The following is a 72089-nucleotide window of genomic DNA, read 5'->3' on the forward strand; positions in this document are numbered from 1 at the left end:
CTCTAATACTCAGTCAGATATCCGCAGACAGTTACTATCTTAAATGCTACTGGGCCTAAATTCACTGACAAATCAAGGTAATCACAGTTAAATCACATCTGCAACGCAGACAGCAAAGCATAGCACTCAGACTCCTAGGATGCCATGGCGTGAATAGAATTTTAAGGCATTTGGAAATCAGTAGAATAATGATGAAAATATAGATTACATAGGGCTATCAGAACGTGTTTGACTACCCTATGGGATAGCCCAATCCTAAGAAGCACTCAGTGACCCTTTCTGTACCCTGGGATATTTCTGAAAAGACCATTTTAAGATTTTACCCAGATTGTATTGCCCTGCTAATTTGGTATCCTCTGTTCCCTCCTTGCTTCAAGTAATGCACCCCCCTTCTTTTTCAATCCAAAGGAGACCTGTGAATTGTACATTCCTAATGACTTGAAAGCTTAGCTATAGATACAGATACCGATCTAGATATAAATTAAATATTTTTAAACAGCTTCCCTAAGTAGTAAACGTTTTCCACATATTGATTTCTTTTCTTCCAATGGAAGTGTCTCCTTAAAACTCTTTATTATAATTTCTCAAATGTTTGCATACATGCATGCCAGTTCTGAAATCACAGTCTTTCAGACTGTCTTTTTTTCTTGTAACTTTGTTTTTTTCCTGTAACTTTTCTAGCTACCTTGTCTTAGATCCCATAGTTAGACTACCTTTCATAACTCCTCATTAGTTTCAACACAGAATGCTTATAGCTACTTACTATAAATATTAATGATAGTACCCTGCTCTAGTAGAAGCATTCAGCACTCATAGAGTTGCGTTAAAAGCATAACATCACAGTGCCTAGATTCTAGTCTCCAGAAATATAAAAGGATTCAAGAGCCCAACACTATTTTCTTAAGATCCTCCCATCTTTATAAGATAAAGTATACAAATATGTTTGTACTTTACTAACGAAAACATCGTGATTAACCAGAGATAGTCAGTAATAACTGTCATAGTCTAGAAAGGAAGAAAATGGAATTTTTGATTCTTTATAAAACACTGCTACTTTTCTGGGCTCTGCTTTTCAGCCTCACTCCTTTAAGACTATAATAGACACAGATAGTAGATGTCTGACTCATAATTACTCCCCTTTCTCTGAGAACGACTTCCACACATGATTGGGCAAACATGTCTATGAAGTGGCCTTGTCCATACTATTTGGCCCTGACCCTTGGCCATGGTTGAAGGGTCCAGGTACAGGCAACTAATGCAGGCTTGGCTAATCAAAATTATTGTCAAGAATTTTTCAGACTATACTATACTATACCGAGGGTCTCAATATATTCCTGATGGTAAGGGAGGCTAAGGAGCTATCTACAAGGGACTGGATGTTTGTGGTCCCACAAAACTCATATATTGAAATCCTAAATCCCAACATAATGATATTGGGAGGAAAGGTCTTTGGAAGGTACTTAGGTCATGAAGGTGGAGCCCTCATGAATGAGATTGGTGCCCTTATAAAAGGAACTTCAGAGAGCTCACTTGCTGTCTTTCTGCCATGAATAGACATGAAAAGCTGGCACTCTGCAGTCCAAAAGAGTGCCCTCACTAGAATCTGATCATGCTGCCACCCTGATCTATTTCTCGAGAACTGTGAGACATAATTTTCTGTGTTTATAAGCCACCTAGGCTGTGGGTACTTCATTTTAACAACCCAGATTGAATATGACACTTTTCACAGCTACATTATCTGCCACATGGTGGTATCTAAACCTGACTTAGTGCAATATTTTCCTGAAGAATGCAATCAGATTAAAATAAGTATTGCTAGCCTTTATCATAAATTCCTGTTTCTTTTGCATGCATATTTTAAATCCCAACTCAGATAAGTATAGGGAAAATTCTGTATGGATATGTAGTTATAATGCTAACATACAGTCTGTGTTATGGTGATGGCTAGGAAGTTAGCTTCTCCTTCAGATAACCTACTGGATTTCCTTAAAATCTGAGCTCATGGAAGGCATGCGGCATTACTCTTCTGAGAATGTTGGCCACATTATTTCTGCAATACTCTCAGTTAGATGATTTTCTCATATCTGACATCATATTCAATTATATGCCTCACCTCTTTTCCTATAAATAACAAAAATAAGATTGATCAGAAAATAATGGTTATTCTCCACTCGGAAATATGAGGGGTCTTCAAAATGTTCATAGAAAATATGTATTATTAAAAAGAAAAACTATGCATGGATTTCAAAACTTTACTGCACCAAAATAAACTCATACTAACTTGTTATAACATGACTGACGATGATCTCATTTAAGGCTCTGAGAAAGGAAAGACATAAGTTTGAAAAGAGCCCCTATCAGAGAAATATGCATTCTGCTACAATTAAAGCAAAAGCAGACATCACATTTATCATGACGCTTAGGTAGAAGAATGGTGAGCTCATCGATGCTTTAGAACAGTTTATGAGAAGAATGCCCAAAAGAAACCAGTCATTTACAAATGGATAACTAGTTTTAAGAAGGGATGACACAACACTGAAGATGAAGCCCACAGACGCAGACCATCTACATCAATTTTCAAGGAAAAGAATTCATCTTGTTTGTGACCTAACTAAACAGGACCAATAATTAACAACAGAGGCCGGGCGCGGTGGCTCAAGCCTGTAATCCCAGCACTTTGGGAGGCCGAGATGGGCGGATCACGAGGTCAGGAGATCGAGACCATTCTGGCTAATACGGTGAAACCCCGTCTCTACTAAAAAATACAAAAAAAAAAAAACTAGCCGGGCGACGAGGCGGGCGCCTGTAGTCCCAGCTACTCGGGAGGCTGAGACAGGAGAATGGCGTGAACCCGGGAGGCGGAGCTTGCAGTGAGCTGAGAGCCGGCCACTGCACTCCAGCCTGGGTGGCAGAGCAAGACTCCGTCTCAAAAAAAAAAAAAAAACAGAGACAACAGGCAAGACCATAGACATCTCAATTCATTCACCTGACACAATTCTGAGTGAAAAGTTAAAGGTTAAAGTTGAGCAAACCTTCCACTCAATGGGTGCCAAAACCATTGAGTCCAGATCAGCTGCAGACAAGAGCAGAGCTTTCAATGGAGATTTTAAATAAAGTGAGATTAAGATCCTGAAGAATTTCTTTTTTTTTTTTTTTTTTTGAGACGGAGTCTCGCTCAGTCGCCCGGGCTGGAGTGCAGTGGCCGGATCTCAGCTCACTGCGAGCTCCGCCTCCCGGGTTTACGCCATTCTCCTGCCTCAGCCTCCCGAGTAGCTGGGACTACAGGCGCTCACCACCTCGCCCGGCTAGTTTTTTGTATTTTTTTTTTAGTAGAGACGGGGTTTCACCGTGTTAGCCAGGATGGTCTCGATCTCCTGACCTCGTGATCCGCCCGTCTCAGCCTCCCAAAGTGCTGGGATTACAGGCTTGAGCCACCGCGCCCGGCCTGAATTTCTTTGAATAATTGTAATAATAGATGGAACATGGCTTTACAGCATGATCCTAAGGACAAAGCACAATCAAAGCAGTGGCTACCAAGAGGTGAAAGTGGTCAGTCAAAGCAAAAGCAAACCAGTTGAAAGCAAAGTTGTGGCAACAGATTTGTGGGATGCTCAAGACATTTTGCTTGTTGTTGTCTTTCCAGAGAGCCAAAGAATAACATCTGCTTATTATGAGGGTTGTTTCAGAAAGTTTGTCAAAGCATTAGCAGCTAAATACCTGGGAAATCTTACCCAGAGGGTCTTCTTTCACCAGGATGATGCTCCTGCTCATTCCTCTCATCAAGTGAGGACAATTTTGTAAGTATTTCTGGGGGAAATCATTAGACATCCACCTTAAAAATCCTGATTTGGCTACTTCTGACTTCTTTTTATTTCTTAATTTTAAAAAGTCTTTAAAGGACAGTCATTTTTCTTCAGTTAATAACATAAAAAAGACTACATTAACATGGTAAACTTCCCAGGATCCTCAGTTCTTTAGGGGTGAACTAAATGGCTGGGATCATTGTTTACTAAAGTGTCTTGAACTTAATAGAGCTTATGTTGAGAAATAAAGTTTATATTTTTTATTTATATTTTAATTATATTTTCATGAATTTTAAGTCCCCCATACATTGCTCAGACCCATAGTGGATATTCAATAAATGTCTGATGAATGAAATAATTCAAGATAAATGTTATATAATGTATAATATGAAATACATAAGATGTATAAATACATCTATATCTATTAAACTGTCTGATTAATATTAATATATCTATCATTCTCTTAAGATTATAGATTAATAGAATTTATACATCTAAATGAGAGTTATCAAATTCAAATTAGTCACCTTGTCTAGGGGAGGCTGCCATTACTCAAATCAAGTTGAATCCTTTTGAAATCCCTTTGTACTGTGGCATGATTTGGAATAGCCTTAAGATAAAAGCAAATCTCCTGATTTTAAAGTGTATTTGATTTTTTGTTTTGTTTTATTTGTTTAATGGTTTGGAATCAACTAGGGGAAAATCATTGGCATTAAATAACTGGAATAGAGCTTGGCAATCATCTAATTAGGTTATACAGTCAGAAGACAATGTTTTTACTCAAAATAAATAAGAATGACAAATTTTTTTCTTATGATTTAATTTTAGACCATAACCCTTTTAACCTTCTATGTGCTAGGGCATTTTTCATTATAATTAATCCTCCCCTAAAACAAGCAACATAGGCATCATTTCTACTTTATTAACAATGATGTTGAAATACAGAAGGTGTAATGACTAAGGCTGAAAAATCCAGTAAAGTATATACCATATAGACATGTTTACTTTATTGATGCTCTGCTTACATGGTGGAGATCCCAATGGCAAGTTTTTATAATGAGAAACTTCCCCACTGGCTACAGTTTATTGGATCAGAGAGGGAAAGAGGTAACTTCCTTGATTAGCAAGCTAATCAGTTCTTCTTAGGGAAGTTGGAATTGGGGCTAAGAGAATCATTGTTTCTTTCTTTCAATAGGCCATGTAAACTATCAAGCTGTGGTGTGGCCCTCTTTTCTCTGCCATATCAATTCAAGAATCAGAGGTGATTTACTCTTGATGGGAGTCATGAACTATTATATCATCAGTTGAACCTGCTTTTAGCCACTGACCAGAGGTGAAGATAATAGGAATCTGCAGAAAGCAGCATGAAGCACATGCAGAGAGAGGAGCCAGATGAAATGCAGAGAGAGATTTGGGGTGGTTTTCTGAACCTTCATTTTATTTCTTTCCTAAGATCCAACTACATGCCTATACTTAGTTTCTAGAAAACAGCCATTGTAGTGTTACGGTACATTCACCTTTTGATGAAGCCAGCACAACTTCATAGCAGTTATTAATGGGTTTTGTCTGATCATTTATCTCTCCACTTCTGGAAATAGCATGCCTCTTCCTTGGGTATCCTTCTACTCTTCACTTTATGTGCTAGTAATGGTATGTCCATCATGATACCCAACCCACATAGGAAAGGCAAATTAGCCAGGCCACATAAAATATTGCAACCAGCTCTACCCCAGTGATTTGTTTAGGGATAGCCACATGACTTAAACCAGACTTCACCCCAGGTCTTTTTTTTTTTTTTTTTTTAATTAACATGAGCCCTGGAATAGAGAAATATTCCCTCCTTCTCTGGCATATTTTTAGTTAGAATGATGCAAACCAGAAGCATTTATTTATTCATTCATTCATTCATTTATGTGCTTATTTATGTATTTGTTTATATTGTTCCATTTTGCCTCCTAGAGATTTAACAATTAGGACAATAACATAATAATATTCTCTCAGTTTATCTCACTAAATCGTCAAAAGATTGAACATGCACTTGCCAACAGCTTTCTATATTCTTAGGTTAAGTTATTCAATATTAGACTTCGATAAGATACATTGGTTATACTTAAGCAAAATGCCATGAAATAAAATTCCAAATCTATACTGTAATATCCCACATAAGGATATGCATATTGTGTTTCTGATTTTTCTAATGGTTGAGAGAACCCTGAATCAGAACTGCAAACCGGAGGGGAGTGGTAGTATGTGAGTATCTTTGTTCTTTTTAGACATTCAGAGGTCCAGGCTGATGAATATTCCTTCGTCTTAACACATAATTTTCAAGGCTGTACAAGGCAGCCCATGAGAAAAGAGGAAGGGACGATTTTCTTAGCATTTTGTGTGGGCCTGGATGATCCTTATCACCTCCATTCAGATTCCATTCACAAACGCTCAGTCATATGGCTACACCTAAATGTAAAAGGGGTTGGCAAATATAGTCTAGGTTTAGGTCCAGGATGAAATTGATGTGAGTTTGACAAACAGAAATCCAGTTCTTCCTCTACACTCCCTTGGTGATTCGGAAATAATGAAGTGTAGAAGAATGTGCAGAAGTGTGTAGCCTCAGCACTGCCACATAACTGAAGTAATATTTACATCAAATGGCCTGGTATGAAGAGCTCAAGACATGGATTCAGAAGACTATGTTTTCAGTCCCATTCCTAACACAAACTAATTCTGTGTTATTGGTCAAGTCACTCAATATTTCTGGGCTTTATGTTCTTTATAAGTAAAATGGGCATATTAAAATACCTGTCTTCACCTACATCACAGGGTCATTGTCACCACCAAATTAAGTACAGTATGTTGAACATTTTGAGTGCTATACCAATGGAAGATCCTTGCTAGGACATGTAAACACACAACTACACCATTCATACACACAGAATTCCGTGCACGCTAATATCTGTGTTTTCCTGTGCTGTTTGAATCTCACCTCTATAGGTGCAATGTCCTGTTTCAAGGATGCTGTGAATAGCTCACATATTCCTCCTCCCCAGGATGAAAGTATTCATTCCTACAGCTTGAGGAATGTCGCTGCTTGCAGATGAGTTCCTCTAGTATTTCCTTCTGTTTGCTGAAGGAAGCTGTCTTGCTCAACGTTATATCCCCTCAAATGGGCTAGTCCACATTCAATATCTATACTACACAGGGTTACTTAGAGTAGGCCCACTCCTCACATGTAGATGATGACTGGGAAAGGCTATTCCAGATTCACCACTCCACCTCTTTCTCCACTGGAGTGCCTGAGGGCTCTTTGCCTCTTCTTTGTAGCCCTACTTCTCTCTCTTCCCGATGCTGAGCTCCTCATTCCTCGCACCATGCAACACCACCGCCCCCCATCTTGCTCCCAAGAGTATTCCTGAAAAACCTCCTATTTGCAATTTCCTATGAATCTGCCTCCAAGGACACTTGAATCAAAGTTAGCCTCCCATTCCCAGCCTTGACCTAGCTCTAGTTTATTTTCAACATTCAGCTGGAGAGATACTATTAGAACAAAGTCACCCTGTTAGTTTCTTGGGGCTTCCATAATACAGTACTACAACCTGCATCACCTAAAATAATATAAACTTGTCTCACAGTTCTGGAGGTTAGAAATTCAAAATGAAGGTGTCAGCAGGGCCATGCTCTAATCCCTCCTTGCCTCTTCCCAGTTTCTGGTGGTGGCCATCAGTCCCTGGTGTACCTTCACTTACAGCTGCATCACTCGAATCTCTGCCTCTGTCATCACATAATGATTTCCCTATGCGTCTTGCCTCCACATAGTGTTTTCCTTTTCTTATAAGGATACCAGTCATTTGGGATTAGGGTCCACCCTAGTGGCCTCATTTTAATCTGATTACGTCTGCAAAGACCCCGTTTCTAAATAAGTCACATTCACCCATGTCAGGAGTTAGGGCATCGACATAACTTTTTTTTTTGAGATGGAGTCTCACTCTGTCGCCCAGGCTGGAGTGCAATGGCACAATCTCGGCTCACTGCAACTTCTATCTCCTGGGTTCAAGTGTTCTTTCACCTCAGCCTCCTGAGTAGCTGGGATTACAGCCACCTGTCATCATGCCTGGCTAATTTTTGTATTTTCATAAAGACATGGTTTCACCATGTTGGCCAGGCTGGTCTCGAACTCCTGACCTCAGGTGTTCCGCCCACCTCGGCCTCCCAAAGTTCTGGGATTACAGGCTTGAGCCACTGCACCCAGTCCAACATAACTTTTTGCGGTACACAATTCAACCCATAACATGGAACTTGCCCCATATCCTCCAGTTGCTTCCTATCTCATTCAGAATAAAGTTGAAGTGGCATACAAAGCCCTACACATCTGATCCCTGACTCATATGACCTCACCTTTAGTTCCTCTCCCCAGAGATCACTTTGCTGCAGCCTAATGGCCTCCTTGTTGCTCCTTCTATCTTGGAGCTTTGCATCTGCTTCTAGAATGCTCTTTACCCAGAGATCTGCATGGCTGTTTACCTAACCTCCTTCCACCCTTTGCACAAATGTTGTTTCCCAGTGATGCTTTCTCTAACACTCTATGTAAAATTACAAACAACCTTACCCGACAGTTTATCACACTTCCTTTTCTTCCTCCACAGAGCTTCTCACCTTCTAATACACCATAATTTACTCATTCATTGTGCTTTTTACATGTCCACAACATGACTTTCCTCTTCAGCCATGAAAAATATTTTAAATTATATTTTATGTCTACATTTATATAAAGACAAATATAATCTAGCATGGATGTATTATTATAATATTTCTAATTTTTATTTCCATTTTAAAAGACAATGAAATGAAAATATTTTTTGTGGGACCCTTTGGGTGTTACAAGCCTTATGTTCTGTGTCTACTGTGCCTAATGGATTAGTTGGTCCTGGTTTGTGTCTCTCTTTTTCCATCAGAATGTAAGCTCTTTAAGGATGAAGGCCTTCCTTTATTTTTTTCATTGATGTTTCCCTAGCAAGTAAAATAGGGCCTGGCATATCATAATGTTCAATAAAGATTTGTTGAATATATGGATGGCTAAAATTATGATTTTGCTTTTCCATTAGAATTGAAGTTTTTATTGTGGTAGTGAAATAGGTTTGTGTGGCCTAACATAGAATGTGCTATTGTTTACATTTCAGTACTTCATTTGTCAACATGAAGGATACTTCTGCTATAGGCCAACCAATCTCTGAACTATCAACTGAACTCCAGCCTTATACAACCTTACAAAATTCTTGGGAACCATGGGAAGCTTATGAGAAGTGAAACAGAGGAGGTACTTTTCTGTAGCCCACTTTGGCTCTCTGGAGAGTCCTATGCTGGGCAGGCAATTATTACAAATATTATGAGACACAGCTTTTTGAACTTTTCAAAAACTTCCATAAAGGATTAGAAAAAAAATTTTTCCTGGTACCTTGAGGTTAGCCATAATATTGAAATATATTCTGGTTAACAAAATACATCAGGAAAAACCTTAAAATAATTTTATAGAACTAAACAAGCATGGTTGCCATATTGCACAGATTTGTTTTAATGAAAAAAAATTTTAAAAAGAACTCTGAAAACTGGTGGGTCTCAGGTGGTAGAGCAAAGATAAGAGAATAACTAAATTTGATTTGTATTTATTAGAAAAGGAGAGATCAGACTTTCAATTTGATTTGGGAAAACTGAAGCTCAACGTGCAGAGCTACAAATATTGCTTATTTTGTACTGAAGAATCCTGGGTCTTATGCATTTCTTAGGATAAAATGTGAGCACTGAAACCTTTTTTTGAGAGGAAATGTTATTTCACGGAAGGCAGAAACTTAGTACGGTGCTGCATATATTTAATAATATGCACAATATTCAAATGTACGGCTGATTAGCAACTTTCAGGTTTATTTCTTTACCCGTAGTAGAATGACTATGAAACGTCTCATTTGTTCACCTTTCAACAATCTCATAATGTTTTTCTCAGAACTTGATTAACACTTAATATTTAGTTACTAATATCTGTGCTCCATTACACTGGTGAGGACACATATACAATTTATTTTAATACATATGTTACCTAGCACTATGCCTTTCATCTTGAATAAGGTATTTAAGGGTGAAACTGTTGAATGCAAAACAATTTAAGAATGATAATATAGGATTATTTTCTTGAGGTTACTTTCATTGTATAAATATTAGGAAATTCTTTCCTCTGAAGGTTTCTTTTTTACTATCTGGCATGTATATGTTTCATTTACCTATTTAAGATATGGAGTGCCAATCTCATCAGAGCAAAGCAGAGGATAGACCCACTACTTATCAAATATATGCCTAGAAACTTGCTGAGGACATTATATATAGAACCTCATTTAATAGTTGTATTAGTCCATTTTTGGTTGCCTATAATAGAATAGCTGAAACTGAGTAATTGATAAAGAAAAGGGATTTATTTCTTATGGTTATAGAAGCTGAGATATCCAGGCCACGTCTGGTAAGAGCCTTCTTGCTGATGGGGATCCTCTTCATAGTCCTGAAGTGGCGCAGGGCATCGCATGGCCAGGGGACTGAGCATGCTAAGCTGCTAACTCAGGGCTCTCTTCCTTTTCTTTTAAAGCCACTAGTCCCACTCCATTAATCCATTAACCCATCAATTCATTAATCTATTAATTCATAAGTGGATTAATTCATTCATGAGGGCAGAGGCCTCATGACCAAATCACCTCTTCAAGGTCCCACCTCTCAATACTGTCACATTGAGGATTAAGTTTCAACATGAGTTTCGGAGGGGATAAATAATGAAAACATAACATGTAGTCAACAACTATTTAGAACTATAGAAGTTATTTACTCCATATTACACATTTTAAAAAGGCCAAGTGCCAAATGACTAACTGACTTGCTTAAGGTCAGTCAACAGGTTATAGCAAAAGAGGTTAAATTTGAAACTGGATCTATCTAATTCCAAAACCTACGTTGTTTTTCCTATACCTTCACATGAGCAAAAGATTAACTCTGTGTAGTAATCTGGCATTTAGGAATGGAGCAAGGTTTTTTTTAAAGTAACATATTAAAAGATCACATAATACATTTATATAAAATAGCTTAAATTTTAATTCAGTAGCCACCACATTAAAATAAGAGTTCTTAATACTAATTTCTGTCAAGGAAACCTATATGAAAATGATGAGTACATTCCTGGGAAAATGTAGGCATTTACCCTGACAGATATTGGCCAGTGGGATTTTGTATCATTTTTACATATACGTTTTGTCATATTCAAGTAAATTGTGAAAATAATTCTGTGGTTTTACCTTATTTGTGCTTCCTTTTTTGGGATTACTTATTTCTGCCTATCTTCTTTAGTCATTTAAAATAATTTTAATTAGTGCGTAAAAATTGTACATATTTGGGTAGTACCACGTGATGTTTCAATACATGTATATCCTGTGAAATGATGAAATCAGGGTAATTAGCATATCCATCACCTCAAGTGTTTTTCATTTCTTTGTAGTAAGAATATACAAAATCCTCTCTTCTAGCTATTTTGAAATATTAGATACATTATTGTTAAGTAAAGCACTGTACAATATGACATGGGAACTTATTCCTTCTATGTAACTGTGACTTTGTACATGTTCACCAGTTTCTTTTCCTGTGCCTCTCTCTTTCCCAGTCTCTGGAAACCAATTATCTACTTCTATGAGATCAGCTTTTAAAATCCCACATACGAGTGAGATCATGCAGTATTTGTATTTCCGTGCTTAACTTATTTCACTCAACATGATGTCTTCCAGGTTCATTCATGTTGTCACAAATGCCAAAATTTTGTTTTGTTAAATGCCTGAATAGTATCCCACTGTGCATATATGTACACTACATTTTCTTTATCAGTTCATCCACTGATGGACACTTAGTTTGATTTCATATCTTGGCTATTGTGAATAGTGATGTAATAAACATGGGAGTGAAGACATCTGGTTGACATACTGATTTCATTTCTTTTGTATGTATTTCCAGTAGTGGGGTAGCTGGATTACATTGTAGTTATAATTTAATTTTTTTTGAGGAATCTTCATACCATTTTCCATAATGGCTGTACTACTTTACATTTCCACCAAAAGTGCATAAAGGTTCCCTTCCCCCATATTCTTGTTAACTCTTATCTTTTGGCATTTTGTTCGTTTGTTTGTTTGTTTCCTTTTGAGACAGAGTCTCACTCTGTCACCCAAGCTGCAGTGCCCTGGCATGATCCAGGCTCACTGCAACCTCTACCTCCTGGGTTCAAATGATCCTCCTACGTCAGACTCCCAAGAAGTTGAAATTACAGGAGCGTGCCACCACACCCAGCAACTTTTTGTATTTTTAGTAGAGGTGTTGATAATAGCCATTCTAACTGGAGTAAGGTGATATGTCACTGTAGTTTTGATTTGCATTTCCTAATGATTAGTGATGTTGAGCATGTTTTCGTATGTCTGCTAGTCATTTATATGTGTTCTTTTGGGGAATGCCCATAAAGATCTTTTGCCTGTTTTAAAATCAGATTTTGTTGTTGTTGTTATTGAGGTGTTTGAGTTCCTTAAATATCTGGATATTACATGCTTGTCAGAAGAATAGTTTGACAATATTTTCTCCCATTATTTAGGTTTTCTTTTCACTTTGTTTATTGTTTCCTTTAATGTGCAGAAGCTTTTTAACTTGATGTAATCCCATTTGTTTATTTTGGCTTTTAATTGCTCGTGCTTTTGGAGTTTTATTCAAATAAGTCTGCCTAGTTTAATATTATGAAGTGTTTCCCCTATGTTTTATTCCAATAGTTTAATATATTTGAATCTTACATTTAAACCTTTAATCCATTTTGAGTTTATTTTTATATGGTGAAAGATAGGGGTTCAGTTTCATTCTTCTGCATGTGGATATCCAATTTTCTAAGCACCATTTATTGAAGAGACTGCCCTTTCCCCATGTGTGTTCTTGGAAACTTCACTGAAAATCACTTAGCTATAGATGCAGAGGTTAATTTCTGGATTCTCTATTCTGTTACATTGGTCTATTTGTCTGTTTTTATGCCAATATCATGCTATTTGGGTTACTATAGCTTTGTAATATATTTTCAAATCAGGTTCTGTGACGTCTGCAGCTTTTTTCTTCTTTTTTCTTTTTTTTTTTCTTTCTTAAGATTGCTTTGGCTACTTGGAGTATTTTGTTGTTGTATACAAATTTTAGTTTTATTTTTCTCTATTTCTGGGAAAAATGTCATTAGTATTATGATACAGATTGCCTTGAATCTGTAGAATGGGTAGAATGGACAATTTAGCAACATTAACTGTTCTGATTCATGAACATGAGCTATCTTTTCATTTATTTGTGTCTTCTACAATTTATTTTATTAAAGTTTTATAGTTTTCAGTATAAAGATATGTTACTTCCTTGGTTAAATTTATTCCTAGGTATCTTATTTTTTGATAGCTATTATAAATGGGATTTTAAAAGTTTCTTGTTCATACAGTTCACTGTTAGTATATAGAAATGTTACTGGCTTGTGTGTTGATTTTGCATCCTACAACTTTGCTGAATTTGTTTATTAATTCTATCAGGTTTTTTGGTGGAGTCTTTAGGGTTCTCTATATATATGATTATGTCATCTCTAAATAGGGACAGTTTGACTTCCTCCTTTCCAAATTGAATACCTTTTATTTCTTTCCTCTTGTCTAATTTATCTGGCCAGGACTTGCAGTACTATGTTAAACAGAATTGTGAAAGTGGGCATTTTTGTCTTGGTCCAGATCTTAGGGGTAAAGCTTTCAGCTTTTCTTCATTCACAATGATGCTAGCTGTGAGCGTCTTATATGTGGCTGATATGATTTGGATGTGTCCCCTCGCCAAATCATCTTGCAATTGTTATATCCTCTTCTGAATGGACCCCTTTATCATAATATAATGATCTTATTTGTCTCTTTCTACTGTTTTGGTCTTAAAGTCTATTTTACGTGGTATTATATATATCATGTTATATTTATATATAAATATAAATGTATATAATATATATACACATACACACACACACATATATATGTGTAGATAAATGTGTAAAACTACTCCTGCTCTCATTTACTTTCCATTTACATGGACTGTCATTTTCTAATTATTCACTTTCAGTGAAGAGTTTCACTTACAGGTGTAGTGAGTTTCTTGGAGGTAGCAAATAGTTGGGTCTTCTGAAATCTTTTCAGCACTCTGTATCTTTTAATTGGAGAATTTAATCCATTTACATGCGAGGTTATTATTTATAGGTAAGAACTTACTCCTGCCATTTTGTTAATTGTTTTCTGGCTGTTTTGTAGCTCCTTTGTTTCTTTCTCACTCTTTTCCATCATGGTTTGTTGGCTTTCTGTACTTATAAAATTTTGATCCTTTCTCTCTCTCTATTGTATATCAACTGTAATTTTTATCTTTGTAGCTACAATGGGGCTTACTTCAGATTTTGTATAATTATAAGAAGCTATTTCAAACTGTGACAACTTAACTCTGATCACATACAAATACTCTAGACTTTTCTCCTCCCCCACTTCACAGTTTAAGATTTTGTGTTGTTGGTTTAGATCTTTTTATATTGTCTATCATTTAATGTTTTATTGTAGATATAATCATTGAGCATTCTGATTTTAATCTTCATACTAGAGATTTAAAAGTTTATATACTACTGTTATAGTAATGGAATACTCTGTTTATGAATTTACCTCTACCAGCAAGGTTTATCCTTTCATATGTTTTCACATTAGTAGTTATCATCCTTTCACTTTCAGTTGAAGTGCTCCCTTAAGCACTTCTGGTAAGGCCTGTCTTGTAGGGATACATTTTCTCAGTTTTTGCTGTCTAGGAAATGCTTTATTTCTTCTTCCCTTCTGAAGGATTGCTTTGTTGGGAATAGTATTTTTGGCTGGTAGTTTTTATTTTTCAGCATTTTGAATATACCCTTCCATTCTCTTGTAGCCTGCAAGGTTTCTGCTGAGAAATCTGCTGATAGTCTAACATAGATTCCTTTATATGTGATTTAATGGGTTTTTCACGCTGCTTTTATAATTCTCTCTTTGTCTTTGATTTTTGACAGTTTGATTATAATGTGCCTTGGAGAGGACCTCTTTGGGTTGAATCTGTATGGGATGTGTTTCTGGTATCTGGATGTCTGTATCTCCCCCAAGACTAAGGAACTTTTCAGTTATTATTTCATTGAACAAACTTCCTCTGCCTTTCTATACCTTTGCTTAATAGTGTCCTGTTAAGTCATGTAGATGTTTTTTATTCTTTTTCATGCATTTTCTCTTTTTCTTCTCACTGTGTTTCAAAAGACCTGTCTTCAAGTTCAGAAATTCTTCTGTTTTATCTAGTATGCTATTGATACTTTCAACTGTATTTTTATTCTATTTATTGATTTATTCAGTTCCAAGATTGCTGTTTGATTCTTTTTTAATGGTATCAATCTCTTTGTTGAATTCAGATTATAGATTTTTTTCTCATTTTATTGAATTGCAGCTTGCTAAGTTTCCATAAAGACATTATTTTGAATTTCTTTTCAGGCAATTCATAGATTTTCATTTATTTAGGGTCATTTACTAGAGAATGTTTTTGTGTGCTCCTTTGGTGATGTCATGTTTATTTGCTTTTTTATGTTTTTTTTTTTTTTTTGTCCCTGTGTTGATATCTGGAACAGTCACCTCTTCCAGTTTTATAGAGTGGTTTTTGTAGGGAAAGACTTTCACCTGCAGATATGCCTTGGGTTGTTAGTTGAGTAGAATGTGTTGGCTATGATTCTAGGTGGGTACAGTAGTGTAATCCCTGAACAGTTTATTCAGCTATAGTCAAATTCACCAATACCTGCTAATTCCTTGGTGGCCTCCCTGTAGGAGTTTGTGTGGCAAGTCCACTGAATCAGGATAAGGCTCTCCTGGGAGTAACACACGCGGCTGGTGAGTTCAGGAGTCCACCAGCTCATAGTAGGTTCCCCCTGGAAGTGGCATATTTCTCTGGTGAGTATGCTGAATAATCCACAGCTTTGGGATGGAGACACCCTGGAAATGATGCACCTAGCTGGTAACTGTGCTCGAGGCACCTGGGGGCCAGTCTGCTGGGTTTGGGCAGAGATCCACTGGGGATGGCATACCTGGGTGGTGAGCACAGGGGCCGGTGCACTGCTTTGGGGCAGGAAATCCCCGGAAACTGTGCACATGGCTGATGAGCAAGTTGGTGGCACTTCTAGGCCAGTCTACCAGTTTGATACAGGTATCTCCTGGGGGCAGTATGCCTCATTGGTGATGACACCAGTGGTGCACATAGACACATTCAATATTTCCTTCAGTCTTCTAGATCTTGTCTTCATGCACTGGTGATTTTTTTCTATTTTATCTCTATTTATTTATTTATTTATTATTGTTTTTTGAGATGCAGTCTCACTCTGTCTGCAAGGCAAGAGTGCAGTGATGTGATCTCAGCTCACAGCAACTTCTGTCTTCCAGGTGTAAGCAATTCCGTCTCAGCCTCCTGAGCAGCTGGGATTATAGGCATGTGCCAGCACGCCTAGCTAATTTTCATATTTTTGGTAGAGATAGGATTTCATCATGTTGGCCAGGCTAGTCTCTGGAACCCCTGACCTCAGGTTATCCACCCGTCTTGGCCTCCCAAAGTGCTGGGATTACAGGTGTGAGCCACTGCACCCAGCCTGAATTCATTATTTACACCAAGTTTCTATCTTCTTTTTTTTCTTTCCTTCAAGGCCTAATTACAATATTATCTGTAATTCCAAAAAGTCCCCAAAATAGACTCATGCAATGTTACTTCTCAGATTTCAGACCTAGAATATCTCTTTCCTGATAATTTGGTTTTCTGTATTATTGGCTATTGTGAGTGATAGATACTGTTATGTTCTCATTTTGCTTTGTATGCCTGAAAGATAAGCATTTGCTTTTGTGCACCACAGCAATAGTATCTCCAGTCTTCAATGTCTGGAGTGACTATTGGTCCCATCATTAGTTGTCCATTGCCATTTTTTAAAAATGATGTTACAGTTTTTCCATGTGTAATCTTGACTTTTAAGATATGTCACTTTTATATTGAAGGTAAGAAAGAAATACAGAAAAAGATGAGGAAGATACTGCAAGAAAAAGAGAGAGAAATGGGAAAATGAAACATTTTAAGTTTGCTTGAAGTCTGGCTTTGCCCTGCTTTCTTCACTTTAAGTTAATGATTTCTGTCTTGATCAACTGACCAAGTTCTTGCTCTGTATCTAACTTGGAGTAGCTAGGATGGCTACTTTACTCTTTCGTGCTTAGGAACACTTCCTGATATCTCATTTCCTCTGGAACTGAAGCAGTTCTTCATTTTGAAAAACTGTTTTTATAGCTTCTCTTCGTCCCAAACTGGAGCCCTCCTTCTGAATTCCACAGCTACATAGGAGGGTCTTATGCCATTGGTTAATATCCCCAACTGTGGATGTGCATTCAGAAGAAGTTATGCAACTTACATAATGCATTTTTCTAATTCAATTAATCAGAACTTTACTGGGTTTCCACTGTATACAAAGTGTTATACGAGCTGCATAATCATGAATATGAATAAGACATTAATTCTATTCTTTACAGAGTTCCAATCTATGCTGATCTATGTGTATGTCTACATATATACCTGTAATCAAGCAGACAGAGACATGGATCATAACAGCGCTCCTCAAACTCTAGGACTGAAAGTATTGCCTAATGGCACATTCTTAGGGCAGACCCAAGGGTGTGTGTGAGCTCCACAGCACCAGCTCTCACTCTGATATTTCCCTGTCTATTCAATGGTGGCAGTAGTGGTGGTGGATTGTTGTAGGAGTAACATTGAATTCAAGCTCCTGAATGCTAGCTATGTGAACCTAAGTCAGTTACTTATCATCTTTGTATTTCATTTCCTTGGTAATAGTATATAGTCATATGCATTTATTAAATGAATGAACATAGATATAATGTATGCACCTCACACAAACTATTCTAGGCCCTGGAGATACAGTGGTGTACAAGAGAGTTAAGCTTCTGTTTCATAAAGATTAAATTTGGAGGACATTTAGTGAATAACCATACTGGTCAAATTATAGTAACATAGAGTTACATTTGCAATATATAGTATATTATATTATAATGATATATGAGTGATTGTTTAATGTAATATATCCTATATTTGCTAATATTTATCAGAATATAGAGTGAATTTTTTCTTGCATTATCTAGGAATCAAGGTGCCAAAGATGTTACAATCGCAACGTGTTTTACATATATCAAATGTATTTAATATTTGGTCACAAACTATAGAATAAAGTATAGTAATTGTATTTGGCAACTTTCATTCAATGCAGAGATGTAGTAGCTGTTTTAAAATGTAGCCTGATTTGACATTTTACTGATTCTTGTGTCTGGCAACGGAGATGAATACCAGAACTCCTAATATGCTATGTCCTAGGTTTTAAATCACCTTATGACTTCTCTATTATTCTCTGAACTTAATAAGGACATTATGCCCATGTGTTTTCCAGATCTCATAAAGCATAAGAAGATGTAACCTAAGGTGTTAGGGGAAGGAGTCAGTAGATACCTCAGAATGACCCCTTTCATCCTAATCACATTGCATGGGACGTTAACAATGATCTATGCCCTTCTCCAGCAGCTCGACCCTGAGGTAACCTCTGATAAATGCTGACCTCTGTGCTGGCCTTATGTAGAGATGAAAGAAATGTATGTGTGTGTATTTTAAAAAGCAGTTATTAAAACTATTTCAGGCTTTCTAATATTCTTTCATCATTTACCCAAATCTGAGTGTGAGAAAGTGTGTCATTAAAGGCTTTTGTCAAAATGTGAACAAATGAGATACACTTCATGTCGTATTCTCTAGTGCTCTGCTCAGTGAGAGAAAAGGTGCGTATGAATTCAGATATATTGGACCTCAGTCTACTTACCTGTAACACAGGGACAATAATTGCAGGTCCTTTGAAGATTAAGTTATAAAACTTCTTGGCACATAAAAAGTGTTATATATGTGCTATTGTTGTTAAATTGTTTAAAACCAGAGTACCTAAATAATTATGAGATATTTGTTTGAAGGATGTACATCCACAACGATGGATTTCTGAGCAACACAATTGCAGGTAATTTTTATTTTCCTTTCTTACGTACCTGTTTTTTCTAAATTTTCCAGGATGAATACAAGTTTTACTTAAGTAGTAAGAATATTATTAAAAGTACTTCTTAAAGCTATTGAAAAAAGATAATCCACTAGAAAGTGCTAAGTGTGTTATCACAGTAAAGGATAAGGGATGACCAGGCACAATTTAAATATTCTAAGAGCTAAAAGAGCAGAATAAGAGAGGAAAATTGCATTTTGCAGTCCCGTCCTTTTTGGGCAGGAACTGAGCTAAGCCAAAGGAAAAAATACGAGAAGAGACTCAAGAAAATCTCTTTTGCTGCTACCCTTCCAGAAGTGAGGTCCTCTACAGCAGTCTACCAGCTGTCAAAAGAATGATGTCTTCGCTGTTTACCAATTAAATAGGGTACTATTTATCCATTTCTGCATAGCAAATTACTCCCGAACAGAGAGGCTTAAGACAAAAGATATTTATTATAATATAATTTATAAGACTTGTAAATCTGAGGTCAGTTTACCTGGGTTATCTGCCTCCAGCTATCTCAAAAGGGTGTGATAATGGTACTAGTTGGGGCTAAGGTCATCTCAAGGCTAGACTGGAATAAGATCTGCCTCCAAGCTCACCCGTGTGGCTGTTGGTAAGCCTCAGGTCCTCACTAACTGTTAACTAAAGTATCCGTTGCTAGCCCTTTATGCTTCTCCATAGGTTACTTACAACAGGGCAGCTTGCTTTCCCGTGGGGGAGGGATGTGCGTATGGAGAGAGAGAGAGAAAGAAGAGAGAGAGAGAGAGACAGCCTTTTAAAGTAATCTAATCTCAGAAATGATAGCTCATTACTTTTGCAATATTCTGTTGGTTAAGAGAAAGTCGCTATGCCTAGCCCCACACTAAGAGGGGATTACACAAAGGCCATGAGTACTAGGATGTAGGATCAGTGGGGCCATATTAAGTCTGACCACCAAGATGTCCTAAAAGATGCTTCTTAAGCTACATTGTAGCTTGATCATCCTTCTTTCATTCATAAATACTTGAACAAATGTTTGACATTGATATTTCTAAACACACACATATTTTTCTCATTCTGTTGATTTCTGTGATAGCTATGAATATTCTGATATGATTTTAAGTTAACCAAATTATAGAGTTGAAGGGATCTTCTAGAGCATTTATTCCACATGAAATTTAAGACAAGAAAAAGGGAAATGACTTCAACCAAGTTATACAGCTCGTTGCTAACTACTTACAATACTAGAACAAATATAGGTTTCCTGACTTACAGTTTTTAAGAAATTGAGGAAGATATTATACAAATGAAGTTAATCATATAGGTAACTGTGTTAAGCTGCTGAGATTTTGGCATTTACCTCTTAAGCAGCTTGTGCTACTGTAACTAATACACAAATTGCTATTAGAAGTAGGTAGGAATTCTAACAACAACAGCAACAAACCTAAAAGATACGTCATGGCTGAATAGGAAGTCAGCGGGTGTCAAGAAAATTTGTTTCAGAAACTGGAAAGATTGAGACTCCAGATATGCAGTGGCAAAATATTTGCCAAAAATATCACCTGCAAATTCTGGAAGGTAAACTAACTATATGCATACTAAATTTGCATCAGTCTGAGTTCCTGAAAAATGAATGGGTTAAAGCCTGTGCCTTACCTATTGTATTTTAAGTGAGTGAGAAATACAATTTTATGGGTTAAGTAAGCCATTGAATATTTCAAGTTCATCTGTTATTACAACCATTGCTGCCTTAACTAATTCAGTCTTCTGTGTACAAAGCAATCTGTTGTTTTGGTGTTATTAATTTTTGTATTTAAGGAGAACTTTGTTCCCATGAATTACTTCATTTTGTGAGGTTTTGCCTAAATTATTTTAAATTCACTAGAGATTACAAATAACTAGTATTTCCTTAAGCACTTGCTTTCTGCTAGCTACTATACTAAAACATTTAAATTATCTCACTGATGATTTATAGTAATCTATAGCAAATATACAGTCATTATTTTAATTATACAGATATGAAAACTCAGGATGAGAAAGCTTCAGTAACTTGGTTAAAGTTATAGCTGCTACATGGAAATTGTTAGAAACTTAAGACTGTAGATAGGGGATAAAAATGAGATTGATTATAATCTAACGAATATGGATGATATCTCCTAGACAGAATATATTATATAAGAAGGGAAAACAAACAAAAAAAAATAGAAGACAAGAGAAAAGAATCTACTGCAGAAATTTAGAAATAGCTGACTTTAAAGCTTGGGTAAGAGAAGCTGTCAAATGAGAGTGATCAAAGAGTTAGAAAGGTAGGAGGAATGATAACACAATATGTTTTTGTCAAACTAAGGAGAGTAAATGTTTCAAAGAGAAAGTAATAGTGTTAAGTGTCGCAAAGAGGGCAAATAAAATAAGGACAAAAGGACATGTTTCCATTAGAATTATGAGTAAAAATGTGACCTTGGCAAGAGCTATATAAGAGATGGAGGTGAGTCAGATTTGCAGTGCAATGAATGGAAATGAGGAAATGAAGACAGTGAGTAGAAATAGCATTTTAAATAAATTTGGCTGTGAAGAGAGAAGAAAAATAAGGTGGTAGCTGGAGTGGACTGTGGAACTGACTTTTTCTGTTCAGATAACAGGTTGTGAAGGAATCAGTAGAAAAGGAAATGCAAGTAAGGCAGAAGAGGACAGATATATGAGAAAACACATTGGTCTTCTGAGAAATCTAGAAGGATGCAATCTAATTTGCAGGAGGAAGATTTACTTTTCAACCTGAGGGAAAAATCAAACGAATAGGTGGTGATGAAAGTAATTATGTAGAATAATTTTTGGTAAGGAAGACAACACAAGTCTTCTCTGGTATGTTCTATTGTCTTTTTCAAGAAGGATGTAGAGTTAGTGACTTGAGATTAAAAACAGTTAAGGGTTTGAAAGGAGTGGTTATGATTTTAAGCATCTTCAAAAACTGGAAAGAGAGCTGATAGTAAAATGCAAACACAATGCAGCTCTTCAGCTTGGAGAACCCCACTGAGGTTGGAAGGCACAACACTTTACAGATTAAAAGCACTAGAATTTTGCATTGTCTTTGATTTACTATGTTTTGATTAGGAATTTATCATAAAAAAAATCATGAATATATCCAAGATAGAGCCATAAGGATATTCACTGTGATCAGACAGAGCAAAGTAAATGCCCCTCTATAGACTAAGATGGATCCTAAGGTTAAGGAAACAAAAATTACTTACAGATCAAGAATTCAGTGATTGGCTGGCATGGCAACTTCCTAAATACCTCTGTCTACAACAAAAACCACACTTGCTGACACCCTAACAATAGGAGCTATGAGGCTAATTATCAGATTCCTCTTAAATTTATTTTACAACACAGACCATTACAACTCTGATTGGACAGATGACTGTCTTACATCCTTTCCTGATAAGCCTTACATCCTTTCCTGATAAGCAACTGCAGACCATAAGCCAGTTTCAACCAGCTTATACAGACTGCACACAAACTGTGTCCTATGGCTCACTTATTGACGTAAACAGCCAAATTCCACAATTTTAATGCCAACACCCCACCCCAAAGTAAATATGCGATGCATATTACATATGTTTGCCCATTATGCATGCACTCAACACCCCTCATAAATATGTATAGCCTTTCTCCCAAACTTGCCGAATATGCATTACTCTATTATTTAATATGGGCCATGTGAGGCATAAAACCCAACTCTTCTCTTTTCCTCTTTGAGGAGAGAGCACGTTTGGTACAAGCTGGAGGCTGTCTCTTCACAGTCAACAAACTGATATCGCCACTAAAACTCTCCTCTCTACTGTTTAGCCATCCTGGTGGTCTTTTGGATGACACCACGACAGAATTTACAATAGTTAAAAACTGGAAGCAACTTAAATGCCTATTGATAAGATTTGTTAAATAAATTATGGTTCATCTGTAATTAGAATATCATGCAACCATAAGAAATTATGTTTTATAAGGAAATTAAATAGCTTGAAATATGTTTGTCATATGTCTAATGAAAAATGGAGGTTATAGAAAAAAACTTGTATAATTCCATTTATTTTTATGAAAATGAAAGCACTATGTACACAGAAAAATGATGTAATGGGATTATATGTGTCTTAGTTTTGGACTGCTACAACCATCTACTGGGTGGCTAATAAACTATAAAATTTCATTTTTCTTCATTCTGGAGGCTGGGAAGTCCAAGGTAAGTTATGGGCAGATTCAGTGTCTAGTGAGGATGGCCTGCTTCCTGGTTCATAGAAGACTGTCTACTCCCTATAACCTTCCATAAAGGAAGGGGCAAGGTACCTTTCCCAGACCTCTTTTATAAGGGCACCAATCCCATTCATAAGGGCTTTGCCCTCATAATTTAATCACCTCCCAAAGGTCTGATCTCCTAATACAGTTCTTAACTTGAGAGTTAGGATTTTAACATATTTTGCAGGTACACAAATACTATATGCAGCAACATGTGAGTTATATTTCTGCAAGTCCTTGTCTGTATTTCTATTCCTTTCAATTAAAAACATTTCTAATTGCTGTAATTAAAAATATCTTCCTTTTAGAGGATTTATTGAGAGTTAACTGAAGATCTAAAATATGATTCATGACATAGTATAGCATCCCCCTTCAGTAGCTATTGTTCTGAAGGGTATCATTCCATGGGCTATTAATGGACATATGTGGGGGGAAATGTTCGCACAGATTTGAAAATTTTTTTTTTCTAATTCATTTCACAGTTATGATGTTTAATGGTAGAAATCCTTAGAACTTCAAATATGCTAATTTTCATTGTGACTCTTCTTTCTCAATTTTAATTGACCACTGAATTATTTCTGCATGAAATATTTATTGACATTTTAAAAAACTAGTTTTCCTTATATTGCTTTGCAAAATGGTATGTTAGCATTTAAGTTACCTTATAAACATGATCCTCACTGTCTTTGAATGTCTTATTGTCATGACACAGATAAGCAAGAGCGAGGATATGAAATTTTATGGGCTGACAAAACCTGTCGGTTTTTTTAAATCTATCTTCAAGAGCACACTAGTCAATGGATAAGCTTTGGTATTTCTCATTTCAGAGATATTATTCATTTTAGGTGACAGAACTTTTTCACTGCTTTAGAAATGCAACTCTTGTGCCTTTTAACCAAGTTAAATTAATAAAACTCTCTGACTGAACAGTGCTTGTAAAAATAGCGTCTGAGAGATATACCAACCAGTGTCATGAGAAATAAAGATACATAAAAAGGTGCCAACATAAAACTGGAACCCATAAGCTTTTTCTTTAATGGCTTCTGTAATTCATTTCATAGATTTTGTTTTGTCAAAATGAAGTTTTAATTATATGCTTTAAATTTATTTAAGATACTTTACTTTAAACCTGTGAAGGTACATTTATCTTTCCCTTACTTATTCAACTGTAATTTCTACTTACCACAACCCGCTTACTTTTTAAATGAACATATGGCAGAAACTTATTAAATTCATTAAGTAATGAGGAAACTAGTAGCATGGTACAACCAGTTTTTAGAAGAATCCAAAGAACCGGCACCTACATAGGCTCATGTGAACACTGGCAAAATGGATCAATATCCCTAGAGCTATAATCAATTTCATTCCATTGAACACAATAAATTTACCTTGTGTGACAAAGAATCGTTCACATTATTATTGGTTTTCTATACATTTTGCAGAGTTATAAAATAGTCAAATACAATGAAAAGGGTAAATTCCATAGAGTCAGATAACCCAAAATAGTGTGCTCTAGACAATGCTGTTTTCCATTGAGAATACCTGGTAACCTTTTTGCTGTATTTCAAAGTTTTCATAATTTTTCCTGAAGATGTCTTTCTGTCTTGTAATCATAATAATTTAAAGAAAGATGCTCTTGAATACAAGATAAGGCTAGTTTTACTAGGTTTGACCTGATTACTTATGTTAAGTGGTAAGGGTATTAATTCTGCATACAGGCCCTTTTCAGTTTTTTACAAATCAAGAAAGAAAATCATCATAAATCGATATGGCTTTTGATTTAATTGGACAATTAAAAACACCATGTGATTAACTTCTGTATGGAAATATTCATAAGTAGTTTCATATTTGACTTATAAAAGGTTTGTTATTTACTACACCAAGGCTAGAGAACTAAGCCCAAGATACTCTTTCCACCATAGCTCTAAATTTGGGAGATTTTTTTTTTCTTCTCAAAGTGCTGCGAATGTTTTAAAGTTCTTTACCTGTCAGGAAGTGACCTTCCTTAACACCTATAAGGCTGGGAAGCTGCAAACCACATATTAGGCAGTTTTCCTGGGAGAGTCTAGTATTCATTGGCTCCATAAGAAAATCAAATTTGTTTCTCAAAAGCAGTTTGTTATGTCTGATTAAGTAATCATTGTTCTCAAATATAGCAGTCAATTTTACAATTATTTTATTCTATTATATCTTGGTAAAAAGGAAAGCATTCTTACTGAGCCTATGCAGATAACTATAGTGCCATAAAAAACCAGAAGCAGCATAGAGTTTCTGAACTAGGTGATCAGTAAGAATCAGGGATCATTTTAAATATTTCATTTCAGTTACGAAAGCAGAGTTAACTCATTCGTTCTGGGTTTTAAATAGTTTAGAACTCCCCTCATTAGTTCATTTGGTCTTCTGTAATTAATTCTTATTCTGTTGGATCTTGGGTTAGTATTTTTATGAAGACATCTGCTTCTTCAGTAAAAAGAGTTGGGGAGATCTTGACTTAGTCACCTGCTACCGTCTAACAGTGGTCTAAGCAATGTCGAGTCAAAGTGTATACCCAACATCCTAATCTTTGAAGGACCAATAGTTGGAAGTACCTAGTGTAGATTTTACCCACAAGTTTTGGAGACTATCTTTTATGGAAAGAGACTGATCATTTTTGTGTGTTTTAAAGACAGTGAATGCTGTTTCTATTTTTTTAAGGATGAACTTTTATAGGACAAAAATCTTGAAATATTACATATAATGATTCCTGAACTATACATATCAAGAGTATACCAAGAATAACAAGTAAAGTCTGGAATAGAATCTGCACATGTGTATTTTTATAAACTCCGTAGGAAAGTCGAATGTTCACCACTGTGTGAGAACCACTGGCTTAGAAGATGCTAGATTCAACGTAAAAAATTAAGACTGTGGCCTAAGAACACTTTAAGTAAACTGAAACTCTGACTCATAACATTTTCGTTTTGTTGACTAATATTAGATAAAGCACTACTTAAACTCTGACAAATATAGAAAAAAAAAAAACTATTTCATAAGAGTATTTTCAGTTTTCCTGAGGATGATACATATTATTGAAAGCAAGGACTTTAAACAGTACCCAAAGACTTCCCATAAAGCATATAATTTCTGAAATATTTACATTGATAACATTTAACAAATAGTAATTTAACCCAAGGAAGTCTAAGTATCTCTTCTGATTTGATAGTTCTTGTCATGCAACTCATCAAAGAAACCAAACTGGATACTTCTGTCATCTCCTTTTAAGAGGTAAAAGAACAAATTGTTGTGATTTTCTAGAGACCCTCTGGAAAAGCATTGATAATTTTAGGTATAAAAATATCCTGCACATTTAATTTCTTTCTTTTTTTTTTTTTTTTTTTTTTGAGACAAAGTCTCACTCTGTCACCCAGGCTGGAGTGCAGTGGTACGATCTCGGCTCACTGCAACCTCCACCTCCCATGTTCAAGCGATTCTCATGCCTCAGCCTCCCTAGTAGCTGGGATTACAGGCACCTGCCACCAGGCCTGGCTAATTTTTGTATTTTTAGTAGGAACGGGGTTTCACCATGTTGGCCAGGCTGGTCTCAAACTCCTCGTCTCGGGTGATCTACCCGCCTCGGCCTCCCAAAGGGCTGGGATTACAGGCATGAGCCAACGTACCTGGCCTGTTTTTCTATATTTGGAATCTGATTTGGGGAAGGCAAAAGTTTTTTTGAAAAATGTTTTTAGGAGAGATTTGGAGACTTGATTAAGATAGAACTGTGAGTACTTGGAAAAAAGTACCTGGTAAAGTATTTAATTAAAGAGACAGTACCCCCACCCCCTACCCCCCAACATACATACATCTTGGAGCATAACAGGATTAGAAAGAAACTTAGCTCTTTGAGAAGTGAGAACTTTTGTTTTCTGTCTTTTGTTTCCCCTGAAATAATTGAGGATATAATTGAGTTAACATAATGCACAGAAAATTATTCTGATTAAAAGCAAAATTTTACAATCTAGGCAGATTACACAAAATAACTTTCACATTGTAGGAACAGGTATTAATTGATAAACCAAGGAAGAAACCTCATCAGGATTGACCATACAGCTAAAGTTTTAATAACTTTCATAGCTTCTTCTTTATCTTTTTAGCTATTTTTGTATCATCTATCTAGCTACACATGCACAGTATATACACATATATATGTTTTATGTTTGTTGAACATGTGCTTTTTAGAATCATAGGAAATAAAGAAGTGAAATATAAAATAAAATTTACTTAATACATTTTCAAAAGTAGTATACTATAGTTCCCCTAATTTCCAAACATATTTTATTATATATATATATATATATATTATTCTCTTAACTTTAAAGCCCTTTAGAAAATGAAATTCTGCCAAAATCTTTCAGTATTCATTTTCATCTATTCTACCAATAATAATTAACTAATGCCACCCTTTAATATCTGTAATTAAGTGCCTAATAATTCTTTTAAAAATTCAAATATTATAGTTTTCATTATTTGCTTTATCTTTTGTGAATCTCATGTTTATTCCATAGTTTTCTTGTTTTTTTGTTTTTTTTTTTTTTTAGTTCTACATAACTCATTATCACCAAACACGTATATTTATTGAGTGCCTGTTTGGTGCAGGACATCATAAATTGTTAGTTATATAATATTATTAGCTCATTTTCTTTTTCCAGTGTGAGAAACTGCAGTCCTTAACCCACTTTAATAAATGTGAGTTTTGTTTACGAAGTCTTTGTTTCTCTTATATATCTTATGCCTTTTACTCTGAATAATGTTTTTTCTATAGGTATGTGGCACTTTATGTTATCAGTATCTATAAACACAAAAAAGGCAATTAAAATGAATCTTTATTTCAAAAAGGGATTTTTTTTCTATATTATGCTGAGGAATTGCTTCACTAGTAATTTTTATAAAAATTGGATTTTGGAATTTCCAGGATAACATCAGTTACATGAAAAGGAAAATACCTGTGCCCATTTTTCTCATTTCATTCTTTTCTGCCGAGACATTCTTTTGCTTGCCAAAACACTCTTTGACTTAGTAATATCTGAAAATATTTGCAGCCTAATTACTTAGGCCTATATAATGTTTCTCAGTTATTATTACTCATTAATTTCTCTTGGGGAAGACATGACAATGAGTAACGCTCAGAAAATAAAAGTGGTGTTGTAAAAAAATCAAAGGTCTCAAATAAACATAATAAAATTGAAATGTTTCCACTCTTCCTGTATTTTTTTTTCTTTTTCTTCTTATCATTCATTTATCTGACAGCAACTCTCTGTTTCTATAGATATTCTGCTACTTGAAAATGGAGACAGTGAGGTGTTCAATTTGTATTCCAGTCAAGACTTAGTGGGAGCTCAATAAATGTCTGTGGAATGGTTTCAATAAAACAGTGAATCTCAAAATTATACATGGCAGAGGTAGAGAGTCTGACCTCTACATGTAGAAGCTGTAAATTTCTTTGGACTCTCAGGTTTATATTTAAAAATTAAGCCTTTTTTACATTCACATACATTTATATACATATATATATACACTTATATGTATTCACACTCATAATTTTTAGTAGTTTTGTGATTTTATCAGTTAATATGAAGGGGCAGAGGTAATCTTAGATTTTGTAGATACAAATGCTTACAAAATTATTGTTTGTTCATTAAGAAAATGAGTATAAAACTGTGTACATAGGCCGGGAGTGGTGATTCACACCTGTAATCCCAACACTTTGGGAGGCCTAGGTGGGTGGATCACGAGGTCAGGAGATTGAGACCATCCTGGGCAACATAGTGAAACCCTGTCTCTACTGAAAATAGGACAATTAGCTGGGAGACCTGGCGCGTGCCTGTAATCCCAGCTACTCAGGAGGCTGAGGCAGGAGAATCACTTGAACTAGGGAGTCGGAGGTTGCAGTGAGCTGAGATTGTGCCACTACACTCCAGCCTGACAACAGAGAGAAACTCTATCTCAAACAAATAAGCAAGCAAAGACCCCCAAAACTGTGTATATAAAAATGAGTGTATAAGTAAACATTTATTTACAAAGAGAAATCACAATACCACAAGCATCACAAAATCTAAACAACTCTTTATAAATTAAATGGATAACACACTTCTATACCACTTTCTTTTGTCTTCAGACTCATTGCCACTTCAAATAATATGAATTATACAATGTCATTTTTGATAAAAAATAATTTAGCCTTCCTATCATAATTGATTTTTTTGCTATTACTGATATTAGAAAAACTTTTTTTCTGCATCACAACTCATTATTTATAATGTGTAAATTTTTGATCTATTTTAAAATTGGAGAAAAGCTCTGTCAACTTTATTTCATGTATCAGCTACAAGATTTGGAAGAATTCCTAGAGACCAGCTTCTGGCTGTATACATTTCAAATCTCTATTACCCACATACTTCCAATGACAGGTGCTACAGGACAAGATAATGTATCTTGTGATACAAGCTCTTTCACCTTCCTGTCCTGACACTGGGAAAATCAGCACAGGAGTTGTAACCCTGGAATGCATTTTTTTCACCAAAATGGTAATATCTTAACTCTATATGCAAATTATTCAGCTAAAACCAAAGCATCTCTCCAACTCAACTCACCCATGGCTGAATCTGAAAAGGGCCTTGTTCCATTCCAATCCACCTGACATGAAAGAAAGCTGATGAAGAGGGAATAAGAATGGAAATGGGTCTCTGCTTTAAATGACTATGAATAAATCTCTTATTTTTGTATATTAACAAAAAGAAAGGAGCTTGTGCAAAGATTGCAAAGGTACCTTCCAAGGCTTGGGATGAGCTATGCAAGAGAACTTTCCTAATTCCAAGGTTTATAGATTCATGGTTAAACTCAGCTTTAGTTTCAGGCGCTATTCTTTTTTTTTTTTTTTTTTTTTTTCAACTTTTATTTTAGATTCGGGGTACATATACAGGTTTGTTACATGGGTATATTTCATCCAGGTAGTGAGCGTAATATCCAAAAGGTAGTTTTTCAGCCCTTGCTGCCCTCCTTCCCTTCCTCATCTAGTAGTCCCCAGTGTTTATTGTTGCCATCTTTGTATACACAAGTACCCAATATGTAGTTCCCACTTACAAGTGAGAACATCTGGTATTTGGTTTCTGTTCCTGTGTTAATTATCTTAAGATCATGTAATCCAGCTGCATTCATGTTGCTGCGAAGGACATGGTTTTGCTCTTTTTATGGCTGTGTAGTATTCCGTGGTGTATATGGACCACATTCTCTTTATGCAGTCCACCATTGACAGGCACCTAGGTTGAATCCATGTCTTTGTTATTGTGAATAATGCTGATATAGACATAGAAATGCATGCATCTTTTTGGTAGAGCAATTTATATTACTTTCGGTATATATACCCAGTAATGGGATAGCTGAGTCAAATGATAGTTCTAAGTTATTTAAAAAAGCTCCCAAACTGCTTTCCAGAGTGGCTCAACTAATTTACGTGACCACCAGCAATGTATAAAATATTCTGTTTTCTCTGCACTCTTGCTACCATCTGCTGTTGCTTGATTTTTTAAGTAATAGCCATTCTGACTGGTGTGAGATATCTTATTGTGGTTTTGATTTGCATTTCTTTCATGATTAACGGTGTTGAGCATTTTTCATGTTTATTGGCCATCTGCATGTCTTCTTTTTACAAATGTCTTTTCATGTCTTTTGCCCACTTTTCAATTAGGTTATTTGTTTTTTGCTTGTTGAATTGTTTAAATTACCTATAGATCATGTCTATTAGACCTTTGTCAGATGTATAATTTGTGAATATTTTCTTCCATTCTGTGGGTTATCTGTTTACTCCATTGATAGTTTATTTTGCTGTGCAGAAGTTCTTTAGTTTAACTGGGTCTGGTTTGTCAATTTTTGTCTTTGTTGCAATTGCTTTTGAGGACTTAGCCATAAATTATTTCCCAAGGTCAATGTCCAGAATGAGGTTTCCTAGGTTTTCTTCTAGGAATTTTATAGTTTTAGGTTTTACATTGAAGTTTTCAGTCCATCTTGAGTTAGTTTTTGCATATGGTGAAAGGTAGTACTAGTTTTATTCTTCTGCATATGGCTAGCCAACTGTTCCAGCACCATTAATGAAACGGAATTATTACCCCCATTGCTTATATTTGTTGACTTTGTCAAAGATCAAACGACTGTAGGTGTGTAGCTCTATTTCTGGGTTCTCTATTCTGTTCCATTGGTCTATGTCTGTTATATACCAGTACCATGCTGCTTTGGTTATTGCAGCCTTATAGTATCGTTTGAAATTGGATAATGAGATGCCTCCAGCTTTATCCTTTTTGCTTAGGATTGCTTTGGTTATTGGGGCTCTTTTTGGTATCACATGTACTTTAGAATTTTTTTTCTAATTCTATGAGAAATGGCATTTGTAGTTTGATCAAAATAGTATTGAATCTGTATATTACTGAGGGAAATGTGGCCATTTTAGTGATATTAATTCTTATAATCCATGAGCAGAAGATATTTTCCATTTATTTGTAATATCTATGATGACTTTCAGCAGAGACACTGTTCTTCTAAGTAGTTTACTTGTATTAGCTCAATTAATAACCATATTAAATGCTATAATATTATACTAATGAATGTTTCCACTTTATACATGAAGAAAATTGAGGCACACAGATGTTAAGAAACTTGCCCAAGTTCATGAAGTTAATGATTGGCTAAGATAAGCATATGAACCGAGGTTCTCTGGCTTTAGATACTGTATTGTTAGCTATTTGTTCATTACTATGCTTGTTTTGATATTATACATTGAATTCGCTTTTAAAAGTCTTCCTAAAATTGAGTCTATAGGAATATATGCACTGTTTATCTTGTGCAGTTAACAGGTATTCCCAGCACACTACTATACACATCTAGATGGGTCTAAATCACATTTTAAGAAGCATAGAACAAGCATATGGTATTTTTTGTTTTATATTCCTCAAAAATGAAAAAATCAGGGACTATGTGCCTTCTTAATTAGTACACCTGTACAAAGAACCAAGAAACCTGTTGATATCTAATACTATTGAATATAATGACAAGATATCACCATTCCACTCTTATAAAATAACACTTTTTAATTTAATCGTATCATCAGACTACCAATATCAATCAAGCATGATGCTCCGAGGCAGGCGTATCACTTGTAATTATGCAAAAAAGGGTGTATCTGGTAATTCGCTTATTTTCAAACATAATCTTGCTGCATTAATATTCTTAAAAATCACAGGTATGTCTTAGATCTTTCAAATCTGAAGTATAACAAATCTAAGAAGACACAATTTAAAATCTGAGGTTATTTATTTTATTAATTATGTCACCATCAGAGTTCTTGGTAATTGCAATCGGCAATAGGACCCTGTATAAAAGTAATCACTAATAGCATTATCACTGTTAATGCTGGTGAAACATCTGCTGTGTATCAGATAACATGTATGCTTTATTTCTATTGATTTATTAAAAAAACATGTAGATATTATCATATTCTTTTTATAGTTAAGTTAAAGCTAGAAGTTAATTTAACTGAAGCTATGCAACTAGTAAAAAAGGCACCGTCAGGACTTAAGACAACAAAGCTCAGATGGTTTTTACTAAAGCCCATTTCAACAGAAGACAGAAATTTGTGGAAAGCATCTTTTGTGATCAATATATTAGTTTCTTAGGACTGCCATAAAAAATTGCCACAAACGTGGTAGCTTAAAACAACAGAAATTGCTTGTCTGATAATTCTGAAGGCTAAAAGTCCAAAATCAAAGTGTCAGGAGGGCCATGCTCCCTCTGAAGGCTCCAGGAAAGAATCTTTCCTTGCCTCTTCTTTGCTTTTGGTGGTTGCCATCAATCCTTGGTGTTTGTTTGTTAGCTTGTAGCTGCATTACTCCAATCTCTCCTTCTGTTGTAACCTGGCCTTCTTCTCTGTATGTGTGTCTGTGTATCTCTAAATCTCTCTCTCCTTATTAGCACACCAGTCATTGGATTTAAAGCTCACGTTAATCTGGTATAACTTCATCTTAATTGGTTACATTTGCAAAACTCCTTTTTTCCAAATAAGGTCACATTCACGGGTATCAGGGCTGAAGACTTGCACATATCATTTTTGGTACATAATACATCTTGTTGAGACAGTCTTCAATCTGTAGAGTTCAAGTGTACTTGCATCTCCATCTTAACATCAATACATTTATACCTCCTCTATTACTTATCTCAGATATCCCTTTGTTTTTAGTCTTTTCTTGTTTTTCAGCTAGGAATATACTTTGCACTTGTCTTTATAACTCATAAAGTATGTTGTTCCACTTCTAACATAAAATAAACAATTTCTTTTTGTTATATTCATTCAGTTACATGCTTTATTTCACTTAAAGCACTGTTACTTATTAAATATAGAAAATGATCATTTCTTATATGTCCTTGTTATCTGCAATGTCTAGCACAGAAGTAAACATAATATGCGTTCAACCATTATTTGCTGAATGGATTAGTTTATTTACTTGATAGCAGAATAGACTTTTCATTTTTGCTTTAGGTATTTCTGGATTTGTTGTATACTACATAGCACATTTTTAATTTAATTCTCTTTGAAGTTCAACAGGTGATTCCTTTAGATTTGAGAATTAGATTCTCCTGATGTCCAAAAGCTGTAAGTTACTGAGATATCTCACAATGGAAAGAAGGGAAATCTTCAAATTATTTAAATGCGGATAGCAAATGTTAGGACTATTTGTCAGAATCTGCTAATTTTCAAAATCAGAAATAATAAATCACTGAAGAAGGGAAAAAATACTTCCTCCAAAAATAATTTATTTGGTGAAATGCTATTCAATTCAATTATATGTGATTTAATTTAACACAGCACATTTTTAGTGAAATATAATTATGCACAAAAAGGTTCAGGCATTTCCAAGATTTGTAAAGCATCCTATCTTTTCTAAGAAAATAAAATTTAAATTAGTGTTTAAATATTAGGAAATATTCAAGATATTCTTTGCATAAAATAACATACTTAACTCATGCAATATTCCCAAAAAGACAGCCTGATTACATTTATTGTGAACATTAAAATTTAGAGTTTAACCTCAAAAAAGCTGGGAAAAAAGGAAAAAAATAGCGTTTAATAATAATGATACTTTTATAATACAATTATTCACTATAAAAGCAAATATTTTTAATGTCTTTGTCATGTCCCAATAACTGTTCTAAAAATTTTACATGAAATATCTTATTTATTCATCACAACACCTATATATTAGCAAAATACTATTATCTCCATTTTGTAGATGAGGAGACTGAGACACAGAGAGGTTAAGTATCACACAGGATGCATACAGCAACTGGTCCAAGATTAAAGTAATTATTTCATGGCAAACCAGCCAGTAATTGTGAGGCTGGAATTTCAACTTGGGTCTGTGTGACGTTCAAAGTCCATGTTTTTTGCCTTCCTTATGCTGTGCCAGGTGTGTTGAAGAAAATAAAGCCATGTGCATACAAAACTATTGTATAAGGCCAAATGTGATATGAATTGCAAGTATTACAAATTGCTATTAGAATTCAGTGGTGGGCTCAGCTGATGAGGGAAGCTTAAATGTTGGAGTTCACCTAACTGGATCTCAAAGAATGAGTCAGATTTAGCAATAACACATATCTTACATAATTTCTATAGGTGCATTCATGTGTTTTAGAAAATTTCTTAGTTTTTTGGTGTGGATCCTCCAACTAAAAATGAACGCTGAATAGGAAATGAAGACCAAGAGAGAAATAAAGGCACATATACCTCAAAGTATGCAAGAAAAGCATTGAATACAATTATAATTTCCTTGAAAGGGAAGATGAAGACTAGCATTTGCAATGGGGAGACTAGAGAAGTGAAACATATTTACACACTTCCTTCACATTTTCTAATTTTCATAAGCAAATAGTTCTTTGGGAGGAGGGAACAAAGATCTCTACCAATGTTATGAGTAAATAGAGAGACTCCCCTAATCTAAGACAGTCATCTGAAATGTGCTCCAGGCAAAGGTGTGCCTAAGCCAGAGAGAGAACCAGGACAGAACCTTGTGCAGCTCACAGTGAAGGCTACTGTGAGGAAATTCATCACAACACTTGTGTATTAGCAAGCTTAGAAATGATCGTTGTGGGATTTGATTCCACAAGGCATAGCATACCATAAGGTTTAGTTTAAGTCCTTACAGACTTCAGATTTACTGTTGATCAGTGTTGTTTTCTGTTACTTAACTCTTTTGAACCGCTGGATAGAATACTTGCCTGTGGAGGGCCAGGCCATCCAGGAATATATACTATCTGTTGAATGGCTACTAATGGCTAAGAGCTTTACATGTATTATATCTATTTCTCCATAAGTATTTCAGAGACAAATTCAGGTTAAGATAAATTAAATAACTTGTTTAATGTCCAACAGCTGATAAAAGATAGGAGCGGGATTGAAACACAGATCTGTCAATTCCAAAGTTCGTTTACTTGTACAAAGCTGACTCCAGTGAAACATTTTTTTCTCAAGTGTCGAACAAGGGCACAGGACAACCAAAATGCTGTTTCTTTCTTCACCTTGACTACTGCAGCGTAACTAGACTGCAAGCCCCAGGCATCTTAGACATAGGAGTTACATAAACCATAAACCATATTTAATCATGATAAATATAGGCAATATATTTCTTCAGTATTATCTTGTCTGTTCAGTGTTTATTAGCTATTCTTTGATCTAACAATTATAATCTGGGAAGCTGGAAACCTTAATATTAGTGCATGGCTAAGTCATTTTCAGCATACAGTCATAGTGTGCAGTTCAGGATCTAGTCTTGAAATTAAAAAAATTCATGTGTCAATGTGAAATTTTATACTGACCAACCTTGAAATAAATAAAAGTGTTGAATTATTGAAAGACTCTAAAATTCAGAAAAGGTAATTCATAGTGAAGTCTAAAGCCCAAATCTTTAACGTTTTACAGATTTGTTTCGTCTTAATGAGTATTATAAAAGGAAGCACTGGCAGAAAAAGTTCATTTTTCCCATTTCAGGAGGCTAGTCTGTAATAGTCAACAATGGATTTAAGATGAGAGAATACTGGCTTATTTTAAGTGTACAAGTGTATAATTAATATATAGGAACAAATCTGGAGTCAAATTATTTCATAATAATATCCAATAAGTTCTCATAATACTAGCATTATTATTTATAAACTAATTTTATGTTTAATTTCAACTTAACTATTACGATATCTTTTAATATTTTATTTTGTATAAAATATGTTTTCAAACCCTTTGGGATATGGCAAATTGTGATTATGCAAAATATTTTGTTTATTTAAAGAAAAATGAAATTATGGTCCTATAATTACTAAATATCAGTACATTCCCCTTAGCCAGAATGGATAATTTTAACTAATATGCTTCTTTGTATTTGAGTGCTAATAATATAATAATTTTCTATCTGAGATAATATTAGTAGCTAATAACCATTATTAATATACTATCTTAAGAATACTACAATAATTAGGTGTTTCTTCATAAAAGCCTATCTTTCAAAAGCAAGTTGACACCACTTTGGGAGAGTAAAATTTTCTGAAGTAGAAATGAACAAAAACAGTTTAAGAAATGTCTGTTCTTATATTCCTTATGCAAAATGTTAAAGCTAATGTGTTAAAAAGCACTTCAATTTTATATTTAAGAACAAAAGCAAAACAATTAATATATGTAGAATCAATACCATATAGGTAAATGAACATTTATGTTTCCTTGGATCAAGTAACATGTAGTTTGCATGGAGTTGATAAATTATTGTTAAACATTGGCTGAGTTACTTTATGATTAGGTTATGATGAGAGATTAAGATTTATCTTCAGGCTAGTTTCTTTTCAGTCCCTCATACTTCTAAAGGAAATAAAATTAGATTAAAGACATTTCATAGTAAGACACCTGTGACAATGCTTTATGAATTTGAAAGGCAGTATTTTTAAAACTTTTTGTTAACATCTGGATCCCTTGTGGATTTGTTTTTATTGTCTATTGTTTTTCTGTTGTTTCAGTCACATGGTCCTGACTTTCGGCATGGCTAGTTATGTTTGATTAAATGCTGGTAGTGAATACAAAACACTGCAGAAACTCCAAATAATGCCATCTTTCTCTGGAGATGGTTTACCTTTTCCACTAGTCAAAGAGAGTGATCTCTTAATCCATCATGGATTTTACTGAGTAGAGGCTGATTGTAATCATGGTAAGGCTCAGTCTGGTTTTGGTCCATTTTTTCCTTGCAAAATTTTCAATTGAGAGTCTAGGGAGTTTTCTTGAAATTTAACCCTATCTTGCTCATTTGCTAAAAAATATGATTTTTTTTTCTAGAGGCTTTCCACTTAATTTTTTAGTCTCCTACTCTAACAGAAACTGGCCAGCTACTTGAGGATCCCTGAAGTCCAAAAGCTTTTCTGGTACTTCTATGTCTTGTTCTTTTTATCAGTATAACTACCAAATTCTTAGACTTCTGTCTTTGCTTGGAATTGCTGCATAACACATTGACACAAACTTATTATCTTAACATCCACTTATTAGGTTATATTTCTGTAGGTCAGAGATCTTGGTGTATGACTGGGTTCTCTGGTCGTGATTTCACAAGGCTGAAATCAAAGAGTCAGCTGGGCTTTGTGCTCATTTGGAGATTTGACTAAGGAAGAATCCGTTTTCAAGCTCATTCAGCTTGTTGGCTGTTTATTTAGTTCTAGTTCCTTGCAGTCACAGACCGGCGGTCTTCATCTTTTTGTTGTATTTTGTCCAGGGGTTATTCTCAGCTGTTAGAAGGTACTACTGTTCCCTGCTTGTGTCCCCCTTCATCTGTAAACCCAGCCTCAGAGAATCTGCCTCATGTCAAATCCCTCTCACACCTGGAGTCTCTTCACTAGGAATAGTCCAGTTTCTTTTAAGGGCCCGCCTGATTAGATTAGGCTTGTCAAAAATAATCTCACTTTCTTAAAATCTTGAAACCTGTGCAATATAACATAACTTAATCATAGGGATGACATCCATCATCTACAAAGTGACTTCTACACTCAAGAGGAGAAAATTATACAAGGGCATGGGTCAGAGGGAGTCATCTTAGAATCTCCCAACTGTGGTTGGCAAATGCCATGCTATAGAGCTAAACTTAGCTTTTCAAGTTTCTTCATTCTCTGGAGTCTTAGCTCTTCCAATGCGCATTGTTTAAACAACTCTCTGAGCTTTCAGTTATCTAGTTTTTGTTGTTGTTGTTGTTGTTTTGAGATGGAATCTCGCTCTGTCTCTCAGACTGGAGTGCAAAGGCACGACCTCGGCTCACTGCAACCTCTGCCTCCCAGGTTCAAGCCATTCTCCTGCCTCAGCCTTTCAAACAGCTGGGACTACAAGCATGCCCCACCATACCTGGCTAATTTTTGTATTTTTAGCAGAGACGGGGTTTTGCCATGTTGGCCATGTTGTTCTTGAACTCCTGATCTCAAGTGATCTGCCCACCTCGGCCTCCCAAAATGCTGGGATTATAGGCGTGAGCCACTGTGCCAGTTTGTTATCTAGTTTTTCTAGGTGGGGCATTCATCTGTTGCAAGTTGCTCCATTCCACTCGAATGCATCTTTACTAAGATTTAAAAATTCTTGAGTTACAAATTTCTGAGTATAGTGAACTGGGATTTAATTCCATCTACAATCTCACAGTCCTCTGAAGAAAAAGTGATATTACAAACACATCTCTGATTATGTGACTTGGTAATTTGCTCTATAAAACTCATCAGAATGTTAGCTTTGTTAGATATGACTCATATAGTTTAAATATTTTTAAATGAATATTTGTAAATCTAAATACATTTCTATAAAATGATGTTGAGATTTTGAGACTCTGGGATTTCAAAAAAATATTTTTCAATAAATTAAAATTGAAGCTTCTATCAATAATAGAAATATTTATAATTATATTTTAAGATCACACAGCTATTTTTTTTTTAAAACCTGAATATACACTGTGCTATGGTTTGGATGTTTTCACTCCAAACTTCATGTTGAAATTTTATTCTCAATGTTGGAGCTGAGACCTAATGGGAGGTGTTGGGTCATGGGAGCGAGTAGATCATTCATAAATATCTGAATGCCCTCCCTCAGTGGTGAATGAGTTCTCACTCCATTAGTTTCCATGAGAGCTGGTTGTTCAAAAGAGCCTGGATTCTACCCTCTCTCTCTCTCTGTCCCTTGCTGCCTTTCTCACCATGTGATCTCCACATACATCAGCTCCCCTCCCCACCACCGTCCTCATCAATGGAAATAGCTGAGGCCCTTACCAGATGAAGATACTTAATCTTGAACATTCCAGCAACCAGAATCATGAGCCAAATAAATAATTTTTATTTATAAATTACCCAGCTTCACGTATCCCTTTATAGTAATACAAAATAGGCTAAGACACATGGGAAAAATAAATTTCCTTTAAATGGAAATCTCTGCAGTATCAATGAGAAGCCATCCTTACTTTAGTATGATAGAATTTAATGATGAGAAAAATGTTCATGCGTAGAGATTTTGTTTTAAATTTATTCAAGAAACAAGTATACACACTGTGTGTTAGAACTTCTGATTCCATCTTATTTTTAGTCAAATTCAAATAGGTATGTAAACAGCTACATGTAATAAAATTTCTGATGTTTAAATCCCGGAGCTGTTCTCATTATCTCTTTTGTCTTCTCTCTAGTTCTGTACTACCTTACACTGCTTTGGAGACTGCCTTTCTCTAAAATGAATGCACAAAAATATATCTGGGTAGATAACAAGCAAATAAATAATAATAAATTCCCTTTCAATGCTATCTGATCAATTCAGATTTTTCCTTTCCCTATTTTCCAATCTCTAATTATGTTTATTATGTAGGTAATATTAGTGTCTTATAAAAGGTCTTTTCCTATTCCACTTCTTTGTTCCTTTCTCTACCTATTTATTTTATGATTCTGCCTCATGAAATTCTGACAAATAATTTTTTAAAAGGATGGGCAGTGGAAAGGAACTCAATAAGGAAAAAGGACATTCTCTTTCTCTTTATTTAATTAGGTAAAATGACTGGGAAAATTTATAAGTTAAAATTTTCACCCTTTTAACACATTTACCCTGGTCAATATTCATAGATACGTTCAAAGGCAAATCCAATATTTAAACAGGACTTGCAGATGGTCCTTTTGTTGACAATCTGTTACAGGCTAACCCCCTTTCTTTTCGTTCTTTTACTGGGGGCAAGAGAGGAGGAGGGCTTGGCAAGTGCCGCATAACCGATCTTGAAAAATTCCAGAAACACTGCCAAGCGGAGGCTTATTGGATTCATCAAAGTTCCACCTCTCAAACTATAAGCTGGGGAGGGGGACTTACTATTTATTTCCCTTACTTTCCACATGTCTGTGAATAGTAGCTTCAGAAAGGAATTTCGTCTGTTTACTTTATAACAATATTAATAGCTGTTTACCACAAGAAGATGTTCTTTGCTCAAACCAAAGCAAATATGTAACCAATTTTAAGTCCCCTGTTAGCACCCCTTTCCCTTGTGAGGGTTTGATTTTGACCACTGAGATATGGGAAGAAACCCTCACTTATTCATGATAGGTGAACTTGGAACTCTCCTTATTTCTCACAATGACTTTGATTTCTTAAGAAACTGAGTGTGGGGATGTGGGAATGTGTGTGTCAATGGGCAGGTAAAAATTGTTTTCTGTTTCAACACTTAATAAAGGGATATTTTAGCTTCCTTAACGTAGGTCTGTGTTTGTTTACTTCTATGGCTAGTATATCCACTTTATAAATAGGTATCTTCTTCAACTTTGTCCTGCTGACTTCATTTCATTGTCATCTTCTTAATGGTTCTTTGACTTTCTAATTCAGAGAACCCTGATTAACCTTTGCTCTTTTGTATCATCATTCTAAATTCATACCAGTTCTGTTTTGTTTAATGCCAGGATTATTTCAAAATTTTACCGCTCTGTCACCCAGGCTGGAGTGCAGTGGCGAAATCTCGTCCCACGGTAATCTCTGCTTCCCAGGCTCAAGCAGTTTTCCACCCTAGGTCCTGAGTAGCTGGGATTACAGGCACATGCCACCATGCCCAGCTAATTTTTTTATCTTTTGTGAAGACAGGATGTCCTCATATTGCCCAGGCTGGTCTTGAACTCCTGTATGCAAGCAATCCAACTGCCTTGGTCTCCCAAAGTACTAGGATTTGATTTCTGGACCCATGTGTCCAAAGAATTCCAGTGTTTGAATGATAAAGCTCCATCTAATAAAAAACTCCATCCATCTATATTGCAGTTATCTTCACTACCCAAATATCAACCACCCCTCTCTCTTCATACTACTCTAGTCCATATGTCTTCTATTTTCTTTCTTCTTTTTCTCTCAGGTTCATTACGTGTTTCTATTTGGCCTTTTTTTTTTTTTTTTTTTTGAGACGGAGTTTTTCTCTTGTTACCCAGGCTGGAGTGCAATGGCGCAATCTCGGTTCACTGCAATCTCCGCCTCCTGGGTTCAAGTGATTCTTCTGCCTCAGTCTCCTGAGTAGCTGGGATTACAGGCATGCGCTACCACTCCCGGCTAATTTTGTATTGTTAGTACAGACGGAGTTTCTCCATGTTGGTCAGGCTGGTCTCGAACTCCTGACCTCGAGTGATCTGCGCGCCTTGGCCTCCCAAAGTTTTGGGATTATAGCATGAGCCACTGCGCCCAGCCCTTGGCCTCTTTTATATGTTGCTACTTGGCAAGTTCTTTTCTTCCTCCCTATTCTCACATCATTTCTTTTGTTGTGTAGTATCAAATTCTTCAGCACAGAAGAACTACATTACAGAGGGCAGATAGTCTAGCAGGGAGGATAGGATGGATGAGATTTTGATATGTGTAAGGTGTTAGCAGTATTTGTATATTATTAATCTTAGGCTTCATAACAATATCAATAATTAGAGGAAGAGAAATTTGCAGTTGCTCTCAATACTAATATTATTAATAATAATGTTTATAATAATAAAAATTTTCTTCAGTTATATTTTCTTCCAAAAGTCTCTCTGATCTTAGTGAATCTTTTGAGAAGCTAACTCTCATTTCTCATTTCAGAGCAATATACTGTTGTTTAGGTAAATAAATTAATTGCTATCAAAGTATAAATTGTAGAATGATGACTATACTTATATTAAGTTTTTCCTAGTTAATCTAGGAATAATTAAATAAATTCTAGGAAACATTGATAAACTCTAAATGGAAGAATTTTTTATTCATGAGCATTAAAATTAATCTAAAGTTAATGTTCATTGGATTTTAAATGAAAGAAAATTGTATAATAACACTTACAGGCCTCTAAGTACTCTGACAAATTCTCTAAATTGCTAGCCCAGACCTAAAAACATTTAGCTTACACTTAAGTTTCCAGTTTCTCCAAATACCTGATATAAACGTCTGCAGCAGCTTTTCTGTTACAAACTTTAAAAGTCTGTGACTATTAAGCAACTTGTATATGAAAAATAAAAATATACCAATATTAATAGCATTTTATTCCTTAAAATGAATCCTTAACACAGTGTTTCAGTCCAGAAAACTAGCATTTTGATATAGAAAGTGTTATGAAACTGCAAGCATTTTCTTGTGTTGGCCAGTATAGGTCCTAGCTAGTTTGCAATCATCTCCCACTGCAAATGTCTCATGGGGAAATGGCATTCAGTATTCATACATTCCTTCCTCTCCATCCTACCCTGAGGCTACTTCACCATCTTTAGCCACAGGCTCTTTCCCCCATGACAGTTGATCTACTCTCAACCAGTAATACTTCCTGTTGGTCTGCACAATGAATTGTCATCGTTTTTTCAGGGGCCTCTCTTCTTCCATATCAGCAAGCTAGAATATATGATTATTTTCCACTTTTGCTCTGCCTTTTCTAGGCAAACATTTTCTGAAACAAGGCAAGTTGGCCTGGTAAAGTCCGAGAGTGCTGCTGAAGTGACTGCAAAATAAACACTTCCTGTGGAGCACAGATTTCCATGCATTTTTTTTTTCTTTACTTTTCACTATGAGTTTATTTAGTGGGTACTATTTTACCCTTACTTCAAAATGAAGAAAATTAATACTTAAAGGATGATATTTTTGATCAAATGTAATTCATCAATAAGTAAAGAGACTGGGAAACTTCAGTGTAATTATAATCCTGCCCCATATTACAAGATGAACTCATATATTAATATGATTCATGAACTTGACCTAACCACTTAACTTTTTAATTTTCCAGTTACTGATTTTTTTAAAGTAAAGATAACTATCTTTTTTTCTCACTTCACACAGGATCAAACTGACTCCAAAATATAATGTGTAAACATCTATCAAATGTAAAATATTTGCACACGTAGTCATTTAGACATCTGTGTCTCTTCGCTACTATCCCACGGTTGCAGTTTATCCACAGAATTTACTATTTATCTTTCTGTCTTAAAGAGAGAGAAAAATAGTTTCTCGCACATATGAAAGCAAGAAAAGTCTTGCATTTTGAATTTGAAGTCATCATAGCAAATAATTTCTAGAACCTTTAAAAGTATCAAGAAATATCTTTCAGCTTCCTTTTGACGCCTTCCCATTCTCTTTAAAGTACAAATGATTTTATACCACAAATCAGACACAGGTACTTTCATTTGAAACAAACTGAATTATTTTACTGAATAATTGCTAGTCTTCCATTGGACTTAGGACTAGAGATACAATTATCAGTGAATCATATTTACCATCTAATTTTAAAAGCATATACATATATACACACATAATTAGAAATTAATAAAATACATCTTAAAATTCAGTGCTGTGTTAATCAAGCAGGCATTCATTCAGTCTGGAGTGGATAGTATAAAATTTGGAGAGAAAGGAGAGAGGAAAGCGAAGGTAAAGGGATCGATATTGAGAGGGGGAATGCAGAATATTTAATAAAAGAAATGTCTTATGACTTAAAGCAACATTGCAAAAAATTGGGTGAATGAACTAGTGAATAAATGATCTATGCATTAAATTAAATGATTAGAAATTTTACTGTACACTTATAGAGAACAGAGGGATTTTAGGCAGTTGAAAAGTGAGACACTTTACAAAATTCAGGGATTCAAAAGTCTCAAGCCATGAGAAGATGACTTCCTTATTTTTAGAGGGCTCTTTGAAGAAAGACTTCAAAGTACACATTCTTCAGAACATTGTTGTTGAGTGAAAACCTGGCCATTTCCCCAGACCTAAGCTGTCTCTTTTGGTTTTTCTGGCTCTGGGCCTACTCCAGGGATGTGGATATATACTGGACAGATGGTTACATCAACCCCTGGTTGATTATACCTGTTTTAAGGATTGACGAATGGTCAGTTTGACCTTGAAGCTTTGAATGTAGGCATTGCCCTGGACAGAGAAGAAAAGTCCATGCTTAAACATTCACTCAGGCATTCATCCATTTATTCATTATTCTTTCACCTGAAATGGAGCAAGCCCTTCTAGTGAAGAGGGACAGTGCTACATTTTTAGTTGTATTTCATTTTAGCACACACTTTCCTTAGAGTGGAAATTTTCACATTACCTATAGACAGCTTTTTGTAGTCCATATAGAAGACATGGGTAGATACAATGGATCTTTTTTTCCCTTCTCTTGCTATTTATTTATTTATTGACAGAATCCATTATTAGTTGAGACTTTTATGTGGTCTTTCCCCAAATACTGCAGATGAGAGCATGTAATCCGGCCTCGGTCAATCAGACTGTATCATTTTCCTTGGCCTCATTGATTGATTTAGGAAAAGACAACGTCACATTTTTTTGCTGGGACAACCCAAGTCCCCCTAGGGCACATTTTGTTGACCTATTATTGGTAAAGAGGTTATTTTACTTTTTGGCTCCCAAAAGCTAATATGAAACTTAAAGTTGTTGTAGTTGTCATTTTTGCTACATGTAGAAATCTGCCTGAGAAGAAAGCCAGTATATTTGAAAGCAGAGACAAGAGACAGAAATATGAATAGGGATAGAGTTGTACATATGTACATACATACATATATATACAACATATATATATACACATATATATGTTGAGAAAGAGAGAGAAAGTCCTGCTCTAGCCATGTAATCTATGCCGAGATTTCACCTTTGTACCTATTTCCATTTTGCTTAATTTAGTTTAAGCTGAATTTCATTCATTGCAAGATTCTTGAAAGATACAACACTTAATATCTACTTTGATAGTAGAAACAAAACTAACTCACCTTTTTTTCTTTACCAGATAATTACAAGGTTGTAGCATTGTTCTGATATTTAGTATCTCAGGAAAGGAAAATGTAAAATAGCATATTTTTAGTTTTGGTCTCTATAGCTATATTTTGGATCAACATAATTTCAAAATAAACTTGGAAAAATATAGTAGATTTTAACTAGAGTTTGTATTATATTTAGCATATAATTCTTAAAGGGTTTTCCCATGATTGTGAATTTTATGAAATTCTCATCAGTCATTATGATTAGTATTGGGATTAGCAGTTAATAACTGAAACAGTCAAATGTGGAAAAGAACAGCTGTGCTTTAGAAATAAAGATAGTTATGCAAATATTGATTGAAATAACATTACAAAAATTTAAATAATAATGAAAAGCAGGAAAAGCCTGATAATCAAGGAAAGCTGTATGCATTGCTTTAGATCTGTATAAGCTATGCTTATTTTATTTTAGTGGTGGAATTATGACAAAAGAAGAAACAGAAGAAGAAAAACAATCCAATAAAGACCTAGAAGATAAGAAGCAGAGATTTAAGATCACTCTTAGGAATCTCAAAGTTGCAACACAGCTCTTTGGAAGAACCTGCTCATCACTGACTCATTGAAGTCTATGGCTGGAGTCAAGGGGACCTTGGGTATTGCAAAACTGAAGGCCAAGATGGAGACATAGATTAAGTCAGCAGCCACACAAAGGAGAACCTAATATATGGTGCTGGAGACATTCAGAGTTTAAACAAGAGTTAAAATCTACCACTAATGGTAGGATTTTGTTAAACTTTTTCTAGGGTGTGCTTATACCAGGTTCTGAAACCTTAAAATATTCTATTTAAAATCTCAATGAAACTGACATAAATTTAGGGAGCCAAGATATGTACTCCTATATGAGAAACCAAACACAAAGATTAGGAAAGAAATGTGTAAACCTTTTCAGGGAAGAGTAAGGCTAGCCTCTCCTTTAATACTGAGAAACAAAGGCAAAGGTATAAATGGAATAAGTTGGCTATAGGGTTCTGTGTTACCAAGGTGGGAAATTCACCCAGCATAGTTCAAAACAGGAATGGGCATTTTTTTTTTTTTTTTTTTGCAAATAGCCATTTAGTAAATATTTTAGGGTTTGCAGGCCAGATGATCTATACCTAAACTACTCAAGTCTGAGTTGTGAGAAAGCATAGGTAGTACATAAATAAATAGGTGTGGTTGTGTTCAATAAAGCTTTATTTAAAAAATGTTGCTTTAGTCTGTAGACCCTTAGTAGAGCAAATAAAACTACTCATAAGCGATGTCTCACAGGTGAAAAATGCATGCCCTAATGGGTGGTATTTGCTCATTTCCATGGTATGAATACTAGCACTGTGGCTAATTTTAAACTATCAATGGCTGAAAAATTGATTTGAAAAATTCCTGAATAATTAACAATCAGCACTTTGAGCTAATTTCAAACAGTTGTAGGACAATATAGAATATGATCCACTTACGGAAGAGTAAATGAGCTCATGTCCTGAGCCTTAGTTTTTCAGGTTTTGCAATCTTACATTATCTTCCCTCCTTCCAGGTTTCCCTGTCCCTGTCCCTCATATCTGCTTACTAGAGTCACAGTCTTAAAAACAATCTTTCTGCAAGCATTTGGCTTAGGCATAGCTCAACCTCAAGAGTTGTAAAACATTTATATGCCACTTTCTTTTTAATTCAGTGGCTTATTTATGCATATTTCCCTAATATGAGTAATGCCATTTTGAGCAAGCACCTATATTATAAATTATTAATTCAAGAAAGGTAGACACCTAGATATCAGTTGATGAATTTATATTGTAGACATAATAAAAATTACCACGTATGATGAGGTATTCACAGTCAAAGGAAACAGTACAAAAGAGAATATGTTCAGGAGGAGACCACAGAATGGGCTGAAATAGAACATAATTATAAAATAAATGATGAGAAACAAGCTTGGGCTCATTTGGGGAGGGAGAAAACTCTAGATTCAACTACTCATTATTAGACCATTTTCATAATGAACTTGTTTCAAAAAAAAGTCAAAGTGGATAAGCACTTGGTGCTAAATGAGTTTAGAAATAAAACAAAGTTGCGAAACCCTTCTTTTATCCTCTGTCAAATTAGAAAAACCAAGAAGGCCTTTGTACTTGTAATAGTCTATTTGTTTAAATACATAGACAAGTGGCAGGGGAATCATTTAAATGTTTGCAGGCAGTCAACCGCATTAAAGAATCACAAGAAAACAGGCTGAACTCCGTAGTCAAACTGCTAACTTTATTCTAATTAATAACCCTAAATTGTGGAGCTGTTCATGGATTGCTTACATTTGGGATATATGAATGTTGAAGTTAGAGGCTGAAATTCGAGGTAAAATAAAATAAAACCGTTAGCATATGTGACATTTTTGGTAATCCTTATACCAGTAAAAGGAGATTTTACATTTTTTGAGATTTAAAAGATTTGATCATAGGAATAGTGTGTACCAACCAAAATGCTCTTATTTCATAGTTATTTCACAGTCTTATATTCACATTCATTTAACTCTCACTAATCTGTCAGGGACTCTCATCCTTGTTGTGCATCCAGCATGTGCATCTCCTTAAAGGTTATTTATAGATGGAGATATGAGAATGGGGAGCATAGTCCATAAAACATCACTGTTTAGTTTTTTTAAAAATGTGTTAAATCCTTCATATTTAGGTAACAAGATTCAGTTCTTGTCCTCCAGAAACTTACAGTTTCTACCCCCATTTTCTCTGCTTCACTTTCCTGGGAGGATCTTGCTGCAAAGTTTAGTGAGATAAGTATGGGTTATTACAAAGCAGATTGGAATTTTAAATGACAAATAGTAATAACCCTTAAGTGCAGGTAAGATAAAAACCTCCCCCATCCCACTTTCAGAGGTTCTGCCTTATCAGAGTCCTTGACCCACAGTGAGAAATTAATACACATATTTTTGAATAAATTTTGAATAAGCAATTGGGGATTTAAGTAAACAAGAAATTATCCTATAGTGAGAGAAGATTTGTAACGCGTGGTGAGAGGTACAAAGCAGCATACTGCAGATCATGGGTTTTTTATGACTCCCTTTCTTGTGCTCTTTCTCTTTTTCCACATCAGGGATGAGTTGATTAATTTTATATAGAGTTGGTAAATGTCAATGAAGGAAGAATGAAAGTGGATAAAGAAAAAGGGTCAAAACAATGAAGTTTTATAAAAAGCAATATTCAATATCTAAAGAGGAAAACTTTCCTTTTTTTTTTTTTTTTTTTTTTTAGTGAGACAGAGTCTTGCTCTGTTGCCCAGGCTGGAGTGTAGTGGCGCAATCTTGACTCACTGCATCCTCCGCCTCCAGAGTTCAAGCAATTCTCTGGCCTCAGACTCCTTAGTAGCTGGGATTACAGGTGTGTGCCACCGTGCCGGGCTAATTTTTGTATTTTTAGTAGAAATGGGGTTTCACCACATTGGTCAAGCTAGCCTTGAACTCCTGACCTCATGATCCACCTGTCTCGGCCTCCCAAAGTGCTGAGATTATAGGCGTGAGCTACTGCGCCCAGCCTTTACTGTCTTTATAGACTATACTGGAGGCCTTTGCTTAGTCCACAAGTCATATCCTTAGCATTCTTCCACGGAGAAGGCTCATGGGTAGCTAACTTTGTTCTGCATGATCCTAGGTCTTTGTCCATTAGTTTACCGGGTCAATGAGACTTTTTTTCTCCTTGGAATTTGTAATTAGCATTCAAGAATGGTTGGTAAGTCTCTACAACCTGCTGAAAATGGGATATGTATAGACTGTGGACCATGGAGTGTCATCATCAACCGTGTAGACTGTCAAGTGGAGAGAGTGGGTCTGCCTGAAGAGAACAAAGCAGATGTGCAGAGAGAAGCAGAGAAAATCAACAGGGAGACAGCACTGTCAAGTTTCATCAGGCTTTCTCGGTGGTGGTCATGGGGATTTCCTCGGTCTTTTCATAAGTTCTCTGAGATAACACCTCCTTCTTATGTTAGTTAGCTTTACTTGATTTTTATTAATTGCAAATTTGGTTTTTATTGCAAACTTTTATTATAAACAAAAATGGAACTTAAATTGTGGTTTCATAAATTTTCTATTTTGTGCCTTTGCCCAGACGTTACCATTTCAATAAAATCTAACTTGATCATTACACTGAAATTTTTAATTTTACTCCCCCTGCTGTTATGGGCTGACTTGTATCGCCCATCCCCCCAGGTTTTATATTGATGTCATAATCCCCAGTACTCCAGAATGTTCTGTACTTGGAGATTAGATCTTTAATGAAATAATTAAGTTAAATTATAGTCATTGGAGTTGGACCCTAATCTAACATAACTGGTATCCTCATAAGAGGATATTTGGACACAGAGGGGTACAAAGGGAAGACTATTATGAAGATACAGAAAGAAGACAGCCATCTGGCTGGGCACAGTGGCTCATGCCTGTAATCTCAGCACTTTGATAGGCCAAGGCGGGTGAATCACCTGAGGTGAGGAGTTCGAGACAAGCCTGGCCAACATGGCAAAACCCCATCTCTACTAAAAATACAAAAGTTATTCAGGAGACTGAGGCAGGAGAATCGCTTGAGCCTAGGAGACAGGTTGCAGTGAGCTGAGATCGCACCACAGCACTCCAGCCTGTGTGACAGAGTGATACTTTGTCAAAAAAAAAGCAAAAATGGTAGCCATCTACAAACCTGGGAGAAAGGTCTGGAGCATATCCTTCTCTCACAACCATCAGATGAAACCAACCCTGCCAACACCTTGATTGTAGACTTCTATCCTCCAAAACGCTGACAAAATACATCTCTTTTTCTTTAAGCCATTCAGGCTGGTGTACTTTGTCATGGCATCCCTAGCAGGTGAATATACTACTGCCTACACTGATCTCCCTGACCTTGTACCATTATTAAATATTCTTCTCATTTTTATCTTTCTCTCATCACTAGAATGTAAATTCATGAGCACAGAGAGTTTTGCCTATTTTGCTCTCTGATATTTTTCTCAGTGCTTTGAACAATGTTAAATACACATATATACACAAATAAGAAATTTTATTAATGCATGATATTTCCATACAGATACTAAGTATCACATGAAGAATGGAGATCCTTGTGTCATTCTGGGGAAATCACGTCAATTTATAAAAGTCGTAATTATGTTTTGTAAAAATGAAATGTTGGGACTTCTTTAAAACATGAACTATACAGCATCCTATAATTCTGTGAAAAGAAATGAATACTCAGTTTTTACCTTTCTGCTACTAAAAAGACTTTGGCTTTGTAATTTTAAGACCGTCAGTGAAACTCTGTGTATCCAAAGGTGTTTCTTCTGCCTTTCTGTGAAGACTCTAGGGAATATTTGTGTTTCTTCTTGCTTTTAGAAATTTATCAGTGAGTCTTCTACATGTAATTTGGGGATGATATGAATATGCTTATAATTAAATTATCAGCTTTATTTACAAATATTAATACTAAATTAAACATTCTTTTAAGATTTGATAGGAATTATTTTTTTCATGAAGAAAACATTTTGAGGCTATTTGTGAAAAGGAATGACTATTATAGAAAATCCAGTTTTATAAAATTATGTGATTATTATGATATATCAAATCACATCCTCATTGGGGTTCCTTTCTTCCTTTTATTCTGTAAATTTACTAGTTATCAGGCATTCCTTTTAACTTAATCCAAGCTCTATTTGGGAAGAAGTTACAACTTGTGTTGCAAGGTTAGTTCAAATTTTATTATTCATTTTATCCTTGACCTCAGTGGTTAAAACTATTAAGTAAAGTAATGTTAATTGTGGTGGTGTTTTTTGATTTAGACACTTGTCCACTAGGAATTGGACTGAGACCAATTCATTTCATTCCAGCCACTGAACAGACATCAAGCTGTAATGATTTTTGGTCACTGTTCAAGAGTTTACATTAATATAAAGGGCACACAGGGTAAAACTCAATCATAAATAACACCCTATACATTTAGGTGGACATTTATGTACTAAACCATGTGAAGTAATGGGGGAAATTATGAATACATATATTTTAATATTTTGCAACTGAGTATGAAGCATCACTATGAATTTTGTTCTGTTTTTTTTTTTTCATTGTATAAAATAAGACAGGGCATTTAAAATCTTTAAAAAGAACTAAAAGAAATTACTTGTCTCAATCCACTAATTATTTGATTACCTAATATTCCTCAAGTACTACAGAGGAAATATATAACATCTGAAATTGAGTAAGGTATGATTTTGGCCCTGAGGAGGGTTATGGTTTAGTACAAGAAATGAGATAAGTAAATGGGTAATAAATGGCAGATTTAAGATAATGGATAACACTTATTGAGTACTCACTTGTCCCGGGCAGTCTTCTTAGAGCTTTGTATATATTATGCCAACTGAAACTTTTAACCAGACACTGAGGTTTGTATTGTTTTATAGATAAGGAGACAAAGTCACAGAAACTTGAAGCAAGTCTGTGAGGTCATGAAGTTAGTAAGTAAACATGTTGCCATTTGAACTGATGATTTTGGCCCCTGCATTACCTGCTTAATCTCTGTAGTTTGCCTTTAGGGTAAACTCCTTAAGAACAATGTAAAAACACAACAAAATGAAAGGCCTACAATCTTGTGTAATACTTCACATAAAGCAGAATTCACATCTGTGTTAGGGGATCCTAGAATACCTCTTGGGAAGGATGCATTTGGAAGGGTCCTTAAACTATTTTAATATGTGGACATCTAGAATGAGACACCATCTTTGGTAGAGAGACTATGTCTTAGACTGCCTAGCTGATCACCAAATCTTCCTGTACACAGAGGCAGACTACCTTTCTCATCCTCCATTGTAAACAGGTACAATCATGTGACTGAGTTCTCTACCCACAAGAATGTCTATTGTATATACATTGCAATGTATATAACATATACTATATCTACAATAGAAATGCTATAAGAGCTGCAGACTTCTAGGCCAGGCCTATACAATTTCTCATGTAGGATTTTTTCCTGCTTTTCCTCCTTATTGCAGATGATCCATAGATCTTAACTGAAGATGGCAGACCACATTCACAATACGAAAGAGGCGCAGATCCCTGAGTCACAACTTGAAGAAAAGCCAACCACCTACTGGGCAAACCCATTTTAGCCATTTTTGAATGAGAATAAATGCTTACTGTGGTAAGCTACTGATATTTTCACATTCTTGGACTATAACAGCCTACCTTCACTTATATAGGAAATATAAGAAGCAGAATGTCCTATAAGGAGAATAAATTAAATTTGCCTGTGATCAGTGGTTGGGAAGTGTAATTTTAGATCATATGAAGCCAATAGAGGTTAAAATTGCATATGGCAAAACTACCCTTAAAATTCCCTGTACAGTTCAGTGTATACAACATAGCACAATACAAAATAAAATTTACTTAGCTGAGTATTTAGAGATCTATAGATGATTGTATCAGTCCTTCTCACTCTTGCATTGTTAATGTTTTTCTAGTGTCAATTAATTATTCAGCTTCTTCCTTTAGGATATTGATGAAACCATTAACCACTTATTTGTCTGCCCACCTGAACCATATGTTCCACTCCTTTAATGGAGAAGAAACACAATCTTTCTAAAGTGTTTGGCAAGGAGTGTTGGTTATTTCAGCCTAGGTTTCTGCCACTGCCTGAGGCATATTACATAATGTGATTTCATGGAATTGAGAGGCAGTTAATATTCTTAGAAAGAACACAGGCTTTATCAGCAGAGAACCTGGGCTTGAATTCCAGCTTTTACATTGTTCTAGTTATGTTGTGGACCTTGGGCAATTTACTTTTTTGAACTTCTATTTTCCAATTAGTAAATTGGAGATAAAAATAAAGACATTAATATTTTGTTCCAAAGATATGTTTATCTATAACAACTAATTTTTATTGAGCATTTATCATGTTGCATTTTCTAAATCAATTGCTCTTTATATTTTCTATAATTTTCAGGTTTCTGTGCTTTATAAACATTGTTGGTTTTGATCTGTGCATGTAATACATTCTGTTAAGTAAATATAGAATTCCCAACTCAGGAATAGACAGCATTTTGACTTATTTATTTCCTTCTTCTCTCTTTTTATTTTTTACTTGTTTATTTTTTTATGAAACAAAATCTTGTTCTGTCATCCAGGCTGCAGTACAGTGGCACGATCTCGGTTCACTGCAACCTCTGTCTCCTGGGTTCAAGCGATTCTCCTGCCTCAGCCTCCCAAGTAGCTGGGATTACAGGCATGTGGCAACATGCCTGGCTAATTTTTGTATTTTTAGTAGAGACAGGTTTCACCATGTAGGCCAGGCTAGTCTGGAACTCCTGACTTCAGGTGATTGGCCCGCCTTGGCCTCCCAAAGTGCTGGGATTCCAAGTGTGAGCCACCTCACCTGGCCCCTTCTATTTTTTCCTTTATTCATATCTCCCTTTTACCATTATACCTACATTCAACACATCTTTAATCCCATTGGCTCCATTTCTGTTAAGGTTAATCAATTACATAAAAATTGTATTTTTAAGTTATAATGTAAATTACTAACATTTTTAACTTTTCATTTACAGCAACCTTAGTATCTAGTTAAGGAAGGTGCTGTAAACTTCATTTGACAAAGAGAGTAAATGACTTGTCTTATTATGTTCCACATTGTTTGGTGACAAAGCTGGGACTAAAAAAAAAAATTAACAATTATGGAGCGCTTATAATTTGTCTAGCACTGTTCATATATTAAGTAATTTCCTGTTCATAGCACTTCTGTGAGTTTAGTACTATTATTATCACCAAATCATACACGAGGAAAAGGAGTCACAAGGATGTTTGAGTAGCGTGCCAAGGTCATATAACTACTAAGTGGTTGATGTGTATTTGAACTCAAATGTTTGCATGTCTAAACCATTCGAGGATATGTATTTTCTTAATGTATGATGTTTGGTACAGTGACTATATATGATATCAGTAAAGGAAAGACATTGTTATTGGACTGTTCAGGAATCTGAGAAAGTCAACATAACCAACTTATCCTGTTATACAACAGTAGAATATTTAGCTAGTAAGGCATAGTAGGCACACACATTGATGTTCTTAAATGCTGTCTTGCATCTACATGCTTAAACATCAAACATTATTATTGTTTCTTTTTTAAAAGCATGAAGTTTAAAAAGTGAACAAATAACATAACAGTCTTCAATTCTAGGGCTACACTTAAAATTTAAAAAATAAAATAATCCTCCATGTGGACATTTACCGGAAAATGTTGACTTTTACTGTGATAGGATAAATTTCAGCTTTTGGAAAAAGTATATATGACAGTACCAACAAAAATAGATGATTAAATCATTAAATTTAAAATTCTGATATGATAATTTTTAACTTTATACTGAATATTTATATTGTAAGACTCTGTAACTTTATAATATATCCTGGTCTAGTGAGATTATTTTAAATAACTATATACATTATCTGTTGGTAGGCAGGAACAATTTTTCTGTAACATTATGTCTACCTTTTGGAGCTTTGGTTGATGCCTGAAATGTATCAGAAACATGTCATCACTGTTATATTCTTTCTAAGTGATTTCCACATAAAATGAACTCACCTAAAAAGTTAACGGTTTTCATTTTCCAGCCAGCACTGTGGTCTCAACCTAAGGCTTGAAAATGAGGTTGTGCTCTTTCTCCCTCTCATATATTTATAAGAAACATGAACTCAGCTGCTGGAAATCAGCTAACAAATTTGATTATGATCCTATAGTAGTAGTTCTGTAGAAAGACCGCAATGGGTCTTGCCACAGAGCCAATTATCTTGATTATGAATGTGCTATTTTTAAAAACGTGACCTTTATAATTTCTTTATAGATGATCTGTAATCTGTTTATTCATGAGTAATAATTAAATATTTCTGTAATTATTTAGATATGCATATAAAATAACTATATTTTACATAATATATCCAAATTAAATGAAATGCTATATTTACACATAATCTCAGTCTACTATCTGAAAAATCTTACTTTTCAACAACTTACCATCTAACTAGTGGGATGATTAGTTGTGGGCCAAAGGGAAGGTTGAAAGAAAAATTGAATAGCTTTTTGCTTCAATAAAATTTAATTCAAATCTTTAATGTTTATTATAATCAAAGCACTAAGGTTAGAAGTGACTCCAAAATTTTCATGAGTCATGCTTATTGATTGCAATCTAGTGAGAAAAGGAGATTAGACTAGTTTGGGCAGTTTTTGCGTAATAATTGTGCTTTTTATTTAGATTTTAAATTGATACGGTTAGAATGGAAAGCAGCAAAGAAATTATGGAGAGGGCTACAAAGTCAGATACTTATGGGCACCACCACAAAGAGATGATATAAAAATAATTAAAAGGCTTTGTGTGTGTCATTTAGTCTGTTGATGGACACAGATACATACAACTAACTCTAAGACTGATACCATGAGAAATGTAAACTGAATGCCTACATTAGCACAAAGGGAAAAATTTACTCGGAGCTGTGGATTATAACAGGTGTCAATGAAAAAGTTGTATTTGAACTGAATCTTGAAGGATAAGTGAGACTTTAAAAGATAGAGGGGATAGCAGGGTGCAGTGGCTCATGCCTGCAATCCCAACACTTTGGGAGACTGAGGCAGGTGGGTCACCTGAGGTCAGAAGTTCGAGATCAGCCTGTTCAACATGGTGAAACGCCATATCTACTAAAAATATAAAAATTAGCCAGGCGTGGTGGTGCATGCCTGTGGTCCCAGTCACTTGGGAGGCTAAGGTGGGAGAATCGCTTGAACCTGGGAGGTGGAGGTTGCAGTGAGCTGAGCTGAGATCGTGCCATTGCACTCCAGCCTGGGCAACAGAGTGAGACTCTGTCTCAAAAGAAGAAGAAGAAGAAGAGAAGAAGAAGAAGAAGAAGAAGAAGAAGAAGAAGAAGAAGAAGAAGAAGAAGATAGGAGTAAGAAAAATGTTCCAAGTAGAGGAAATGCTATCCACAGAAGTTAAGGCTAAAAACAGTGGAGAATCACCAGTATCCAAAATGCTAAGGGTCTGTTAGCAAAATGGAGAGCAATGTGGGTGAAGTTTGAAGGAAGGTATGAAGTTGAAATGTGGAATTAAGAATTTGAAACCAGGAGCATATAATGAGTTTTAGCAGGTCAGAGTGTGGGCTTGGGGAGAGATTCAGGTCCTGAATCATTGGTTGGCTGTCATTTGTCATTTGCTTTTAAAAGCTTACAGTGACTGGTTGCAAAGTCAGCTTAAGAGAGCCCCCTGCACCCCAAAAAGTCAGGGATAAAATTGAAATAACCAGAGAAGAAAATAAAATCAAACACGTAAAATTTTGCTCCCTTCTATTTTCCCTTTGAGCAGTTGGCTCTTGCTTATTTCATCTTTTCATGATTCCAGTTGCCCCAAAGGAGAATGGGCTATGTAGAGTAAAGTTAAGCACTTTTGTTTCTGTAAGGGAAAGACAAAGGCAGACCTATGGTGGCAGATCAATGGGTGCTGTTTACACAGTACCTCCTTTCTTACCTTTTAGCTGACTCTTCTCAAGCACTGAGCCAATAGAATAGCATTCGAAGAGTTGTACATTACACATTAAATTGAACAAAGTTATATCCTGTTCAAGAACAAATTTTCTTAGTGGGTAAATAGAGAAACACTAGTTACATGAGGTAAGTGAACTGGAATTACTGTTTCCATGGAGCCAAAGAAAATGCAAAGTAGTGTGGCAGACACTAAGGATACACTATTTTCATACTTTTGCATAGGATTGGTCCTTCCTTCCTCTTCACCAGATCAAATCAAGTCATCCTTTGTTTTATTCCCTTCACTCTCCAATGTTACCTTCCTGACCTATAAGCTCCTAGCTCCTTACTTCAACCTCTGTTAAATTGCCCACCCAGATTACTAATCCTCACTTTATCCCTAGATACAACGCTGACTCGCTGACTCTTCTATATCATCTTTCAAGAACACAATAGTTATCAACTGAGTGGGTACAGATTCTCTTCTGTGTGAATGGATGCAGCAAGTGATTGAATAGATACAGTCCTCTCAGAGATGAGAAGTGGGGAATCCAACTGGGTGTTTGTTTTGGGTGACTCTTTTCTTTTAAAATTGTCACTAATATAGCTTCTGACACATTGTTGAAGCTTAATAAATGTTTATTGCTGCTAATCAAGGCCAGTGACTTCTTGTCATCTTCAAGCTGAAGAACCAGAAAAGTCAGTGGTGAAATGTAGTTTATGAAATGAAATATTCAACGGGGAAAAATGCATAAATTGTCTGACTGGTCTGCAGTGGAGAAATAAATCAGCTGTATATGTGGTGCACAAGAACAAAATAAAAATACTATTTTGAGATTCATTTGGAAATAGCTGTTTCCCAAGACCTTGCAGATTGTGGGCCAGATTTTAGCCTTGTGTAATTCCACAGGAAAACTCTCTAATCTGCAATGATCAAAACACAGTATTTCAAGACAATGATTTGTTATTTTATTTTTTATAACAGAAACTTCTATTATTAGTAAGATCATTACAAAATCAGTGTATTCTCATCAAGTCATAAATATCATGATGTTGAAATAATGAATTTTGAAGTTTGAGATCATTATATTAAGAAAGATAAACTGACCAATTATAGGAATCATACATTGAAATAAATGTTTATTCTTCTTCTCCAATGCCTCAATTTTTTAAACCTAGTGTGTGATGAATAAGGATCCTTCTCTCCATAAATAATTTGGTCATTTCCTAAATCTTTCTTATGGTTAGAGCTTCAAAATGACAGTTCAAAGCATCTGTATTAGTCTGTTCTCACACTGCTATAAAGAACCACCGAAGACTGGGTAATTTATAAAGAAAAGAAGTTTAATTGGCTCACAATTCTGCAAGCTGTACAAGAAGCATGGCTGAGCAGGCTTCAGGAAACCTACAATCATGGTGGAAGGTGAAGGGGAAGCCAGAGCATCTTACAAGAAGGAACAAAAAGAAGAAAGAGAGAAGGGGAAGTGCTGCACACTTTCAAACAACCAGATGTGGTGAGTACTCTATCAGGAGACAGAACTCTGGGGATGATGCTAAATCATTAGAAACCACTACCATGATCCAGTCACCTCCCACCAGGCCCCATCTCCAACACTCAGAATCACAATTCAACATAAGATTTGGGTGGGGACACAGAGCCAAACCCTATCAGCATCTATCAACCAATAAAATACCAAAATCGGAATGAAAACATGAGACTTTGTCACTTTCCAGATGTGATAGCCCTGTAAGTTGCCATAATTCTATTTAGTGTGGTCTACTCCATCATTTTGTTATTTGAGAGGCCCATCTAATAAGACAACTTCTGAATTGATATAAAGTTATGCATTTACCATCATTAACTAATATTTATGGAGTTGTTTTTTATTATATACCTGTAATCTTCAATCTATTTATAAAGATGAATCAAAAACCATTGCAAAGACCTTTTTTCTTCTGATTTTCTTTCCTCTAAAAACTGGACTAGAGAAACTAAGTTTACAAATAAGAAGAGGTCAAGGGGAAAGCTTGTTTCTTATTATTATAAAAATTTTATTTATATTTTAAAAAACCACATTAGTTAAATATTCTGTCTAATATGTCTTTTTGTTGTCCAAGTATTCAAAGTAAAAAATGGATTCATAATTAACATATGGCAGCTCTCTGATGTCTTAATAAATAGAAAAGAGCTTTTGTTCAAAGCTGTCAGAGCTCTTTCACAAATTAATTGACCCTACCTGGCGAATGCAGTGTGTGTAGCCCCATATTCTGAAGGGGGATACGAGTATAGCCAGCTTAAAATAAATCCTAAGTTGTAGAACATATCTAAAAGTGAACAAGAAAAGTACTTCTGAGAGGTATATTTAGGGACAGCTTTACATTTTCCGGTACTCGTCTGGTGACAGAGGCACCACTGCTATCCTTTCATTCTGACCTCATATATTATAGAACTAGTTTTGTCTTTTGTTCCAAATGCATGGACAGATGTCAAAGCTGTATTTCCACAGTTACACTAATGAGGTCCACAGGATTATATTAAGAATTTGTGTGTGTGTGTGTGCATGACTTGTTTGCACTTACATGGAACATTCAACATTAAAAGATTAAATATTTTATAATTTCACTTATGAGACATTCTGGAAAAGGCAAAGGTATATTGAAGAGAATTGGCTCTTACTAAGTGTTGGGGCCTGCTGTGACTATAAAGGGTAGCCCTAGGAAGATGTTTTTGTGAGTAATAGAACTATTCTGGAGCCTGATTGGTGTGGTGGTTACACGAATCTCTGCACGTGCTACAATTCCTTGAACTGATCTCCAAAAAAGGTCAACTTCACTGAAGTAAATTTATAGAGTACAAAAATGGTTGAAACATGATTTGATTTTTTTTAGTATTAGGTCTTAATTTTGATCCTCTTCTTATATGGTAGAAAGATGTTTAAATGATTTATAGGAATAGTTGATAAAAATATTTCCAGAATTATGAAAAAAATTTCGGATCTTTAAATACCTGTTGTGATAGTTAATTTTTGGTGCCAACTTGACTGGATTAAGTAATACCTGGAGAACTAGTAAAACATTACTCCTGGGTGTGTCTGTGTGGGTGTTTCCAGAGGAGACTGGCCTGTGAGTTGGTGGACTCTGTGGCGAAGGTCTGCCCCCAATGTGGATTGGCACCATTCAATCCGCTGGGGTCCCAGGTAGAAGAAAGAGCCTAAGGAAAAGCGATCCTGCCCTGCTCCTTGATCCTCCCACCCCCACCCTCCTGGAGCTGGAACACTATTCTTTTCTTGCCCTTGGACCTTAGAACTCCATGCTCTCTAGCCTTTGGACTCTCGGACTTACCTGAAACCTCCCGCCCGCATCCATTTATTCTCCAGCTTTTAATCACGGACTAGGATTTACACCATTGGCTTCCCTAATTCTGAAGCTTTAAGTCTTGAGATGAGCCATGCTACTAGCATATCAGGGTTCCCAGTTTGCACATGGGCTGTAAGTGAAGTTCTCAGCCTCCATAACTGAATGAGCCAATTCTACTAATAAATCCCCTCTTGAATGTCTATCTATGTATTTATTTATGTTTTGTTGGTTCTCTTTCTCTGGAGATCCCTAACTAACACATCTGTTCATTTTATTGATGACTAACGGGATACTGTGAAATCTTTATGTAATACAGCCCTCCAAGGATCAAAGCAAGAGATCACTTTAGAGCTGGGATTCCTTTATTGTATTTACTATTCAAACTTCTCTGTTGAAATGAAAGATAAGCTTTCTTTCTGCTGAATTATTTGTATTAAAGTGTTGTAGTGAGATTTCATTGTGTTTTGCCATCTTTTTTTCAGATTTTTGCAAGTATAGAAAGTAGAACGTTCTTATATATTTTTAAGTTATGTTTTGATTAATTTCTGTTAACTTGGATATCCAAGTTCATCTTATTCAGTTTGGCAAAACAATAACTTATACTTTATTTTTTTAAAGTTTCAAACCTCAATCACATACTTCATAGCAGGAAAATACATATAAAAGGGAATAAAGCTCAGAAACAATAAAAAGTATCACAGAACAATAATTTGGTAAATATCCAATCACTCAAATTGGCTATGGATCTCAATATGCAGTTTTTGAGTTCTAATTGGATTTGATAACCTATCACATATTTATGCCTGCTTGCAGAATGTATCTAAAACCTCATCTCTTTCTTGAATAGTTTTGATAAACAATTAAATGTTTATACTGTGTCTTATACCATGCTGAAATTATATGATTTTTGGTAATAAATGGCAACTTTGATCATGTCTGTATTTATCCCTCATTAGTCTTAGAACTTCTCTGCTTATTTTTAAAAGCTAATGATTTCCTTGGTCATTTAGCATGTACCAGTTTTCATCCACAGATATTCAGGTTGTTGCAAACTCATGATGAAAGAAAAAAATTGGTTCATATATACATATATTTATTTTGAATAAGAAAAGGCTGCCTTGAGATGTTAAAACAAGAAAACTGGAATTTTCTGAGCATTTATTCAGGCTAAAACAAATTTCACGGTTTACATTAATTGGGGTAAAATTAGGGTTACCATTCAATATTTTCTCTCTCTCTCTCAAACTGATATGTTTGATTGTTTACCAAAAATCTAGCTCCCAAATTTCAGGAATGCAGAATGTCCTAGGATGATGATTTTCACTCATTTCATGTCTTTCGAGGTTGCTAGTAGGGATTATCCAGGTTAGTGTTCATGCAAGATCATCCAATGAAAAAGGGAGTGTTCTTTCCTAATAAGCGAAAAGAAAGAATTGAATTAGAGGAATTCGTGAGAGTTTCACAATTATAGAAGCCATCTCAGTTGCCACTTAGACCTCTGGTCCACTCATTGTTTAGAGTAAAGTTACTTTAAATTGAAGTATATGCTTATATGAAATGAATGTATAATTATAGAAGGTTATTTAACATGATATATATTATAAAACATTCTTTCCTTTCTTCTAAACATATCTTTTTTTTTTTTTTTTTTTTGAGGCGGAGTCTCGCTCTGTCGCCCGGACTGGAGTGCAGTGGCCGGATCTCAGCTCACTGCAAGCTCCGCCTCCCGGGTTTACGCCATTCTCCTGCCTCAGCCTGCCAAGTAGCTGGGACTACAGGCGCCCGCCACCGCGCCCGGCTAGTTTTTGTATTTTTAGTAGAGACGGGGTTTCACCGTGTTAGCCAGGATGGTCTCGAGTTCCTGACCTCGTGATCCGCCCGTCTCGGCCTCCCAAAGTGCTGGGATTACAGGCTTGAGCCACCGCGCCCGGCCTTCTAAACATATCAAACTGTACTTTCGATTAATCTTGTAGAGTTGAATTTGTATTTCTACAGTTTTTACATTGTTGAGTCAGCATAGCCAGTTTTTTAAAAAATAAAGTTTAGCAATGTATGGTGGGTAGGCTTTTAAGATGACCCTGAAGATTCTATCCCCTTCCTTTGAGTGGGTGGAACCTGTGACTATGATGGAATTATTCTTGTGATTATGTTGTCTTATATAGCAAAACAGATTCCACAGATAAAAGTAAGGTCTCAAATCAGTTGACATTAAATTAATCAAAAGGGAGCTCTTCCTGCTGTCCTTGAAGAAGCAAACTGCCATGTCATGGACTGCCTATGGCATGGGCATTGGCAAGTTTCTGAGGGTGGCCTGTAGAAGATAGGAGCAGTCCCTGACCTACAACCAGCAAGAAGCTGGAGACTTTTAGTCTCTATGGGCTCAAGGTACAGAATTCTGCCAACTCCAGTAAGTATGGAAGAGCCAGAACCTAAAATGAGATTGATATCCTGGCTGCCACCTTGATTTTGGCCTGTTAGAAACTCTCAGAGGGCCCAGGTAATCTGTATTTGGACTCCTGACCCAAGGAAAGGGTAAGATAGCAAATTCATCTCATTGTAAGTTGCTAAATTGGTAATAATTTGTTATGCAGCAGTAGAAAGCTAATCTACTACAAATGGATCATTTTTAAAAGAGCATACTTGCTCATAAAAAATGTTCATGGAATAATACTTATGACAATTAGTATTTATTAGCATAAATAAGATAATTCTTAAGGAATATTAATATTCTGGTGCACACTCAGGCAGGAGGTGTGCAAGTTTCTAGGTAGACTGGTGGAATGCCCAGATGGCCAGAACACCAGGCAGGTTTTTCAGTGGTGGGGAGTAATTGTTTACGGGTTTAGAAATTCCCTTATCATTAAACGCTACAAATGAAGATGTTATTACCTTAGTCAGCACACAACTTTTGGTTATCTGATTCTGATGATGTTGAGCAATCACTTTTCAAATAAAATATAATTCATATTTAAGTTCCAAGCAATTATTTTCACTAGGTTCATGAATTAACTACAGTTATTTTATAAGGAAGTGGTTGGCTAAGTTTTAATGATTATTTACATGACATAACACAGTGTATATTTGTGAGGTGGATGGACACAAATAATTAGAGATGTCTTAATATTCTGATAATGAAATCTTTCAAATTCAATTATTTGGTGTAGGTGAAATAAAATAATACATATGAGTCATAAATACAAGCTTTGAAATCTATTCCCTGTGATGATTTTTAATTTTGTTTTCCTTTTGTATCGCTGGGTACGTGTTTTGTGAAATTGTGATATGCCTTTAATTATTATTGCTAAAAGTAATCATCCTGGAATACCTCAATGTCTCATTCATGATGTCTACCACCTGTCTCCTAATATGTAAGTAAAGAGCAAGGTGATTTTAAGAATGATATGTCGGGCCATGCACGGTGGCTCACGCCTGTAATCCCAGCACTTTGGGAGGCCGAGGAGGGCGGATCGCGAGGTCAGGAGATCCAGACCATCCGGGCTAACACGGTGAAACCCCTTCTCTACTAAAAAATACAAAAAGTTAACCGGGCATGGTGACGGGCGCCTGTTGTCCCAGCTGCTCAGGAGGCTGAGGCAGGAGAATGGCGTGAACCTGGGAGGTGGAGCTTGCAGTGAGCTGAGATCCCGCCACCACACTCCAGCCTGGGCGAGGCTGGAGTGTGTCTAAAAAAAAAAAAAAAAGTCCTTGCTACATAACGTTATACTTTTACTTATTAGGGTCACAAAATGTAATTAAAGGTGGATAAGTGAGAAAATCCTCTGTGGTGGATTGTTTTATCTTTCCTAACTAATCTCTTCCCTCTTTGATAATGAACTATGTATTCGCCCCCCATCCATCACTTTGCCGTGTGGATTGTCATATTTCTTGCATGGTTGAGTGCACTTTCTGACTACTTGTTTAGTTTTAGCCATGTGACTTGTGGGAACCAATGAAATTTGAGCAAAAGAGATTGAGTTTTACGTTTAGCCAGGAGCTTTAAGAACATTGTGGGTTGCTCAGTGCTCTTAGTCTTTTTGATATACCATGAAAAGAGTGTGTCCCAGGTAGAACCTGCTCCTTCAGTCTGATCTAAAAATGAAAGTCTTGGGCAGCAGAAGTGTAGCCTGGCAGCCAGAATTTATCTGCAACTGAACAGGCAACCACTGAGATATAATTTCTTTTGTTGTTTTATAAGCTTTTGATGTTTGTTTCCACAACAAAACTGAACGATGTAGTCTGAAATTTAATTTTCTTTGAAATGAAAATGTGACCATTTTTATTTCCCTGATTAGCATTTCAGTAGTTTTATATTGCCTTAAGACTACAGACCAAAGTCAACTCTTTCATAAGATCCTGTATGTTTGGGGCCATATTGCCCAACCCCCACCCTTTAAAAAAAAAAAAAAAAAGAAAGTTTGTAAAATTCACCAGATATTCTCCTTATGTCAGGAATTCTTTCCTTATGTCCCTCCCCACCCCTTGCCTCTGACAGCAGGAATAATACATGCAAAATTCCTATGGTTATACATAATTATATGTAGAATTCATGTCTTATTTTGTACTCTCTTTCCAAAATAATAGGGATTGTGTTGCTTTGTATTCTATTTTATCTACAGTACCTATTACAGTGCTAGTACACAGTAGAAACTAATAAATGTATATTCAATGAAACAAAACATAAAATCAATTTTTGATATATCATTTTTGTCCCAAAAAAGTCACATACTGTCTTCAGATGTTTAGTGTCATTATGGTGCTTTTAATTTTAATTCATTTGTGAAGACTCAGAACATGATGTTTCTATAAGAACTGTGTTTTTAAATATCACTGAAATATTTATTAAGTCAAAAGTGTAACAGGTATATTGCATATCATCTGTACTATTATTTCTCATGGAGCAAGAACTCATTTTCACTTTTCTTAGTGCCTAAGACTAGTTGAATGGTTTTCTGTTGCCATAGTAACACTACTCAGTTTTTACAGTGGTTTCCCCCATATTTTAAACATTGTATTATTTCATTAAAGGAACTTAAGAATTTTGTGGCAAATAATATTGTCTGTTCCTAAAGGCTAAAATACACACAATTTCACATGCTTTCTGTACATATTTAAATTTGACTTTTAAATTATACTTATTTTAATGTAACTTCACTCTTTCGTGTTTTAAGCTTTATGTATTCCAATTTATAGTCAACCTTTATTCCTTTTTAAATTTATTTTTTTCAGTGTGCGTTCCTAATAAAAAACATTGCTTTAATCGGTCAAATTTAAATTTTAGCTATTAAGACCTGAAAAGAAATATAGCATAGCAAAACGTGGATTCAGAATGGACCAGAAGGCAATTATATAAGGCACACTTGGAATACTATTGTGCTAGTCAAAGATTGGAGGGCATCTAGCTGAGATGTTGACTGGAATATTGTTTGACAAAGGGCATACAAAGTGTAATACATTGATAAATGTGGACCAAGTTGGAAGGATAAGTATTCTCCTTTAACAATCCTAAGCAGATATATTTTATAGATATAGTTTATGCTCTGTATATTTTTAGGAGACATAGGTATAATGTGAACAACAAAAAATGTTGAGAGGGGCATAAATAACTTAGATACATTTGTGGCCGATTTTTCCACAAGATAGTATTCAGGGTATATTTATGTATTATTATCATTCAATGTTATATCTTAACAAGATGTTTAGGATAAACTCATAATGTATGCTTTACAAGTTGTATAGCTGATTTCCTGTGCATTTGGCACATCTGTTTTGCTTCTGATGGTTATATATATTTTTTTCTTCTCTGAGTGTTGAATTAATATCTAGGGACTTTGTAGAACATACAGAGGGTCACCAGCTGCCAAAGATCTGACAGAGTCATAGGAGACCTCTTTTCTGAATTTTCATACCCAGAAGAGCTTGTTAGATGATACAGCATTTTGGTCTAAGCTAAATGTAAAATAACATATTTCGTCTCTCCACAAATAATATTATAACTTTGAACTGGTCTTTGGAGTTTTATATACTAGGGTAAATGAGTTTTTGAGACTTTCTTGGAAGAAATGTACCTGAAAAATAGAGTTTGAAGAAAGAAATAAAAGCAGAAAAAAAATAAAATAAAATGGTAGGTGAGAAATCAGTAAATTATTTTATTTTCTTGAAATACTGAATGAATTTTAATTTGGGAAATGAAAAAAGAAGAAAGCAAGCAAGCAAGAAGGAACAAGGAGAAAATTGTTAGGTTCTAGGCTAAGCTTCCAAGTGTACACATTTATCGCTTGGCTATACAAATTTAGATTTTGCAAGGAAAAGTGCAGTGTTGTGCTGATAGAACTCATACACTGTGATAGATAATATCACAGTCATTCTGTATTTTGTAAGACATTTGTGTTAGGAAATCTTTTGTTCTCTGCAATTAGTGCTTTGTGTATCTTAATTAACTTAATGCCCATCAATTAGCAGGTATCGTTCCCAACCTAAAAAGCAAATTTCAGTAAATTGTGCATATAAACGCTAGGTTATGAAGTAGTTCTTTCCAATCTCATTGTATTGTTGAATACTGTTGATGGTGGTGATAACAGAGTATAATAATTTATTTTTTGTATACTATGTAACAGGTACGTGCTTTTTCAACTTAATAACAAATCAATGAGGGAAATATTAAGCCTCAATGTTGCAGCTGTAAAGACTGAAGTAAAAATTTTATTTAACCTTTCATAAAGATTATAAACATTATAAGAAATATTTGGTGAATTTCAACCCAGTTTCCCTATACTTTTTCTATTATTCCATGTTGACTCGTTAAAAGCAAGATTAACAGATGTTAATGAAGAAAATGATAAATAGAATGAAAGTTAATCTAAAGTCTGTTGTTTTAGAACACTTAAAAATGGGTTTTTTAAATGGTAATATAACAGGTAATGGTTTATGTGGTAAGACATTTGGAATTGAGTGGTCACATGTCATTAGGAAATTGGGGTTAAAATGATGTTCTTTTGAATGAGAATGGAAAAACATGCACCCTAAAAGATCTTATATTTGGGATTAAGAGCAATATGCATGCCATAAGACATATTAAATAATTTGTTCACATTTTTGAAAATGAGATGTTATTTTATAGTGCATGGATACTGTGGTTTGTGGTGTGTATCTTTGGAAGTTTTGCTGGGCACAGAGACCAAAACTTGCTAATTTGATGGCGTTAATGACCTACTCGGGGAACAGGGAGTGTTGGTTAAATGATATTTTATTAGTGAGCAATCTTGGCTAGCTGTGGACATTTCAGGAGATTTGGAACCAAATATGTGTGCAAATACTATTTACAAGATGTGTAACTTCAGAAAATTTACTAAATCTCTCAGGCTTCATGTTCTTTGAATGATACTCAATGTATGGCAGTAATAGCTCATATTTAAAATGTCAGGCATATAGGAAACTTTCAATCATATTAGCTCTATTCTTTCAGCTCCCTCCACTACTTGTTTGATCTATGCTGCTTCCAGGCTCTGAAAGGATCTCTATTTTTTCTCCTCTCTCCAGTTACAGATGAATCTTTCTTAACATTTTAGTAATATATTTACATATGTGATTATCATGGAAAATATGAAAACATTTATGTCAGTGGGTAGCCAGTTTGCTTTCCATCTTGCACACTATTCCTGATAACTTCAATAGAATAAACTTGTTCTACTCTATTAGATGGAAGAGGGAAGGAGAAATGCTTATCCCATATTTAGAGCTGACAGAGCAGAAACAAAAAGTAAAATGAGGAGGGGAGAGGGAGAGAGGGAGAGAGGAAGGGAATGAGGCGGGGAGATAACGGGTGAGCAAGCAAGCACACAGTATTTAGATTGATTGGGAGAGAGAGAGAGATCTACCTGCTGACCAGGAGCAATTCCCATTATTGAACAAAAAGCAAGAAGTGTGACTGGGAAGCTTCTGGGACTTAATTTCATTAGAAAAAAAAATTGCAGAGGAAAAAGCACAGAAAACTCCTAAAATATCAATATATAATATGGATAAGAACACCTCATTTAGATAAACTGAGTAATTAATTACTGAAACAAAAACCAAGACCGTCATCTGTGAAACAGCTTATTTTACACAATTAATTATTCTCTGTCATATGGTTGAATACAGACCAATTGTAAAGAGAGACTGCTGTGGAGCAGTTTTGAACAGAAGAACTTGTGCTGAACACTGACATTCCATCTCTGAGAGAAATCATTGAAGATATTCAGGTGAAGGATTAACAAAACTGCCCTAGTTTTCAATGTATATTTTCATGTTTATTGAAATATTACTATCTAACGACTTTCTTCAATAAATTGGGCAAGTATCTATCTATCTATCTATCTATCTATCTATCTATCTATCGCTCTATCTTTTTAAGAGCTAGGGTCTCACTCTGTCACCCAGGCAGTGGTATGACCTTGGCTCACTGTAGCCTGAAATTCCTCAGTTCATGTGATCCTCCCACCCCAGCCTCCTGAGTAGCTAGAACTATGGGTGCATGCCACCACAACTGGACAGTGTCTGTATTTTTTTTTGGAGAGACAATGTCTCGCTATGTTGCTCAGGCTGGTGTCAAACTCCTGAGCTCAACTGATCCTCTTACCTCAGACTCCCAGACTGTTGGAATAACAAGCATAAGCCATTGTGCCCAGCCTATATTTAAAATTTGCTTAATAAAAAAAACTGTATTTACTTGAATATTATGACCGTCTGACTTTAAAATAAATTCTACTATCAAAAGCTACAAGTGTGGGTCATGGCAGTTCATATCTGTAATCTCAGCAGTTTGGGAAGCTGAGGTGGAAGGATCACTTGAGCTGGAGAGTTCAAGACCCATCTGGACAACATAGTGAGATCCCCTTTCCACAAAAAGAAAAAAAATTAGCTGGGCGTGGTGGGAGGCTGAGGTAGGAGGATCACTTGGGCCTAGGAAGTTGAGGCTGCAATAAGCCTTGATTGTGCCATTATACTTCAGAGTGAGACCCTGTCTTAACAACAACAATAATGACAACAACAACAACAAAAACCACTAAAAAGCTGCAAGCAGCTACCCTAAGCTATCAAAAATATCAACAGATTATCTACAATCAAGAGCCTTTGAATCTTTTGAATTCCAGATAAAAAAAAATATTGGAGAGAAAAGCCATTTGTTAATAGCTAATCTTATGATAATTTTATAAGCAGAAAATCTAAATGAGATTGTGAAAACAGCTAAGCTGTTCTGAGCACTCATTCTGTATTTGGCATTATGGTAGTATATTATAGGTTTTTCTATTAAATTGATTAGGTGACCTCATTGCTTTGAAACCAGTTCCTTAAAACCCCACAGTGGCAGCAGAAAGTCACACCAATGTGACCACAAGGAATTGGTTATTTTTCTTTTTCAACTTTTATTTTATATTCAGGAGGCACATGTGCAGGTTTGTTGCCTGGGTACATTGCCTGATGCTGAGGTTTGGGGCGTGAATGACTCTGTCATCCAGGTACTGAGCATAGTACCCAAAGGACTGCTATGTTCTTAGTATTTCTTTTTTTTTTTTTTTTTTTTTTTTGAGGCGGAGTCTCGCTCTGTCGCCCAGGCTGGAGTGCAGTGGCCGGATCTCAGCTCACTGCAAGCTCCGCCTCCCGGGTTTACGCCATTCTCCTGCCTCAGCCTCCCGAGTAGCTGGGACTACAGGCGCCCGCCACGTCGCCCGGCTAGTTTTTTTGTGTGTGTTTTTAGTAGAGACGGGGTTTCACCGTGTTAGCCAGGATGGTCTCGATCTCCTGACCTCGTGATCCGCCCGTCTCGGCCTCCCAAAGTGCTGGGATTACAGGCTTGAGCTTAGTATTTCTTATTACTTTAAAATTCTTTACTCAAATGCTTATCTCTAGCCCCAGATTTCAGGAGTACTTTTGTTTGGCTGAATAAAGACAAGACTATGTCAGGAATAGATTAGATGCTATTTTCCACTTTGGAAATTCGTTATACCAGGTATATTTTCTTGATGCTCATGCGTAACTTCCATTAGCATTAATGAGAGTTGCATTCATGCATGGAGTGGAGAATAGATCCATTATCTCTAAAGGGCAGTTTCCTTTTTAATATGTTACTCAACTTTTATTACATGTTTCCTTTTTGTTTATATTACAGAGTCACTCCTTTATTTATAGAAAGGGGTATATAACTGCAGGATTAAACACTTTTGCTGGAAATTTCTTCAACAGTTTTTAGGCCACAATGGTGTGGAACTGTCACAACTAATTTTTGAAGTCTCTCTTCTTGTAAAACTGTTAACATTCTGGATGCATTTGGATCCAATAAAATAATTTTGATTTAAATTAGACAATCACTCCAGTAGTTACTGAATTAATTGTTCATATTCAGCATCATTTTCAAATGTACAAGTAGTTTCCCCAGCAACTTAACCTGATGTTTGAGTAGAAGGGAAAATAAGCTATTCATGAAAACTTAGGTCTTTCTATCGTGTTGGGCCAACTTGTATAGTCACCACTAAAATATTTTGGATTTATTTTTATTTTATTTTGTTGTGTTTTGTTTTATTTTATTTTATTTTATTTTAACAGGGTCTGGCTGTGTCACCCAGGCTGGAGTGCAGTGGTGCAATCTTGACTCACTGTAACCTCCACCTCACAGGCTCAAATCATCCTCCCACTTCAGCCTTCCAAGTACCTGGGACTACAGATGTGTGGCACCAGGCCCGGCTAAGTTTTGTATTTTTTGTAAAGATGGGGTTTCGCCATGGTACCCAAGCTGGTCTTGAACTCCTGAGCTCAAGCAATCTGCCCACCTCAGCCCCACAAAGTGCTGGGATTACAGGCATGAGCCCCTGCACCCAGCCGAAAATATTTTGTGTTTTAAAATGTAGTTTAAATCTCAAAAGAAAAGAAAGAGAGAAAAGAAAGGAATTATAATGTTTTTGTGAATTGTTATTAGGATAAGTTTAAATAATAGTAGAAAATAATAGTAAAGATTGTACAATTATCTCCTATATTCCCCACTTCCATATGGATTTCCTCTTAGATATCCCTTCATCACTGCTATGAATGATGAAATGAACCAGCCTTCAACAAGACGACAATTTATTGATATAAACCATAAAATGTTAATACTTTACTGTCTCATGTGCTAAACAATACTATGTTGAATCAATAAAGTATCACTTACACACATAACATTCCTTCCATGTTACTTTGTTGTAAAATATTAATGAAACAGCTTTTGATGTTTGTCATTGCTTTATAATAATTAATGCATAAATTATATTTCCATTTAAACAATTAGAGCATGGAAAATAATGAATCCCTACTGACTAACCTTTCAAACCTGTTCCCTTTTTAGTTGTCTTCTGATGAAAACATGGCAGATGTATTCTCATTGCTTCAACCCACTCCTTGAAGACATCCTGATTCTTTAACTCACGACCTTCCACTAATATATCAAAGGGCCTTAAATCTTTTATGATTGTGGGCTCTAAATCCAATATGACTGTTGTCCTTTTAAGAAGAGGAAAACTTGGAAATAGACAAAGATACATTAAGGAGAAGGCCATGGGAAGACAGAGGCAGAGAACTGGCACGATGTATTTATAAACCAAGGAATGTCTAGTATGGCTGGCAAGCATA

This window comes from Trachypithecus francoisi, unplaced genomic scaffold, assembly GCF_009764315.1.
Source record: "Trachypithecus francoisi isolate TF-2019V2 unplaced genomic scaffold, Tfra_2.0 Lachesis_group1, whole genome shotgun sequence".
Lineage (NCBI taxonomy): Eukaryota > Metazoa > Chordata > Mammalia > Primates > Cercopithecidae > Trachypithecus > Trachypithecus francoisi.